General features: G+C 43.4%; 1 protein-coding gene and 1 long non-coding RNA gene across 2 annotated transcripts; one reads left to right on the top strand and one right to left on the bottom strand.

Annotated features, from left to right (window-relative positions):
* Nucleotides 1-31415: 31415 nt before the first annotated feature.
* On the bottom strand, nt 31416-43475 carry Stc1 (stanniocalcin 1). The gene is made up of 4 exons (XM_087912194.1): nt 43126-43475; nt 40969-41111; nt 40126-40337; nt 31416-34549 (listed from the first exon to the last, which is right to left on the bottom strand). The coding sequence occupies exons 1-4, from the start codon at nt 43241-43243 to the stop codon at nt 34279-34281; spliced, it is 744 nt and encodes a 247-aa protein (XP_087768320.1). The 5' UTR covers nt 43244-43475; the 3' UTR covers nt 31416-34278.
* Nucleotides 38061-49273, top strand: LOC125392312 (uncharacterized). Its single transcript, XR_007229460.3, has 4 exons — nt 38061-38501; nt 42640-42757; nt 47821-48010; nt 48122-49273. It is a non-coding gene; the product is annotated as an uncharacterized LOC125392312 (long non-coding RNA).
* Nucleotides 49274-71783: the final 22510 nt, after the last annotated feature.

Raw genomic sequence — 71783 nt, 5'->3', positions numbered from 1 at the left:
TTAAGTATCCTGTTGTGTGTGTGTGTGTTGTTTCCATATGGAATTGTCCTTTCATGTTCTGTGAAGAATTGTGTTGGAATTTTGATGAGGATTGCATTAAATCTGTAGATTACTTTTGGTAGGATGGCCATTTTTTGTATATGAGTGCTCTATTTGCATATATGTCTGCATGACAGAAGAGGGAATCATATCCTTTTATAGATGGTTGTGAGCTACAACGTGGTTGCTGAGAATTGAACTTAGGACCTCCGGAAGAGCAGTCAGTGTTCTTAACCTCTGAGCCATCTCTCCAATTCCAAAGATGGCCATTTTAAAAACCATATTAATCCTACTGATCCATGAGCATGGGATATCTTTTCATCTTCTGGAATCTTCTTCAATTTCTTTTTTTCAATGACTTGAAAGTTTTTCATACAAATCTTTCACTTGCTTAGAGTTATCCCAATATATTTTATATTATTTGAGGCTATTGTGAAAGATGTTGTACCCTAATTTTTTTCTCAGTCTGTTGATCATTTGTATATAGGAGGGCTTCTGATTTTTGTGAGTTAATTTTTTATCCAACTATTTTGCTGAAATTGTTTATCAGCTGTAGGAGTTCCCTGGTGGAATTTTTTGGGCCATTTATGTGTACTATAATATAATCTACAAACAAAGAGACTTTGACTTCTTTTCCAATTTGTATCCCCTTGATCCCCTTAGTTTTTTTTTTTTTTTATTGCTGCAGCTAAGACGTCAGGTACTATATTGAATAGATATGGAAAGAGTGGACAACCTTGTTTTGTTCCTGATTTTAGGGAAATTATTTTGAGTTTCTCCTCATTTAAGTCAATGTTGGCTATGGGTTTGCTGTAAACTGCCTTTATTATCTTGAGGTATGTTCCTTGTATCCTTAATCTCTCCAGGACTTTTATCATGAAGGAATGTTGTTTTGTTAAAGGCCTTTTTTGCATCTAATGAGATAGATGATTATAGGTTTTCTTTCAGTTTGTTTATATGGTGGATTCCATTTATCAATTTGTATATGTTGACCCATCCCTTTATCTCTGGGATGAAGCCTACTTGATCACGGTGGATGATCTTTTTGATGTGTTCTTAGATTCAGTTTGCAAGTATTTCATTGAATGCTTTTACACCTATGTTCATAAGGGAGATTGGTCTGTATTTTCTTTATTGGATCTTTATTGGTTTGAGTACCAGGGTAACTATGGCCATGTAAAGTGAACTGGGAAACGTTCCCTCTGTTTCTGTGTTGTGGAATTATTCATGGAGTATTGACATTAACTCTGCTTTGAAAGTATCTTAGAATTCCATGTTAAAACTATCTGGCCAGGGTCTTTTTTTGGTTGGTACTTTTAATGACTGCTTCTGTTTCACTAGGGGCTATAGGTATGTTTAAACTGCTTATCTGATATTGATTTAACATTGGTAAGTGGTACCTATAGAGAAAATTAACCACTTCTTTTTATATTTTCCAATTTGGTAGAGTGCAAGTTTTTTAAGTATGACCTCATGGATCTTTGAGTTTCCTTGGTGTCTGTTGTTATATCCCCCTTTCCATTTCTGATTTTGTTAATTTTGAATATTCTTCCTTTTCCTTTTGGTTAATTTGGGTAAGGCCTTTCTATCTTTGATTTTCTCAAAAATCCAACTCTTTGTTTCATCCATTCTTTATATTTTTTCTTTCTATTTTTAATGATTTCAACCCTGTTTGATTTGTTATTACCATCTGTTCTTTTTGGGTTTGATTTCAACTTTTTGTTCTGAAACTTTCAGGTGTGCTGTTATTTACAAGTATGAGATCTCTCCATTTATTTTTTTTTAATATAGGGATGTAGTGCTATGGACTTGCCGATTAGAATCGCCATCCTTGTGTCTCATAAGTTTGGGCATAATGTGTGCCCATTTTCATTCAGCTCTAGAAAGTTTTTGACTTCTTTCTTACTTTTTGTTTTGATCCACTTTTCGTACATAGAGAGTTACTCAGTTTCCATGAGTCTGTAAGCTTTCTGTTTTTTTTCCTGTTGTTGCTATCCAGCTTTAATTCATGGTTGTCAGAGAAGATGCAGGGCGTTGTTTTAGTTTTCTTCTTTCTCTTGAGACTTGCTTTGTATGTGGTCAACGTTGAAGAAAGTTCCATGACGTGCTGGGAGAAGGTGTATTCTTTTGTGTTTGGGTGAAATGTTCTGTAAATATCTGTTAGGGCTATTTGGCTTATAATGCCAGTTTGATCCAGCATTTCTCTGTGTAAATTTTGTCTGGATGGCCTGTCTTTTGGTGAGTGTTGGCTATTGAAGTTTCCCACTCTCAGTGTGTAAGGGTCAGTATATGATTTATAGTGCAGTAGCATTTCTGTTGCAAACTTGGCTGCCCTTTTGTTTGGGGCATAAATGTTAAGAACTGAAAGGTCCTCTTGGTGGAATTTTCCTTTGATGGGTATATAGTTTCCTTCCTGATATCTTCAAATTCGTTTTGGTATGAAATCTATTTTGTTGGATATTAAAATGATGACACCAGCTTGTGTCTTAGGTCCATTTACTTAGAATATCTATTCCTCCATTTACCCTGAGGTGATGTTTATCCCTGATGTTAAGATTTGTTTCTTGGATGCAGCAGAAGGATGGATCCTGTTTTATCATTCATACTGTTAGTCTATGTCTTTTTTAATGGGGAATGGAAAACATTCACATTGAGAGATATCTATGACCAGAAGCTGTTGATCCCAGTTATTTTGTTGTTGTGTATGTTTCTCCTCTTTTGATTTTGCTGGTTTGAGATTTTTTTTATTATCTGTGTTTTCTTGGATGTTGCTAAGCTTTTTAGATTGTAGTTTTCCTTCTAGTACCTTTTGTTTAGCTGGATTTGTAGCTAGATGCTGGTTAAATTTGGTTTTTTTCATAGAATATCTTATGTTTTCCATATATACTGATGGAAAGTTTTGCTGGGTATAGTAGTCTGGGCTGGCATCTGTGGTCTCTTAGAATCCCAGTATATTTGTCTAGCTAGGCTTTTCTAGTGTTTAGAGTCTCCACTGAGAAACATCTGCCTGTATATGTTACTTGGTTCTTTTCCCTAGCCACTTTTAATATTCTTTCTTTGTTCTGCATATTTAGTGTTTTGATTATTATGTGTGGAGGGAAGTTTCTTTTCTGGTCTAGTGTTTTTAGTGTTCTAAATATTTTTTGTATTTTGATAGGCATCTCCTTTCATAAGTTAGGAAAATTTTCTTCTATGATTTTGTTGAAAGTATTTTCTGTGCCTTTGCCCTGGTTTCTTCTGCTTCTTCTATTCCTATTGTCCTTAGATTTGATCTTTTCATAGTGCCCCAAATATACTGTTTGTTTTGTACCAGTTTTTAAAAACATTTTCTCTGACTGATGCATTCATTTCTTCTATCATGTCTTTAATGTCTAAGATTGTCTTGTCCATCTCTTATATTCCGGAGGTAAAGCTCGCATCTCTGGATTCTGTTCAAGTTCCTAAATTTTTCATTTACAGGCTTTCCTCAGCTTGGGTTTCCTTTTTGATTCTACTTCTATGTTCAGGTCTTTAATGGCTTTTATTATCAATTTCCTTCTACTATTTGTGTTTTCATAGATTTATTTATTTATTTTTATCGATTTTATTGACCTATACATTTTTCTCTGCTCCCCTCCTCTCCTCTCCCCTCCCCTTCAACCCTCTCCCATGGTCCCCATGCTCCCAATTTACTCAGAAGATCTTGTCTTTTTCTACTTCCCAAGTAGATTAGATCCATGTATGTCTCTTTTAGGGTCCTCATTGATGTCCAGGTTCTCTGGGATTATGAGTTGTAGGCTTTGCTTAAAGTTTAAAAACCACTTATGAGTGAGTACATATGATAATTGTCTTTCTGGGTCTGGGTTACCTCACTCAGTATGATATTTTCTAGCTCCATCAATTTGCCTGCAAATTCAAGATGTAATTTTCTTTTCCTGTTGTGTAGTATTCCATTGTGTAAATGTACCACATTTTCCTTATCCATTCTTTGGTCGAGGGACATTTAGTTTTTTTTTTTCAGGTTCTGGCTATGACAAACAATGCTTCTATGAACATAGTTGAGCACATGTCCTTGTGGCATGATTGAACATCCTTTGGATATATACCCAAGCATGGGTCTTGAGGAAGGTTGTTTTCCTAATCTTCTGAGAAATCGCCATACTGATTTCCAAAGGGGCTGTACCAGCTTGTACGCCCACCAGCAATGCAGAAGTGTTCCCTTTTCCCCACAACCTCTCCAGAATAAGTTGTCATCAGTGTTTTTGATCTTGTCCATTCTTACAGGTGTAAGGTGAAATCTTAGAGGTGTTTTGATTTGCATTTCTCTGATGTCTAAGGATGTTGAGCATTTCCTTAAGTATCTTTAAGCCATTTTAGATTTCTCTCTTGAGAGTTCTCTGTTTAGGTCTGTACTCCATTTTTTTTATTGGATTATTTGTTCTTTTGGTGAGCAATTTCTTGAGTTCTTTGTATATTTTGGAGATCATACCTCTGTCTGATGTGGGGTTGGTGAAGATTTGTCGCTTTGACTGGTTGACCATGTCCTTTGCTTTACAGAAGCGTCTCAGTTTCAGGAGGTCTCATTTTAACTGTTTCTCTCAGTTTCTGTGCTGCTAGGGTTATATTTAGGAAGTGTTCTCCTGTGCCTATATGTTCAAGTGTACTTTCCACTTTCTCTTTTGTGAAGTTCTGTGTGGTTGGCTTTATGTTGATGTCTTTGATCCATTTGGACTTGAGTTTTGTGCATGGTGATAGATATGGGTCTATTTCCATTCTTCTACATGTTGATATGTAGTTATACCAGCACCATTTGTTAAATATGTTTTCTTTTTGTTTTCATTTTATGTTTTTTGCTTGTCAAAAATCAGGTTTTTGTATGTGTGGATTAATATCTAGATCTTTGATTCAGTTACATTGGTTCTCCTGTCTGTTTTTATGTGAATACCAGGCTGTTTTCAGTACTGTAGCTCTGTAGTACAGTTTGAAGTCAGGGATTGTGATTCCTCCAGAAGTTCTTTTACTGTACAGGATTGTTTTGGCTATCCTTAGTTTTTTGCTTTTCCATATGAAGTTGAGTACCATTTTCCTGAGGTCTGTGAAGAATTTTGCTGGGATTTTGATGGCATTGCATTAAATCTGTAGATTGCTTTTGGTAAGATTGCCATTTTTACTATATTAATTCTACCTATCCAAGAGCATGGGAAATCTTTCTACTTTCTGGTACTTCTTCAATTTCTTTTTTTAAAAGATTTAAAGTTCTTGTCTTACAAGTCTTCCACTTGTTTGGTTAGAGTTATTCTGAGATATTTTATGCTATTTGTAGCTATTGTGAAAGGTGATGTTTCTCTGATTTTTTTTCTCAGCTCATTTATCATATATGTAAAGAAGAGCTACTGATTTTTTTAAAAGTTAATCCTGTATCCTGCTATATTACTGTAGGTATTTATGAGTTGTAGAAGTTTCTTGGTAGAATTTTTGGGGGTCGCTAATATGAACTATCATATCATCAGCAAATAGTGAGAGTTTGACCTTTTATTGTCCAATTTGTATCCCCTTGATCTCCTTTTGTTGTCTTATTGCTCTAGCTAGGACCTCAAGAACTACCTTGAATATATATGGAGAGAGTGGACAACCTTGTCTTGTTCCTGATTTCAGTGGAATTGCTGGGAGTTTCTCTCCATTTAGTTTGATGTTAACTGTTGGCTTGCTGTATATTGTCTTTATTATGTTTAGGATGTTCCTTGTATCCCTGTTCTCTTCAAGTTGTATTTTGTCAAAAGCTTTTTCAACATCTAATGAGATGATCATGTGGTTTTTATTTTTCAGTTTGTTTATATGGTGGATTACATTGACAAATTTTCATATGTTTAACCATCCCTGCATCTCTGCGATGAAGTCGACTCAATCATGGTGGATGCTGGTTCTGATGTATTCTTCAATTCAATTTGCCACTATTTTATTTAGTATTTTTGCATCAATGTTCATGAGTGAGATTGATCTGTAATTCTCTTTTTTAATAATGTCTTTATGTGGTTTCAGTATCAGGATAATTGTAGTCTCATAAAAAGAGTTTGGCAATGTTCCTTCTGTTTCTATTGTGTGGAACAATTTGAGGAGCATTGGTATTAGTTCTTCTTTGAAAATCTTGCAGAATTCTGAGCTAAAACCCTGAAACCATTTGATCCTGGGCTTTTTTTTTTTTTTGGTTGGGAGACTTTTGATGACTGTTATCTTCATACACATAGTTTTTTTTTTAGGTTGGGAAAGTTTTCTTCTATGATTTTGTTAAATATGTTTTCTGTGCTTTTGAGTTGAACTTCTTCTCCTTCTTCTATCCCTATTATTCTTAGGTTTGGTCTTTTCATGGTGCCCCATATTACCTGGATATTTTGGGTTAAGCTTTTGTTAGATTTAATGTTTCTTTGACTGACTTTATTTCCCCTATTGTATCTTCAGCGCTTGAGATTCTCTTTTCCATCTTTTGTATTCTACTGTTTGTGCTTGAATTTGTTGTTTCTGGTCATTTTCTCTTGAGTTCTCTTTCTATAATTCCCTCAGCTTGTGTTTTCTTTATTGTTTCTATTTCAGTTTTCAAATCTTGAATAGTTTCACATGTTTGATTGCTTTTTCTTGGTTTTCTTTAAAGGATTTGTTGATGTCTTCCAATTTTTTGTTTTCTTTTCTTCCATTTCTTTGAGGGAATTTATTATTTCCTCTTTAAGGGCCTCAAACATTCTCATAAAGTTATTTTTTAGTTCACTTTCTTCTGCTTCATCTATATTTGGTTGTTCAAGTCTTGCTGTTGTAGGGTAACTAGTTTTTACTGGTGTCGTGTTGTTCTTTGTGGTGTTGCATGTGTTCTTACCTTGTCTATCCATCTTTTCCTCTGATTGGTGTAGTTGGGGCTGTCTGTGACTCTTTTGATCATTCTTCCAGGTGCCAGTGGATCCAAGGCTCAGGTGTTTGCACCTCACGGTGCAGTCAGGGCCATGATTTCAGCCATCCTCTTGGTCACTCCATGTTTCTGGAGGTTTCTCAGCATTCCTGGGGTTTGCTCTTCTCCTGTGGAGTTTGCTGTCTCAGGCCTGCTCTGGCCTAGGTTGTTGGCTCAGTCCTGTTTATGTAAATGTCTCTGGTCTAGATCTGCTCCTGCAGAGGTTCCTGGTTTGGGGTTGGTCCTGCAAAGGTCTCTGGTTCTGATTTACTTCCTTGGAGATCTTTGGTTTCAGCCTACTCCTTTGGAGATCCCAGACTCATGCCTGGACCTGCAGAGGTCTTTAGCTTTGGCCCACTCTCTCAGCGGTTACTCCCCTTATACCTGTTCCTGTGAAGTTTACTATCTCAGGCTTGCTCTGGCCTAGGTCACTGACTTAGTCCTACTTCTGTGGAGTTCGCTGTGATAATTGTACATGTGATAATTGTCTTTCTCTGTCTGGGTTACCTCACTCAAAATAATGTTTTCTAGCTCCACCCATTTTCTTGCAATTCAAGATGTTGTTATTTTTTTCTGCTGTGTAGTACTCCATTGTGTAAATGTACCATATTTTCCTTATCCATTCTTCAGTTGAGGGGCATTTAGGTTGTTTCCAGTTTCTGACTATGACAAACAAAGCTGCTATGAACATTGTTGAGCACATGTCCTTGTGGTATAAGTGAGTATCCTTTGGATATATACCCAAAAGTGATATTACTGGGCCTTGAGGAAGGTTGTTTCCTAATTTTCTGAGAAATTGCCACACTGACATCTAAAGGGGCTGTACCAGCTTGCATTCCCACCAGCAATGCAGAAGTGTTCCCTTTTCCCCACAACCTCTCCATTATAAGTTGTCATCAGTGTTTTTGATCTTGGCCATTTTTTACAGATGTAAGATGGAATCTCAGAGTTGTTTTGATTTGCATTTCTCTGATGACTAAGGATATTGAACATTTCCTTAAGTGTTTTTCAGCCATTTTAGATCCTCTGCTGAGAATTCTCTGTTTAGGTCTGTACTCCATTTTTTTTAAATTGGAATATTTATTCTTTTGGTGAGCAATTTCTTGAATTCTTTGTATATTTTGGAGATCATACCTCTGTCTGATGTGGGGTTGGTGAAAATATTTTCCCATTCTGAGGGCTGTCGTTTTGTCTTGTTGACCATGTCCTTTGCTTTACAGAAGCTTTTCAGTTTCAAAAGGTCCCATTTATTAATTGTTTCAGTGCCTGTGCTGCTGGGGTTATATTTAGGAAGTGGTCTCCTGTGCCAATGTGTTCAAGTGTATTTCCCACTTTCTCTTCTATAAGGTTCAGTGTGGTTGGCTTTATGTTGAGGTCTTTGATCCATTTGGACTTGAGTTTTGTGCATGGTGATGGATATGGGTCTGTTTTCATTCTTCTACATGTTGAAATCTAGTTATGCCAGAACCATTTGTTAAATATGCTTTCTTTTTTCCATTAGATATTTGTTACTTCTTTGTCATGAATATTTTCTTGATTCATATGTCTACCTGGAATTGAAGAACTGCATTGGGCTCTGAACCTCACCTATTTAACCAGAGGTTAGGATTAAAGTCCTGCTGGGGCAAGAGTGGGTTGGTTACCTTGGTTTTCTGCACACTTTGACATTCACATTTGCTGTGTGGGAGGGCTGAGTTAGGATGGGGACAAGAGGATAGGCTTTCATTCCCTGAGCTTTTTATTGTTATAACAAGCAATTCTTAAGCATATCATGAGATACATCATCAAGAAGGCACTCTCTGTTTCCAGAATGAATGGAATTCTAGTTGCTGGTGCCCTGTCTGGTGTGAGGGTGAGCATCGCCATATTAAAAGTTTTTGGGTGTAGGAGACAAGAAGTCAGTACCATGGAAAAACTAAGGTTGCCAGATGCAGCAAATAAAATATTGAATGCATTGAAATTGGAATTTAAGACAAACCAGGGAAGCATTTGTAGTGCAATCAAGCCCTACGTGTGATTTGGGACACACTATAAACATACCAATAAACTATAAAGTAATTTGTTGTTTACTTTAAGTTTAATCTCATTGGAAGCAGAGTAGCTGTTAGTTTTTGGCAACCCTAGGGTAAAACTACTCGTTAAAGCCAGAGGAGGACCTGCAGCTAGTCAGAGAGCTGCTCCAGGGATCAGAAGTTAGGTTTGGACTCTTCCCATAAATGGGCTGCCATTGGCTTCACTTCTTGGGATTAATCAGGCTTTTAAAGAAAGCTGAAAACCAAGTCGCTCACAAAGCTGTTTTAATGATATGATCTCTTGCATCGGTATCACACATGTGTGTTTCCAAAGTGCCTTCAGAATGCGTTCCATCACCTCATCTTTCAAGCTACCAGAAGGTTAGCACACAGTTTGGCAGTGGGAAAGAAAATGGGGCCCAGAAAAAGGCCATGACTCTGAAGTTACCAAATAAGCTACTATTAAAACAAAGAAGAGAGTCTAGTTTATTTTTTCTGTTCCTCATCCACAGTCATCTTTATATAAAGTTAGTGATCATTTAAGATGGAGGTGGGGGCTGTAGAGATGGCTCAGTGGTTAAGAACACTTACTGCTTTTGCATAGGACACATGTTCTATATTCTCAGCATCCACGTGGGGTAACTCACAATCACTTGTAACTCTAACTCCAGGAGATCTGACACTTCTGGTCTCCATGGGCATCTGAGATTGGCACACACACACTCTCACACACATACACACACGCATGTATGTGCACACACACACACACACACACACACACAACGAAAACTAAAAATCTGAGTGTGGTGGTGTGAGTTTGTAATCCCAGTGCTGGGGCATGGTGACAGAACTCTGGGTTTGCTGACTGGCTGACCAGTCTAGCCTGCTTGATTTCAGGCCATTGAAGGAACTATCTCAACAAACAAACAAACAAACAAACAAACAAAGGGATGGCACTTGAAGAATGGCAGCTGTTTTCTGCCCTCTCCGTGTAGATGTACCTGTATACCAAAGTACACCTGCTCTCACATATAAACACACACACACACACACACACACACACACACACACACACACACACAATTTAACAAATATAAAAGAAATGCCAAGATGCTTTAATGGTGTATGTGTGCATGTATATGTGCATGTGTGTACACAGACTCCCTGTGAATGGGACAAGTAGTTGAGTTGGTTTCCTTAGAACAAAAGGTCAGGGTAACTTGCTCAGCACAGTCCATGCCTGTGATTTTAAGCTACATCACCCTTCCCACCTCACTGCACAACTGGGCCACCATTGAGGCCAGTCTTGGGCATCTCTGTTCTGTTGAAAATGTTCTTTACATGTGTAACTGACTCTCGTTGTTGCCCCAGTACAGATTCCTGAATGTGAGAGCCCTGAGGCCTGTTTATTTGGTAAGCTACCAACAAATCTTTATTCAGTACTAATACTTCAGTTTTATTTCTTTGTTTTTCTTCATCTTCATTGTTATTCTTTCTTCATTGCCCCTTTCCCCTTTCAGATTTTTCTCTCCTTACTGGGTTTTCCCTCCCTCTTTTTGCCTCTCCTTCTCCGATCTTGAGCCATTTGGATGGAAATAAGAAAAAAAAAAAACACGGAGGACATAGCTCCACCTAGCAATATTTCACTCTTTTTCAGTTCATGTTGATTGTGCCAAAAACTCAGCACCCAGCCAAATCTGGAGATGTCCCTGGTAGGAATGCATTCTCATCAACCATTCTGAGCTGAGGATGGAATGAAGTGGCTGATAGAATTGGCCCTGACCCTAAGGAAAAACCCAGGCAAGAGTTCATCATTGGTCATCATTTGTATAACACTAAAACGATTCTTGAGTTGATCTTTTAAGGAGACCATTCCGGGGAGGATCTTGATTGTCAGCTAAGGGGTCTGAACTTTTTTCCTCATGGTAGAGAATCAGTCTGGTTCTAAATAAAGAGCCGGTCTTTCATTTGTATGTTCCTGTCGATATAACCACATGACATTATTCTCAAAGTATTCAAAAAATCCTCTTAAAAATTTTAGGAGAAAATCAGGTCCCCAAACAGACTTTCTTAGCACGTATTTCTGGACTTACGCAGAGCACTGGGGATGCAGATGCTGAATGAAGCAGTCGGGGCAGAGCACTCCTGAACTCTGGGATGAGCTTTGGTTAGCGTTTACTTGCTCTTTTTTATTTGTTTGTTGTTTAATTTATTTTATCCTCTCTCACTTCACTCTGAGGTTTGGGAGTTTTAGGCTGACAAAGTGTGATGAGACCGGTGGAAACATATGTTGGGAAGTCTATCTCTATACCCTCTTTAGGACGAGGTTGATTCTCCAACTAGGGGGCAAAACCTAGGTTCTAGAATGTTCCCACGCTAACCGCATGCTCACCATCTTTAGCACTGATGGTGCTCTCTGGTTGGCCAGTCAGGTTCCCAGACTGCTTACTGAACAATGCCATGTTGTTCTGTCCCTCTGTCTCTTTGTGATTTCGGAATGGGCTCCTCATTCTGTTCTGCTTACATCTCAAACCTTCTCGAAATGCAGTTCAGATGCCGATTGCTCTGAAAGGCTCAGATATCTTCTGGTCTGTTCACTTCTTTTGTCTCTGTTATTCCTTGAAGATGTGTTACACATATTCAGAACACTGGGATGGGCTCAGCAAATGGTTCACTGAGGGAAGCCCTTCCACCATGTAAAAGCTGGGTGGGTATGGTGGTGCACGTCTGTAATTTCAGAACTCTTTGTGGGGCAGACAAAGACAGGTGGATCCGGAAGCTCATGGGACAACCAATCTAGTTGAATTGATGAATCCCAGGCTCAGTGAAAGACCCTGAATCAGGAACTAAGGGGAAGAGTGATTAAGGAAGACATTTGAAATCCATCTTCTGTCTTCACATGTACATATACACGTGTGCACATGTGCACATATACATGCAAACACATACCGATACCACACACATGAACATATACCTATAAGCCCTGCCCCCAATGGACCCATCAGGCACTGAATGACCAAAAAGGTTGCAGGCCATTGTGCTAGCACAGGGTTCCAAGAGCTCCTCTCCACGAATAGAAAGAAAGTGGCACAGAATTGGGATTTCCCTGGGACAGATACAATCTTCTACCCTGTTTTAAAAGTTTGAAGTTACCTGGATATAATAGTCCACAAGAGGTGGATGTCATTTATCCACACATTGTCTTATTTTTAAATTGTCATCACATGAGTAAGTCCTCCATAGTTTTAGGGTTAATATTTATTTTAAAAGTCATACAGCCTGGGGTTTCTTAACCTAGAGTTTGTGGTCCAAGAGAGTTGATAGCTTCCATCAGATCTCCTATATATGGGACACACACACACACACACAGGATTTGATTGCTTTATATGATTGGAAAAGTTGGATCATCCTGCATCTGGAGAGCCAGAGAACCGTGTGTCTGCTCAGTCCAAGAAGCTGGAAACCACAGAACAAGAGGACCAATGATTCAGTCCTCGCCTGAAGCCAAAGGCCTGGAAACTCCCTGGAAGCTTACACTGAGAGTCCCAAGTTGAAAAACTGGAGTCTGGAGTCCCTGGGCAATGGTAGTGACAGAGAACAAGTTTTAAAGAAGTATGGAGCTTGCGCACGTTGGCTGGCTTCCTCCTCCTTCCTTGTCCCACTCAGGTTTCCAGCGTATTTGACGGTACAATTTATACTCACGGTGGTTCTTGCACCTCCAGGTGCAGTTGTTCACACTTGTTCTCTCTGGAAACACCCTCTCAGACGCCTAGAAGTATGTTTCATTTCTCCTAGACTTTGCTCCGTCCAATCCGGTTTATACTATATCCAAGGAAGGCTGAGCCGAGGTGTTGTCTGCTGCCTGTATTTGGTTTAAGTTTCCTCATTGAAAGTGCCCTGATGATGCTGCATGAGATCACACTGACTGGTGGACTAAATCTCTCCTGCAGGGAGCCAGGGGATCTTGCCTAGGACAGGGATTTGGTAGGGTAGCAGTGGCAAACTGGTGGAGATGATCTCTTCCTAAATTAGTAGTTGAACTAGCACGTGAGCTTATCCATCCTTTGGGAAGATGGGTTTAAAATCCAATGCAAAGACTTTAAATTGGGAAGACAGTCCAAGGAGAGTTTATTATCTGAAGAGGCCCTCTGCATGATGTGTGTTCTGCTTAGTTAAAACTACCATTGCTGTGATGAAACACCATGGCCAAAGCATATACTTCCATATCACGGTTCATCATGAAAGGAAGTCAGGACAGGAACTCCAGCAGGGCAGGAACCTGCAGGCAGGAGCTGGGGCAGAGGCCACAGAGGAGTGCTGCTTACTGCTTTGCTCCTGTGACTTGCTCAGCATGCTTCCTTATAGAATCCAGGACCACCAGCCCAGGGAAGGCACCACCCAAATGGGCTGATCCCTCCCATATCAATAACTAACTAAGAAAATGCCCTACAGGCTTGCCTAGAACCCAGTCTTATGGAGACATTTTCTCAATTGAAGCTTCCTCCTCTCTGGTGACTAGCTGTGTCAAGCTGACATAAAACTAGTTAGTACATGTTCTTTAAGTTTTGTGAGAGTTTAATGAAGTAGAAACTGCTATTTCTCATTCTATACATGAGAGCAGAAGGGACATATACTTTATCCAAATTCCTAAGACTAGAAGAGTTCTTACTGTCATAGAATGAGGTTCACTTCCAACAACTATATCTGGCTCCCAAGAACTCGGTTGTGACGTCAGTCAGGGAAAGAAAAAGTAAAGAAGGTAAGGTATGCTTAAGCGGGAGCTGTGTGGAACAGGTTACCAAATGCATCTTCCATGTATTAATGCCTGTGGCTGAGTTTGTTTAGCGTGGTCCTGATGTTCTAGACATAAGTAAAGAGAAGTGTTAGTATGACAGAGTATTTTAAAGGTCTAAAAGCAATTTTTATCACACTCTTGTATACTCTGCGGTTGGTCTGGGGATGAAAAAGACACCGACTGTCTGGTAAAGAAACTTGCAATCCTTCCCAAAACTGCTGAAAAGCAAGAGCTCGGTGATTATCTTTGGAGTTCTGCTCTCTTCTGAGCTGTTCTTGTGTCTTGGTTCCTGTCTCCTCTCTCCTTCTAAGAGCCCACTGCTTACATGTTTTCAAAATTCTGTTCCGGGGCTGGAGAGATGGCTCAGTGGTTAAGAGCATTGCCTGCTCTTCCAAAGGTCCTGAGTTCAATTCCCAGCAACCACATGGTGGCTCACAACCATCTGTAATGAGGTTTGGTGCCCTCTTCTGGCCTGCAGGCATACACACAGACAGAATATTATATACATAATAAATAAATAAATACTAAAAATAAAATAAATCTTTAAAAAAAATTCTGTTCCTCAGAAAAGAAAGAAAATTCATTTGGAGTGGGATTATATTTTTAGATATCCTTATTTATCGTATTGAAGTCCAATCTCCATTATTAGCTATTGAGACAGACCCAGCTGAGACCTTTAAGAGGTGACTGGATTATTTTTTAATGGATTATTGAGTTATCCATAAAGTAGTTTTTCAAACAAAACCCAACTCTTTCTGATGAGATTGCTTTGTCTTTCCACATAATGGTCGGAACTTCATTGGAACTTTGTAAAATCCCCATCAGGAAGAAGGAGTCACCAAGTATGACTCTTTGACCTTGTATTCCTCTAGAATTGTGAGTGAAGTAAACTTTCATTCTTTATAAATTAGTTGGTGCTATTCTGTTCGGCCATGAGAAATGTTCTAAGGTAAGTACGTTCTGCCCAGGTCTTACTTTTGAACTTTTAGGCATCCCAAAAGACCGTAATGACAGGATAGTACATGAGCGAGATTTGCTATGGTCACTTGTACCAATTCTATGTCAGAATATCTGACAAAGCGACTTCAGTAAGGAAGGATTTCTTTTGGTTCCCACAACTTGTTATGGTAGGCAACCAAGGCAGCAAGAGCTTGAGGCAGCCAGTTGTACTGGGCCTGAGGTCGGGAAATAGGGAGCAAGGAATACTGCTTCATTACCTTTGTGTGTAGTCTCTGAAATGGTGTCTCTCACATGTAGGATAATGCGCTCTACCTCCATAAATCTAATCAAGAAAATCCTTCACAGGCATTCCCAGAGGCTAGCCCAGTCGAGACGGTCCCTTGTAGGCGTGTCTAGGGGCTCCTTTACCATGTGATCTTGTCAATATAAGCCACCTCAAGGATCAAACATTTCTGCCTCATTCTCAGACTGTATCAGGAGCACTTTCTAGAACTGGTCTCTTGCTTTGCCTACCGTGACTGTGTTTGTGCCCCTTAGGTCTGAGGTCATTTGCCTTTCCCCTCATATTACCTGGCTGCTGTCCTTGTTTCATCCGCTGTGCCAGTGCCCTGTGTCACACCCGTTGTCAGGTGTGACAAAACACCTGACACAGGCAATGTCAGGAAGGCGGGGCTTATGGGAACCTCACAGTGTTAGAAAGGATATGGTCCATCACGGTAGGGACGGGATGGCAGTATGAGTCTGAGGTGGCCGTCAGTAGTCAGCAAGGCAGAGCTGGGATCTAAGACCTCAAGGCCTGCCCCAACCCCAGGGACAAACTCTTTCCACTGAGGCTTCTGCTTCTTAAAAGTTCTACAACTGTCCTAGTTAGGGTTTCTACTGCTGTGAAGAGACACCGTGACTACAGCAACTTTTATAAAGGAAAACATTTAACTGGGACTGACTTACAGTTCAGAGGTTTAGTCTATGATCATCATGGTGGGAAACATGGTGGCATGCATGCAGACATGGTGCTGGAGAAGGAGCTGCGTCTTGATCTGCAGGCAGCAGAAGAAGGCTGCCACACATTAGGCATAGCTGGAGCATATGAGACCTTGAAGCCCATCTCCATAGTGATACACTTCCTCCAATAAGGTCACACCCGCTCCAAGAAGGTCACACCCACTCCTACAAGGCCACACCTCCTAGTGCCACTCCCTATGGTCAGTCATCAAACACATGAGTCTATGGGGCCATATCTGTTTAAACCACAACCTTCCAAAACAGCCACCATCTGGGGACCAATTGTTCAAGCACATGAGCCTTTGGGCAACATTTCACAACATCCTACATCACTCACCAAGCCATGTCAGAATGCCCAGGCTCACTTGTGCTGGGACAGCAACTCAAATGCCTTGAGGTCAAGAAGATGCAGAGATGGGGCTGATCACTCGCTAGGTCCTAACAGCCCCCGTTCTTGACAAATATTTGTTGTACGAGGAGCTTCACAGTCATTCTGTGTGACCGGTGTGAGTGACCTCATTTTGCAAAGAGGAACTTAAAGACTGAAGTGATCAACCTTGCACCCACGGAGAGCCAAGCCCTTGTGTGAAATCTCCCCTATTCTCGGGAGCAGCTGCTCTCAGCTATCTGGTCCAAGCTGGAAAAGTAGGGCCAGATACTAAACATGAGAGATGAGAAGGATAAAAGTTGAGTGAACACTGAAATGGAAAAATTCAGAAAAAAGCAAACCCACAACAAAATAAAATGAAATGAAAACCAAAAAAGCCAGGGTAAAACTATAAAGTCAATGGCAGTCCTTGAGAGGAAGGCTTGGGTACTTAGGCTTTTCCCATGGTCTGTGGCAGCGACCCTGACCCAGGGACACAGAAGACTGTTATTGTTCTATAGTCATGGTGTGGTCTCCACTGTTGGATGTGCTGGGCTTGTGGAGACATCTTCACCCATGCCAGCTCCAGTTCCAGCCCCAGGAATTCATTCCCAGCCTCAGTTATCTCTCAGGCCAGGTCACCTCAGCCTGTGCCACTGATAGCGACAATAGAAACAGAAATCCAGGGAACGAGAGATGGCAGCCTGGGTTTTAGACCATGGTGGGTGTGCAGAGAAGCCGAGCAGCATAGGGCTTTTTTATGCCTCTTCCCCCGAGGTGGGAGGCTGCCTGTTTCTGTTAACGCGAAGCTGGTCTCACCTAAAGTGATGCGGGTGAATGTGGTGAATGTGCCTTTAAACTCCTCTGCAGTCCCTTTCTGGGGAGAGCAGTATGCCTTCCCCTCCCATACCCTGCACTTCCTGATTGTGACCAGAGATGGAGTCCGCAGGTGGCCTGGAGACACCCCAGTGGCCTCTCAGGCTTTCCCTCTGCAGCAGACAGTCCTACAAGGTTGACTACACCCAGCTCAGGGCAATGGAGTTCTTCCCTGCCTCTGGGCTAGAGGCAGCGTCTTGAGAACTGCTTGGCTGAGAAAGAGGAAACAGGTGGACATCATGTGGGCTGGAGGAAGCTGGGGGTCAGCAACCCACCCTGGGGCCTGCAGCCAATTGCTCCCCTCGGAGCTCGGTGTGTTAATCATGGGTCGCTCAGCTGTCAAGCGGCAGGGAGAACAACTCGGAGTCAGTTGAGAGTCGCGTCTCGTCAGCCCCAACCATAAGTTAGACACGGGAGAGAATTGAGCGTGGTAATTTATGCCAGTGAATTACAACAAATGTTTGCTTCCAAAGTGCCTTCGTGGAGTTGTGGGACTTGGTAGCTAAAGAGGACGGCTGTTTTAGTGACTGGTGATTGATTGGCTGTCATCAGTGCCATTCAAGCCTACTATATTTTCTGGAGATGAGAGCCACCTGCCTTTTGTATAGCGTATTAGGACTAGTAGAGACCTGGCCCCAGTTGGCAAGAACTCTTACCTATATGGGGACCACGAAGCTCTGAGCTCCGAGAAGTCTCCATCATGAATCTGGTGATTCAGAATGAACTTAGTGGCAACAGGAACGTCAGTAAGAGTTTGCTCTATTGCATGTTGTTTTCCTATTGTTTGCTAATTTCACAGGTAATTTGTTAACTATATTGTCCTTGGAACTAATGAGCACTTAGAAGTTTTCTGAGCCTTCTCCCTTCGCTGTTCTGCCAAGGCTTATTTTTAGTTTATTTTGTGTGTTGCATACTCTACAGTCATTCCATGTGCCGTGGGCCCTGCATCCGTGTTGAAGGAGGCGGTGTGGCTTAATGGACTAAGGTGAGAAGTCAGGCACTCCGGAGGTCTGGGCTCATCTTCGGCACTGATGACCCACATAGCTTGCAGCTGATCATTTTATTTCTTAGAATTTGTTTTTATATCTCTAAAATGAGTACTAGGAAGAAGTCCCCACCCATATGGGTTACTCCAGACTAAATGAGGTTAAAAAAAATGTTTAGCGTGGCAGCTAGCATATTGTGGGACCTCATAAAGGTTACTGATATTTAAATGTTAAACCAAGAAATTAACTTTTTTTTTCTTTAACACTTATAGGATGTATTGCTTCCAGCTTAGAATCTTTTAAAAATACCCAAATTATCCTGGCCTGGTGAAACTGAATGTTCTCTCATGGAAATGGAAACACATCTGTATTTTAAATTAGATCACCTGGCGTTTATTGCTTCTCTAGGGTATACGAAGGACTTTTCCATCAGTTTTGTTTAGGTTTTTTTATGCGCTCATTAATTTTCATAGCATTCTTATGAGACAGGGATTAGACATACTGTTCATGAATGAATGAAAGCACAGAGAGATTTAGGCACTTATCCAACATCACGGAGAAGAAGTCTGACAGCCAGGAATAGTATTGACAGCTCTGGCCTGCAAACTGGCTGCTGGCTTGCTCTCAGCTGTCACTGTGCGCTGTGTGTTAGTGTGTGTGTGTGTGTGTGTGTGTGTGTGTGTGTGCGCACCGTATCTCCTCCAGTTGGGATTTGTGGCTCTTAGGGTCTCTGTAGTCGCACAGACTGCTGAAGATTTATTTAATAAGAAGAAGGAAATGACTGGGACGGATGCGAGGGAGGCAGAATGGATAGCGTGCCCTTTCTGTCCTTTTCCCCGTCGAACGTACCATGGTGAGAAGGTGGTGGTGGATGTTTTGGGGATCAACAATGCCATTCCCGGTGTCCCTAAAACGGCCTTGTGTAGGTGGTGATTTCTCTGTCTCTGGGTGAGGGACGCTGAGCTGATGCTGTTTCTGGTTTCTGAAATGGGGACAGAAGCACCCACAGTGACAAAGATCTCTGCCTCTCAAAGGAAATTTGAGGGACTTTGAATTTGGCCCGTGGGCATCCACTTCAGATTTGGGTTTCCTATCAATTCCGGCCATCTCAAGACCTACATTGACCTATGGGCTCTTCTCTTCTATACTTTCTACCAAGCATTACTGTCCTTCCTCTCTTTGCTTGCTGGCTAGTCTTGAGACTAGCCCTGTGGTAGTTTGAATGAAATGTGCCCTATAAGTCTTGGACATTTGGGAGGATTAGTAGGTGTGGCCTTGCTGCAGGAAGCATGTCACGGGAAGCCAGATTTAAGGTTTCAAAAGCCTCAAGCCCTTGTTTCCGCCTTGTGGTTTGAGATATGAGCTTTCAATTGCTGCTCCAGTATTGTGGCTTCTTTCATTATTTTATTAAAAAATGAATACCGGGAGTCAGATATTAGGGAATAAACCTGACAGATGCATGGAGGGGCAAAGTCCCTCTTCTCCACCTCCCCAAATCGAAAGGCTGCACATCTTTTAAGTCCCTCCTCATTCCTTTCTGTGACCCTCTATCTTCCTCCGAGTTGGCCAGAAAACTCTGTGGTCTACTCCATTGGTGGCCTTGGGGCGACAATAGAAACAAATCCCCAGCATCACTCTAGTGCTGTGCTTACCTGCCTAGTGCTGTGCTCCCTGCCATGAAACTTCTAGACATGTAGGCCCCTAAAAACCTTTCCTTCTATAATTTCCTTGGTCATGGTGTTTTGATTTTTTTTGGATTTACTTTATTTTCATTTTATGTGTATGACTATTTCACCTTCAAGTACATGTGTGCCTACACCACATGTGTTTTATCACCCACAGCGGTCAGAAGAACGCTTGGATCTTTTGGAACCGAAGTGACAGAGAGTTGTGATTCACTGTGGAGTGCTGGAAATTGAACCTGGGTCCCCTGCAAGAGCAACAAGTGCTTTAAACCATCGGGACAACTCTCTAGCTTCTGCCATGGTGTTTTTTTTATCAGGGCACTAGAAAAGTAACCCAAGCTCCAGCTCTCTTTGGGTAACCTAACTGTATTCCGATTCCTGTCTTCATTATTGGGATCCTGACCATGAGCCATCTCTGGCATTGACCTCACCTGTTTGTCTTGGCGCCAACCACTTAGTTTTGTTCCTCACACCTTTGTCAGAAGATCAAAAAGAAGTGGGTGCTTCTTAGCAAGTTTCCCCTTGTGGGTAGGAACAGGACTGGGTAATGTTGTAAGTGGAAAGAGCTGGAACAAGGACCAGAGGCTGCAGAGCTGAGAACAAGGCCTGTAATACAGGGTCACAGGAGAAAATGATTTCAAAGTTGACAGAAATCGACTCAAGGCATGAGCAGGTGCTGGTGCTTACAAGGTGTGAGAACTTAATGTCTCTGGACCTTATCTTTCTTATCTGTAACACGAAGAGGACACAATTTACATCTCAGTGTCCTTGGGGCTCTTATCACAGCTGAAAGCAGCCAGTTCACGGCCTCTGACAGGTGTTCAGTCAGTATACTGATGCTATACTATTTCTTGCTGTTGGCAGTGCTGGCTTACCTGGGTAAGCAGCAGTCAGAGGCAGAGAGAGAGAGAGAGCAAGGCCCTCGTTTCTGTTCTAATCTCTTGATTGGCCAATTGCTCAAAGCAACAAGAATGTTTCTTCCATGGCTGTGCAAGTCCCCCATGGCCAGGGCTGAGCGTCTGAATTTGAGAGCTTGCACACTGAGCTAGTGAGTTACCTTCACGCCTGTTCAAGCTTGGTGTCAAGTGGTCCCTCCTCCACGATGACGGATTCAGGCCTCCATGGCTTTGTGCACTGCTGAGAACCCCTCTGTTGCACTGTGTTCAGCATGACCCCGATGTTGCAAGCAGCCCTGCTTCCTCTTTGGTCACATGTTCTTGTTCATCAAAGGTGCTGTGTGTACACTTCTCAGCTCAAGGACCGTGGAGTCTTTTCTTATCTCAAGGTGCTTCCTTGAAAGAGCTTGCCACTTATACCATGCTCCCCGCCACCACCACCTTGTTGCTGACCACAGCTCATTTTAGATTTAGGGGTCAGCTGCTCTATCCCTGTCTCCGACCTGTGGGTGGGGGAATTTCTATCTGCAGGCTAGAACCTCTGCTAGCAAGATGGAGGCACTGATCACGGTCTAATGTCTATCTCATTGGCTCAGGCATTTGGACACCTGACGTTTGGTCTAGAAGTTCCACCGGGCTCTTTCGTTTTGCTTTTGTGACAGAAAATGCTACTGACCTTGGATTCGCATGTGGCTCTGGCTCCAAATGGTTGGGGCTATTGGCATGATATTCGCCTAGAGCTGGCCCTTTCAGAGATCAATGTCTATGTGTCCACCTATGCCCATGCTGTCTTCTGGAAGTGCCTTGCTTAAAACTGGTCCAGACTCCAGACTCATCAGTGCCAACAGGGATTCTGGTTGAGAAGCGTGATTAGGGAAAATGCTTGAGTGATGGGCAGCAGGTCAGAAGGAGAGCTTAGGACCTGCTGAGAGTTGCCAGCACCGACAGAGATCATTCCAGAATCAAACATGCTGCGCAGCCCCGGCCAACACTGAGGGCTCTGAATCAAGTTTATTCAGGCTGGAGAAGAGACTTTAAAAGCCACAGTTTTAAGGGCAAGCAGAATGACCTGTTCATTTCGGATAGGAGCCATTCTGTGGTTGCTGGGAATTGAACTCAGAACCTCTGGAAGAGCAGCTGGTGCTCTTAAGTGCTGACTCATCGCTTCCAGCCATCCCAACACTTGGGAGGCAGAGGCAGAGGCAGGCAGATCTCAGTGTATTGCAGCCAACCTGGTCTACAAAGTGAGTTCCAGGACAGCCAGGACTATTATACAGAAAAACCCTGTCTCGAAAAAAAAAAAATTCCTGTTCAAAAATCAAAGTTTTTTTTTTAAGAGATTGAAAAAAAATGAAATTTCATAAGTAAACTAACCACTCTCCCCTGTCCATCTCACACATACATGCCACGTGATTGGCCTACTGCAGAGGGAACCAGGAGGGTGAACTCGAGGCCGTGCCTTGCTCATATTACTTTAAGATGCAAATTTGTTCAAGCTTGGGTTTATAACCTGTGGCTGTGCTTCCAAAATCTAATGTGCGTTCCCATCAGGCACTGTCGTCACCCCACCCCCACCCTGCAATCCTTTCCGTTAATCTCCCCATGCTCCTCCGGGGTCGGTGGAGAACCACTAAATGCTAGCAGCGTCTCTCTGATAAGTTCTTCATGGGTGATCTTTCTCTGAGCTATGTTTTTAGAGGGAGAGATGAAAGGAGACGGAAGGGGAAAAAAATTAAAATCAAGATAAGCAGTCTCTCCCCTGGAATGTTACTAAGAGGATGTGGTCATTTAAAAGTGTTTTCCCCTCTTCTCTTCAGCGTTTGACATCTGAAGTCAGAGGAGATGCTATCACACCTGGCTTTATTAGCATGGCTGGAGTCACCTGTTTCAAAAACACTGGGAGCAGTAACCTGAAATGAAAAGAAAGTGGCGAAGAAAGGAGATTAAAGAGAAACTAGCTGCTGGCAGCAGGAGGTGCCGGCTCCCTGCCAGACCCCTGCAGCTACTCTGTTAAGTGGCCCCATGAATTTATTTTACAGGGAGATCATTTCCACTATCTGAGTGTACTGAGGCTGTTGTTCAGACAAGCTTCAGAAACCACAGTTCATGTTACGTAAGGCATTGCTCTTCCAGGAGCACAGGGAAGGGGTAAGGATGCTTGGGGAGGGAGTACCCCCCAACCCCAGCTCAAGGATGCTAAGAATTGGCCTTTGGTGTACAGCAGGGCTTGCAGAAAAGGGTCAGGGAGTTCAAGAGAGGTTGGACTCAGAAGGATCATGCCCATTAAAGCTTCTGCTCAGGAGCCCCAGGCCACGGGTGGGCGTGTGCTGGCAGAGCAGGCTCTAGCTGGAAGGGGGCGGGTGCAGAGCAGCGGGGAGGAGCCCAGGAGCACGGTTCTGAGCTCAGGGCTTACTCTTAGTGTTAGCGAGGGAATATTCCTGAAAGGTAGAGGGGATGGGGAGATGGGGGGGGGGGGACGTCCTTGGGCATGATAAATTTACAGCCCAGCATTGGGGCACAGAACGGCATCTCAGTTCCTTCTTCCTCTCTCTTCCCACTGGTTTCAGGGACCCTCTGGAACCAGATGTCCTGGATTCAGGAGTGACGGCTCCTGTCTGTGTTTCTGCTGCTCTGTCACCATTTTTTCCTTTTTTTCTTTTTGGTTTCTGTGAACCACCACCCTCTCCCGCCATTCCCCTCTAGAGTCTAGCACGGCCAGTGGCTTCAGGTCCTTAGGACAATGATAGCAGTTTGTTAGCAGCAGAACAGGAGGCCCCAGGGATGGCTGTCTTCACAAGCTGGCCAGTTGTTTCATTCTCAGGTAGTTGAGAGCAGGCAGACATTGCCGCGCAGAAAACGCCCTCTTTGGTCATAGAACATAGGAGAGAGCCAGGAAGAGCCAGGCTAGGAGTGGATTGGTCTATTTGGGAGACCACTGGCTTTACCATCTTTACGTTTCGTAGGGTTGAGGGAGGATACTGGTTGATCTTGTCCCAGCATTCAGTGGGAGCTGCACAGTGGTGGTGTGCAGCCTGAATCACTGAATCGCCTTGACCTTGAATGACTGAACAGTTTTCTTGGACTATACTAGTGTCTCTTTAAATGTTAAAGGAATCACACTCCCCCAGAAGGGTGGGGGAAGGGCGGGATCACTAGTAAACATAGGGCCAGATTGCTACCTTTTTGAGATTTTTGATATGCATTTAGAGGAAGAGCACTGTATCAGTGTTTCAGATCCTTAAAGGTCAAACTAGTCATTTTATGGTAAAAACCGACTGATTTTTGAAGACCTGTTTACATTTTTTTTTGAAGACTTATCTGTTTTCTTTTATGTGCCTGAGTGTTTTGTTTTCAGGTTTATCCGAGTACCACATGCCCGGTATCCCTGGAGAAGAGAGTGTCAGTTGTCCTGGGCCTAGAATTACAGATGGGGGCTGGGATCTGAACTCCAGTCCTCTGTAAGAACAGCAAGTGCTCCGATTTGCTGGTCCATCCCTGCAGTCCCCGAAGGCCTGCTTTTTGTCTGTGACCCTTCAACGTTTTACCTTTGTCTTATTACGAAGCTATAGTGCCTTGCAAAAATATTAAAAGAAACCCCCTCAAACCCAACCTCAGAATGGCATGTCACTTCCTGAGTGACCAAGATCCCAGATATCTAAACAACAGGGTATGGGTCTTTCTTCTGATACTTTAGTTACCATGGATTTTTTTTTTTCTTCCAGTAAAAGAGTGACCAAATCAGAAGGGCCTTCTGTAAAGAATCCGGTGGCGAAGGTGGGGAATGGATTTGGTTCTGGGAGTGCCGTGTTCCTGGAATCTGAGAAAGAAGTTTTATGGCTCTTGAGGGTAGGATCTAAATCAAGACGGTGTCAATGTGGACATGAGCAAATGGATCCGGACGATAACTAGTGGGAAGAAGCTAATGGGTATCATTTGCTGAGGGGAGGAAGATCGGGGGAGTCAAAGGCCGTGCGTGTAGCAATGCTGCGTGGTGACGAGAAGGGGGCTGAGTCCAAAGTGAGGGCCTCTAGAGAGTTCATCCTCAGACAAGCTAAGATGGTGGTGGCTGCCATGCATCAGAATGCCTATCCTATTGAACCTGCTGGTTCAATAAGTCAGTCCGAAGTCCAATAAAGTCTCAAGGAAAATACAGAAATTCAAAACCAGTAGCATCTAAATGGCAACTGAAATATGGAATTAGATGATACTATCAAAGAAACACAAGCAAAAATGAGAAGAACGAGCGGTCAGGACAGAAAGCTGAGGAGTCCAGTTTCTAAGAAACAGGAAAGGGTAGTGAAGATCAAGACACACCATGTAGAGATAACAGTTGTCATGGAGAGGAAAACTTGACTATTGGTGTCAAGTGACAGCTCAGTCAAATAAAACAAGATACAAAGCCGCTTTTGGATTTAGCCACCACATTTTTTTTCTTGTTTTTTAAAACTTAGCTGATAAACATTACAGTTTAGATGTCAGGTTCTTAAGGGTGGGTAGGAAAGAGAAAGAGAAGAAAATAGACAGAGGTGTCTCTTTCGTGTGTGTCCATGTTTGAGTGTGTGTGCGGATACATTATGTGGGTAACTCATCACAGGCTGTAGGTCACTGATGGAGGCTCTGTGAATGGCTGTGTGTGTGGGTACTGATGGAGGCTGCAGACATGGCTGTGTGTGTGGGTACTGATGGAGGCTGCAGACATGACTGTGTGTGTGGGTACTGATGGAGGCTGCAGACATGGCTGTGTGTGTGGATACTGATGGAGGCTGCAGACATGGCTGTGTGTGTGGGTACTGATGGAGGCTCTGTGAATGGCTGTGTGTGTGGGTACTGATGGAGGCTGCAGACATGGCTGTGTGTGTGGGTACTGATGGAGGCTCTGTGAATGGCTGTGTGTGTGGGTACTGATGGAGGCTGCAGACATGGCTGTGTGTGTGGATACTGATGGAGGCTGCAGACATGGCTGTGTGTGTGGATACTGATGGAGGCTGCAGACATGGCTGTGTGTGTGGGTACTGATGGAGGCTGCAGACATGACTGTGTGTGTGGGTACTGATGGAGGCTCTGTGAATGGCTGTGTGTGTGGGTACTGATGGAGGCTCTGTAAATGGCTGTGTGTGTGGGTACTGATGGAGGCTCTGTGAATGGCTGTGTGTGTGGGTACTGATGGAGGCTCTGTGAATGGCTGTGTGTGTGGGTACTGATGGAGGCTCTGTGAATGGCTGTGTGTGTGGGTACTGATGGAGGCTCTGTGAATGACTGTGTGTGTGGGTACTGATGGAGGCTGCAGACATGGCTGTGTGTGTGGGTACTGATGGAGGCTCTGTGAATGGCTGTGTGTGTGGATACTGATGGAGGCTGCAGACATGGCTGTGTGTGTGGGTACTGATGGAGGCTGCAGACATGGCTGTGTGTGTGGGTACTGATGGAGGCTGCAGACATGGCTGTGTGTGTGGGTACTGATGGGGGCTGCAGACATGGCTGTGTGTGTGGGTACTGATGGAGGCTCTGTGAATGGCTGTATGTGTGGGTACTGATGGAGGCTGCAGACATGGCTGTGTGTGTGGGTACTGATTGAGGCTGCAGACATGGCTGTGTGTGTGGGTACTGATGGAGGCTCTGTGAATGGCTGTGTGTGTGGATACTGATGGAGGTTCTGTGAATGGCTGTGTGTGTGGGTACTGATGGAGGCTCTGTGAATGACTGTGTGTGTGGGTACTGATGGAGGCTGCAGACATGGCTGTGTGTGGGTACTGATGGAGGCTCTGTAAATGGCTGTGTGTGTGGGTACTGATGGAGGCTCTGTGAATGACTGTGTGTGTGGGTACTGATGGAGGCTCTGTGAATGGCTGTGTGTGTGGGTACTGATGGAGGCTCTGTGAATGGCTGTGTGTGTGGGTACTGATGGAGGCTGCAGACATGGCTGTGTGTGTGGGTACTGATGGAGGCTCTGTGAATGGCTGTGTGTGTGGGTACTGATGGAGGCTGCAGACATGGCTGTGTGTGTGTGGGTACTGATGGAGGCTCTGTGAATGGCTGTCTGTGTGGGTACTGATGCAGGATCTGTGAGTGACTGTGTGTATGGATACTGATGGAGCCTAGGAGGGTGTCTGTAGAGTGTTTGTCATTCATGTAAGCCATGCAAATGACACAGGCTGACGGAGGGAAGTGCTGCTGCTGCTGCTGCTGAATATCTAACAGCTTTGACATTAGGTAAAATAAGATGGCATTTGGGAGCAGTGTTCTTTGAGGTACTGGGTTTTAGGTAGGACAGAAAATGGGGAGAAGATAAAAGTAGAGACTGACGACGTCTCGCTGGCTCCCTGTATTTTTGCCTTCCACAACCATAGATTCAACCAACCACAAATTAAACATATTCCTATAAGAAAAATAGTGTCTGTTCTGAATGCTAGACATTTTTAATTTTTGGTCTTTATTTCCTACCTCATACACTGTAACATCTGTTTACATATGCAATTTATGTTGCGTTTTAGGCATTGTAATTCTTCTAAATATGAGAGGACGGGCACAGGCCATGAACACATACTACACTGTTGAACATAAAGGACTACCCAAACCCTTTCTTTGTGGATGCAGAGACAGCTGTAGTGGAGTTTGTTCATCCCGGAATGGGCAAGTTCTGGAAGGAGGCCAACAGTGGGAGATTGCCACCTCCGTGAGGGCTACTAGGAAACCAGGTGGGGGAAGTGCAGGTGGCTGGGCCTGAATGTGAAGAGGCTCCCATTTGCACAGGAGGTGTGGCGGGAGCGGAGGTAGACAGTTTCCTAGAGTACCGGTCCTAGCATTCTCTGGTTGGATTGAAGGGAAGGACAGGAGCACAGCGGGAGGGAGAGGGAGCTGTGGCTCCAGAGGGCTCGTGTTTCCAAGAAATCCCAAGCCATCATTAGAGCTGGCTCCAGGATTTTGACCACATGTCGGAAACACTGACAGTGTCTTGTGGGACATATGTTGTTTCTGGATTTCCTGCAGCAGAGGACACCTGCAGTGCGATTTAATTGTGTTAAGAGTCGAGACTACCATTCTATCCTCATTGGATGCCACAAGCCCCTTAGGAACAGAGGGGAAACCAAGACATACTTAACTGACAGACAAGGGTCAGAATTAGTGAGGGTTTAGTCCAGTATACCACATGCTGGCCACTGGGTATGACACTTTCCAAACGCATAGATGTTGGGCTAGACAATTAGGCTTCAGGTGGCTTTTTGCAAAATTACAGTGATACACATTACTCTTTAAATTTTAAAGTAGAATAATAGGGTGGGACTAGGTGACATCTCACCTGGACCTCTGGTTCTTTCTTGGAAGAAAAAAGTAAAAGTGCAGAAAGAAGGCAATTCAGAGCTTGAACATAAGTCATGAATTTAGCAGTGTTGTGACTGCGACTGCATTACAAAGTCACCAGGGCTTCAAGGAAAGTGGGTTTACAGGACACACAAACGGTCACCTTGTCTCTGCGTCCCACTTTCTAGTATGCAAGGGTGTGTAGATTTACCAATATGGAAACATGTTTGTTAAAGAGTTCTTTATTGCTCAGACCTCAGAAGAAAGTATTAATAACAACAGCTGTACTCTCCTAACAGGTGGTGCCGGAAAGAAACAAAGTCATGCATCGTTGCCCCGGCTGGCAGACTTGAGTGCTTGCAATTGCTTTTAGGAAACTGATAGATAGAATTCAATTTTTCTACTCACCATGGCAATGGACCCACCAGTCCCAGCATACTCCATCATGCTAAGGCAGTCATTCACTTGCACACACACACACACACACACACACACACACACACACACACACACACGTATATACACATATATGTATATATATTGATTGAAAATAGATTCTTTGAGGGAATCCGATCAATAACATTTTGAGCATGCGCTGAGAAAATGAGCTTGTTTCAAAGGGTGTACACTCGATGTCAACACACTTGATTGTTGTCTTTGAAGCCCTGGGGATCGATTAGTGTGAGGAATGGACATGATCAAACTTGAACCAAGAGAGCATCTTTGTCATGAGGCTGTGGAGGAGGACATTGGACTTCAGAGTTGACTGTAATTCATGGCCAACGTTGTGACCCCACTACTCATCTTACTCTTGAAGGCAATACAATGGGCACCACTAGGGGAGTGCTAACGATGTGGCTTTCAGGCCCACTCAGACACTTCTATCATTTCAATAATTTCAAGAAATACAAATGCAGGATCCCTGCTGATGGCCCTTTATGACCCATGTGTTGATTTGATAGGAAGTTTTGCTTTCTCTCCCCCCACAGACCTACAGATCATTTCAAGATCTTTGGAACTTCTCTTTGGAAATGCTGATAAGAACATTTTTGTTTAAATTCATTTTTTAATCCCCTGTTTCTCTCTCTGCATTCATGGACGTAGGGGTTGAAGGCCAACCTTGGGTATCAGCCATCCCCTTCCACCTTGTTTGAGGCAGGTCCTCTTTGTTGTTCCTAACTGTGGCGTACACAAGTTAGCTGTCTCTCAAGCTTTGAAGAATCCTCCTGTCTCCGCCTTTCACCTTTTAATCCAAATTGCCACAGTATTCAGCTTTTATGTGCATTTCAAGGGTTCAAATTCAGATCCTCGTGGAAGAGGAGAATTATCTCCCCAGCCCTCCACCTAAATGTTTCACTAACACAAGAAATTCAACCCTTTTCAGCTATGGCTCTTGAAAATGACTTCAAGTGACGGTTGTTAAAGTGTGACTGGTCTTGGGAAGGCACAGTATAGTCTGCTTGGGGGTGAGAGGGAGATACATTTATCATTCTATACGTTGCCACTTTTGAGGGTTGTCATATTTTATAATTCAAATTCATAAAATCTTGATTTAACAGTAATGAGTAGTGATCTACAAAAGGCAAAAAGAAAGAAAAATAATCCTTCATCCAATAGGATACCAAGACTCATGTTGGGGTGGGAGCAGACTCTAAATTGTGATAGTTAATGTTTATGGAGAGATTAATTCATAGCATTTGGAGGGTACTTACTATATGCCAGTTTTAAGTGCTTCATGTATAACATATTTAATTTTGTAGGTGGGACCTATTATTTGATACTTCATCTAGGAATAATTCTATAAATACAAAAACTGATGTAAAAAAGAGTCCAGAACTTTGGTACAAAGTCGCAGAGACAGTGGGAAGGAGTTGAACTTGAACTCAACTGTAGAAATTCCAGGCCTAAGTTCTTTAAACGGCAGCCTACAATACAGCCTTTCTGTACAGATATTGAAAGAAGGCTGAAGAGGAAAAATCAAAATGGTCACTGTTTCTCTGGCCAATACAACACATTATTTTGTAGGTTCACTATGCTGTAAACCTCTGGACATGGGGAAAATGCAGTTTAGGGTTAGAAATGATTGGGAAAATATCTTCATGTGATTTTAAACCATAAGGAGAATTCGTTTATTAATAATGATCTAAGATCCCCATTGAAAAAAAATTCTGTTACTGAAGTCCTTCTCTTCCCATGACTGAATGCAAACCCTCTGACAAGACCCGGGCTACCTGTCATGCGCTTGTGAATCCTTTGGAAGTTTCTGAGATGGTGTGCTAGCTTTACTTTGCTCTGCCCAAGATGGCCGTAGTGGACTCTCACTGAGTCAACTGTGTGGAACTGCACTAAGCAGCCCACTTAATGCTGCACAGCAGTTCCATGGTATCACTGTCACAGGGCAGGAAGAAACTGACGGACTCTGACCGTAATAACTCATCTGACACCATGCAGTTGGTAAGGGACAGAGCCAGAACTTCAGTCGCAAACATCTGAATGCTGGTAGCAGAGCTATTGGCTTCCTTTGCTTCCTTGACCTGACGCAACCGTCTGTACCTCCTCTTCTGCTGCTCTCAAAACTCTTTCCTTCTAATAACAAAGGTGCTATTCTAATGTTGGGGATCTGTCTGTCACCCAGGTGCTCCCAGTCTCTGCAGAGAGGAAGTGTCAACAGCACAGACCCCTGGAAGGGAGATGGAGCAAATCCCAGTTGTGCTGGGCCTCACTGCTATGCAGAGGTTACTGACCTATAAGTATGGATGGCCTAGTAGTAGTTACAGACCCCAGTGATTCTTCCAGACTTAGAAGGAGTTTGGGTTTAGTTTGTTTGTTTGTTTTCATGTGTACGTGTTCATGTATCTGTGTGAGCCTGAGGTTGATGCTGTTGGTTCCCTCCTTGATCACTTTCTACTCTGTTTTTTGAGACACGGCCTCTCATGGACCGGATGCATGCTAATTCAGCTAAGCATGCTGTCTGGCTAGTGAACTCCTCTTGTCTTTACTTCACCAGTGTTAAAGTACAGGCACACACTGCCATACCCAGCATTTTTACAGGAGTGTCTGGGATCTGAACTTAGGTTTTCATGTTTGTGTGGCAAGCCCTTTACTGTCTGAGCCATTTCCCCAGCCCCCGGGGTTTCAATTTTATCATGAGGGCAAGGGGAGCCACTGGAGAGTGTAAAGACTTTTAGCGAGTGTTGATTTAAACTGCATTTGTGGTCAGATTGACCCATAGTTAGTGACTCGAGAGAAAATGAATGGGACGGTGATTTTGTACTTAGAAATTCTAATTTCAAGAAGTTTTCAAAAAGACATAGTTGTTGTTGTTATTATACATGCATGTACGCATACATACATGTATGCGTGTGTGTGCGCATGTGCGTCTATGTATGTGTGTAGCCTATGTAGAGGTGGGAAGACAAGTTTTTGGAGGTCTGTTCTTTCTTTCTATATTTCATGGATTCTGGGGATTGAACTCAGGTCATCTGGTTTGTGAGGCCACAAGTACTTTATGCACTGAGCCATTTTACTGGCCCAAGATGTTTTTAATGAATAACAACGAAAGACGTGGAGGGCAAAAAAACCAAATAAAACGTAACACTTTATTATTATTATTATTATCGTAGAAGGAATTCACCAAAGTCTTCAAATTATGCTATGACATCTTTAATTATAAAAATAAGCAAATAAAATAACTTGCATCTGTCATTACCATGATATGTTTCATAACTTTTATATGCACATGGAGCTTAAAAATGTAATTTAACAATAAATAATGACATATACCAGATATGCTCACTGTTTATTCCAGTACTCAGCCAAAAACCTAAATATCACTTAAATTATAAATACATAATGCAAATATAACGGCACAAAAATGTTCTAAAGTGCAACCAAATCACGAGAGAGGAGATCATGCAAACTGGTCTAGGTCAGCCCCCGAATCACTCTGCAGCAAACACGAGACAAAGCTTTGGAAGTTCAAGGAGGAGGTGGAGGGGCCAGGGCAGGGAGAAAGGAAGCAAACACCTAGCAACATTGTGAGAACTGCTTCTTTCCACGTATGTGGTAGATATATGTATTGTTGACACATATACCAATATCACTGCGGGGAGAAAAGAGGCTATACCACGGTTTGAAGAAGTCGCAGCAAAAAATAACAATAATAATAAAAATAAAAGAGAACAGAGGAGAAAGAGAGAAGAGAGAAAGAAAATCTACCGAACTAAAGTAAAAGAGAAATTTACTAGGAATTCTCATAAGCTACTTGCCACTTTGGGGTTCTGGCTTAGTGAGTTTGCAAAATGCACAACACACACACTTGGTTAGCTTTTCTGGTTCAAAGAAGTCAGCCTTGCCTGGGGCGGGAAGTGGGGGAGAGGGGTGAATCTAGCTTAGAGTATGTGCTACCTGATTTCCAAGAGGCTAAGGCAGTGTCCATTTGCTTGGGACCTGGGGATGGGACAGTTCTGAGTATAAAAATGCCCTTAACAATCTGATGTCAGCACGCTTAGAGGCTGTGTGGGAACGGAGACAGCAGCGTTTGCGCCGCTGCGGCCGTGGCCGCGGCTGCGACTGCCTGCTGCACTGATCTTGGTCCTTGAGCACTTTGTTTCTGGTTTTAAAGGCTTTGTGGTAAAGTTGTATTGCTTTTTATTTCCCTGGAGAGGTGCCCTCCCTCCTCCCACCAGGGTCCCTATCACTCAATTTGGTCAACTCTGCGGTGTAGCCTAGTGAGAGTCAAGCACCAATAGTTTCTACCCAAGTGACTTTGGAGCAGCCCCTTCCGCTTCCTCTCTCGGCATTGACCTTTGGTGAGCAGTGACACTCATAAGGGGCTGTTGGGTTCAAGGACAATGACCCTGAGAAACTACTGTTGTTCGTAGACAGGTTAATCATTTGGCTTTGGTGGCTGCCATCTTGTAAACATCACAGCGGAAATGATCAAACCACCAGCTCTTACGCCCTCCTTCATTCTCTCTATATTTTTTCTTTTTTTTTTCTTTTTTCTCTTTTTTTTTTCTTTAAAGATCCTACAGAGATGGTCCAGCTGCCAGGACTACTTTGGCAAGCAGCGTGTTACAGGACAATGGAAGAGGAGTCTATTAAGGCGGGACATCCCAGGGTTATTTACACCCCCTGAAGCCCAAGTTCCCCAGACTGAAGACCCAAAGGCTGATTGACTCATTCCTGATTGGCTTAGAATCTCCCACACCATCACTGACCAGAGTGCCAGGCACTGATGGAAGGTTATGAGCCAAGAACTGCCACTTCCAAGGGGACAGTAGGCCTTGTCACACTCAGTGTCCAAGCCCAAAGGGGTGATCTGTTTGAGTCCTAATTCCCAGTTGGATGTGACAGAACCTTTTCAAGATACACCTAAGTCAAATGTAGCCTCTGGGTTGAGGTGGGCTGGGAGATTGACATTTTACCTGGGGTCCTTCAGATAACCTGTTGGGTTTTCCTATCTCGTATAGGCCCATCTGAAGTTCTGATGTTGAGTTAAAACTACTTCTACCCCCTTAGTTATAAAAAAGGCCACAAGGAGCATGAACGCGGATATCTGGAAGTGAGATAGTTATTTCATTCCCAGGAAAAGGAAAATAAAGCTAAGGTACAAAACTAAATCTATATGCGATAAAGTTCTTATAGACTGCTTAGTTAAGCAGAGTCCTCTGGAATTTATGTACAGTACATTAGTTTCCAGCTATTTATATTCCACAGTTAGACCTTAAGATTCTCTGTTTTTAAGACAATTGTTAAAGATACTTTTAAAGCTCTGAGCAGTTACAGTACATAAAGATGTTAGCTTTCTGTTTTTCATTAGATGCAAGAAGATGCTGGCTCAAAGTCTGGTGGGAGAACCAGGCTTGAGCAATTTGGTAAATATGTCAGAAAGGAAATTAGGCATTGGAGGATAGAGACCATAAGACTCGCTAGAGATCAAGAATTCAAACGTGACATTCATATTCGTCCATGGCCAGCACAGATTCATAACACGAATTCCATTCAACATATTTATGAGCATTTAAGACATGCATTTAAATAAAGTTGTTTTGTATTGGCTAACTCTACTGGGTGACCATTCTAAAGGGCTCTACGTCTTCAGATTACAATGACTGGGAAGTTACATGAACGTTTTGTGTTTGAGGAGCAATTGGTAGGGATCTGGGAAAAGAATTCATAGAGAGAGGGGATAAAAGAGACTACAGTCTCTCAAGGAGAGGATGAATGATCACGTGTACTCCGTTGGTAATAGTGCTGTCATTGCAGAATGTTGGGATATTGATTACGGAAGCCTAGTTTCATGCAATTTTCTTTAAGGGGGGGGGCGGATAGAAAATAGAGATTACTTAAAAAAAAAAAATCAAACCAGGCACAGTACACTCAAAGTTGGTGTGTCAACACCCCTAAAATGCTATTCGCCGAGGCTGTGAATACCTCCCCCTGCTTACGCACTCTCATGGGAGGTGCGTTTGATGTGGGAGGGAGAGTCCCCCTCACCTCGAAGGTTCCTGAGGAGGACTTTCAGCTTCTGTGGCTCGTTTGTGCGCCTCCTGTTGAAATCGGCTCTGGGGTGCGTCTGGGCACAGTGGTCTGTCTGCAGGATGTGGAAGAGGCTAGCCATGTTGGGCCCTATCTTCTCCATCAGGCTGTCTCTGATTGTGCGGACTGTGTCTTCATCACACTCCAGAAGGCTTCGGACAAGTCTGTTGTAGTATCTGCAGCGGGAAAATGCTTTATTAGGGAAACCCAAGTAAGGACAAGGTTCTGACATCAGTGCTCAAACTGTTCAAAGCTAAAGGCGACTTTCCTTTCCCTCTGAGCTCTGGGTTTACCTTACCACACTAGAAAGCCCATCTCCAGGTTTACCCTTCAAGAGATGTAGATCAAACTGACAAGTAGTAGGCTGACTGTATGGTCTGAAATTCTGGAAGGCAAGGACTCTTAGGAATAAATGGGACAACACAAAATGCTCTCATTGTGTAGAGAAGAAATTAGGATGTGCGCTCAGCATCCTACAATGAATGAATGGCAGAAGCAGACTTAATCACGTCCACTGTACTATACCCATGTATGGACTCATGTAAGATGAGCACAATAGCTGGGTCTGAAGCTCAGAGTTTGTGTTCGTACCACATCATTGCCCAGGGACTGACAGTGAATTGGATGCCTTTTCGCAGTTTCCCTTTACCCTGGTGCGCGTGCTCAAGAGCATGTGCTCATGAATACGCTTTCTAACTGCTTTGGTCTAAAGCCATGCATTTTCCTGTGAAATCGACTTTCCTTACACCCACTCAGCCAGTCCTGAAAAGGCTGTTGGCTGAATGACTGTTTTGAGGCTTCCTTCAAAGGCTTAGAGTGGCCTTCTGCAGCCAAACACTAGGTAGCAAGGGCGCTTAAAGGGAAAGATTAATGCCCCTCAAAGGTTCCTGCTCTGGAAGCCCATGAAACCCTCTCACATGGTTCAGACTTTTGTGACCTTTTCCTTCTTTGGACGTCTCACGGGCTTTAGTTATCCCCTCAAGCAGAGACATTTGATGGCATTATGACTATTCATTTTTCCCTGGCTTGATTTTGAAAATGTCTCAAGGGCAGGGAGGATGTCCTTACTCTTGGTATCCAAGTGACTGAATATCATCAGGCTGTATTGTCTGCTCAATAATTCACTGTTGAATTTCATATTCTCCCCTTCCCCCGAGGAAACGGAACTTAAATAACATGGTGACTCTCTTGCCTGAGAAGAACACATCCACCTTTGCTCTGTATGCATAACACTTCTCTTGGGTCTCGCTGTCTGCCCCTATGCTATTATATCTATACTGAAATATTTCCTCAATATATCAGCTGAACTTTAACATCAATGGAAAGAATATAAAAATATTCTTCTCTTGTACAAAAGAAATTCTCAGCTTCCTGAAGAAAACTGATCTCTTGGTCAGGTAGATTTGTAAGCAAACAAACAAAATTCCTAATGACAAAGACCTTTGTGTTTGGTATAAGTGACTGTCACGTATGCAACAATTCTCTGAATGTCAAACAGTGCTGCCAAGGCTTTGAAAGACGGAGCCATCTATATTCAAAACAACTCATAGAGTTCAGATAGTTTCTAAACTGCCGGGACATTTCTGACTCAATAGTTGTGTAAACCTATTAGCTCTGTGTTCATTGACAGGAGTCTCCCCTGGTGACCGTGACCTGCTGTCCTGATGTGGCGAGACCCTTTTCTAGGAGTGGTCAGGATGTCACTGAGGGCCACAGGATCATCCAGGCGGGAAAATCCTGTTTATTTTTAACTCATCTCCCATAGCAAAGGAACAAGCATCTTGCTGGAATAACTTGACCCCCTAGAGAGGTCACTAGAATGATGGACAATGAAGAGGGTAGATCGTGAGTAATGAAGGATAATGGTCACCTTTCTCTGAGCAGGAGGGTCAAGCTGGGGCTGGGGAGAGAGAGGACAGCGTCTGGCTTGCCCATTGTCCTGGTTACAGCCATTCTTTCAGGGACAATTATATCCAGCTGTGAGTGAAATTGGGCTTCTCTGGCTCAGAGGAGCATTTTCCAACCCTTTGGAATCACAAAGCGCATGAGTCAAGCTGAAGGTCCTTGGATGGAGAAATGGGGAGAAAAGTAGTTTTGGAAAAACTGAGAAAAAAAAGAAACAATTGTGCCCCATTATCTTCAGCCATCTATATCCTCATTCTTCTCTGGGCATCTACCAGGAATTAGCTCCCCTACACCTTGGGGTCTGTTTTAGAGGGCAGTCACTTCTTGGAGGAAAAGGTGCCCAAAAGGAGGACATAACTCAGAGAAGTTAACCCTTTCACACCTAGAGAGACCTCTTCATGATACATGTGTTCCAAAACAGGCTGAACAATATGATTTCTCTTTAGAAACAGAAAGAATAAAAAAGTTCCTCCTTTAACAGAACTGGAAGCTCTTGTCTGGATGGAGAAGTCTAAACCCCTTAAAGAGATTCAATTTGTCTGGATAACCTGCAGCTTTGGTGTTGCTTTCTCTAATGGACTGACCAGGGTACCCACTCTTGGGTTTTCTTGGCAATGACCCCAGTCAGTGTGCCTACTCTTCTGCTTCCCTGAGGGGGCTCTGATCACTCAATGGAGGAGGCTAAGAGAACGTCTTAAAACAGGAGATTCTACATGGCCCTATTAGGAGCTCCTCAAAGGCTGAAGCCCATGCCAGATTGCCTGATATCCGTTCAGCTAACCCTGTTGTCTCCAATGTGACTGGAATGCGGCACTTAACTCTGGACTGTGCAAGCCAATGAGAAGACCTTTGGTACACGTTGCTAAGCAACACAGATGCTCTAAGAGGTTGTGCCTCCAGCAAAAGTTGACTTAGCAATTGTCATATATTTATTGAGCACCCTTTTATACTAAGGACACATAGTTACTTTAGCTGTAAAGAGGGATGTGTCTTCTCTTTTAGGAGAGAGCACACACAGAATTCCTTGCTGAATACCATGGTGTATGTAGATTTAGCTATTCATGGTATTCTATTTTTGGGTTGCAAGGACTTTTTGCAGGGTTTTTCTGGCTGGTTTTTTTTTTTTAAGTAGAAATCAAAATAGATTGGCTCGAGGCCATGTGAATTCTGGACCCTATTTGGTGACTCACAAGCTGTGAGACCTTCAGGTTGCTTGTCTCACAGGACCTCTGTCTTCAGTCAGTTAGACAGGGGCCATGGGGTCTGGATAACTGTCCCCTTCAGATGAAGGGGCAGTAGGGTCTGGATAACTGTCACCCTTTGCTATGGTATTTTGTTTGTAAGGATTCACTGTACATTTTTCTCTTCCGGGCTAAGAAAACAGTACAACCCAGTAGAAGCTCCCTCCTCTGCAGGGGGAGTTGGGATGATTCAGTTCTTTAGCCTGGCACCCTTTATGGCACGAGGTTACTCATTGCAATGGGGTAGCAGATGAAGCTTTCTGGTCTCATAGCCTAGAAGCACCTTTTACAAAGCCCATATCTTTCTTCTTGTTTTGGAGAGTCCTCGAACCCACCCCCTCCACCTCCCCACTCCCTGATAAAGAAAAAGATCAGATATTCTCCATAGCTACAGTTTCAGCCATGCTTCCCAAATACAGATTCTGCCTCGGAACGTTCTGTGTGAGCGTTTATAAATAGTCTTTTGTTTCCCTTGATCAATATTATTCTTCTGTTTCCTGTTCCCTATCCATGCCCTAGAGAGTTGGGCGCTTTGTCAGTTTTCCCACTCTGGGGCTGTGCTGGGCTCATTGGTTCCCAAGCCTCGCAGTGTCTTGCCCATCTCTTCTTCGCTTCCTGCTGCCCTCAGGACTGAAGGTCCGGGTTGCAAATCGAGGCAGGCGGACTCTCCCCGCTACCTTCTCCCTCTGGATGAACCTCTCCCACGTCCACGTCCTGCTCTGCCTTACAGGTTTTGGATTCTCCCAGACCTAAATCTCACGCTAGACAAATCACAGGAAGGTGGAATGAACCTGTAACTACTTCCCGTAGCAGTCCCTTGCCAAGCGGCAGGAACTGTGCGTGTGTCTATGTTGGGACGGAGGCTGGGAAAGCAGGATGTTTCAGGCGGGCGAGGAGCTGAAACAGAGCTAGCAGATCAAGCCCCTCCTGGAACGGAAATCGTTCCAGTCCTGAACATCAGATGTGAAATACTTGGATAAAGGTAAGCGCTACTTGAGAGAGTCTGGTGTGTGAGTGTGCCACCCTTTCCCCCTTGACCTTTCCTACTGAATGTGAACAAGAGGAGATAAGGAGACTGTGCCTGGACCATTTTCTGAAGGCGGTGCAAACAAGGCACTTTGAAAAAAGAATAATGATCTGGCTAAGGATACCTTTCCCAAGTTTCCTCTGGGGGTGACGGGAATCTTTGGTCCAAACACCATGGCTTCTACGGTGAATCCCTTTGCACAAGGGAAAATGCCGCTTTAATTGAAATAGCTGGCTCAGTATAGCTTTGAAATTGGTCACCTGCCAACTATCCAAACTTGTGCTGATGAGTCTGCTAATATGCCTCCTTTAGAAAGGGTACATAGCTACATCCTTTGTATTGTCCTACCAGGAAGTCTTCATTTCTTTCCCCGATGGCAAAGGGTTAGTCTCCAACCAGTGGCCAAGCGTTAACCCTTTCTTCCTTCAACAAAAATCTTTCTAGGAGAATTTTTTAAAAGAAAAACCAAGGTTGATCTAGAGAGACAGACCATTCGAGGAAAATAGAGTTGATATTTTTTCCCCGTTCTGAGAAAATCAGTAAGGACTCTGGAAGAGTTGTCAACAAGGGCTGCACGGGAGATTTCTCTAAGATGACTTGTGGGCCTGTAGGCCACGAACCTGTGGTTCAGAATGGCTCCTACATGTGACAAAAGTTTTATGTTAAGGGCAAAGCCTCAGATAGACTCGACCACTGTCATTCTCAGAAAGGATAAGGCCATTTGTCTGGGAAATCTACCAGATTGAGAGTGTGATGAGACCAGAGTAACAGAACCATTCCTTGGGAATGCATCAAGACTGGGTGGGAGAGTCAGAGACTCATAGGGTTTCATCCACTCATGGGATTTGGCTTCCGGAATGCACAGTTATCCTCCACTGGCTTGCACTACTACTGATTCTATCTGTCCCTGTCCACCCCTCATTTCTTGCTAGCCATCTTTCCAAGATGCCCATGCTGGACCAGGATATCAGGTCTCTTGTGCATCATTCCTGTCTGACAACAACTTCAAAGCCAAAGACCCAGCAAGACCTGGAGCTCAGATGGTGTGGACCCAGTGACTTTGGGTCACCTGAGATACGAATTTGATCTGGGGAGCTCCCACCTCTTCCTTCTGGGGACTCCCGGGCTGGAGGGTTGGGGTGGTGTAAGGCTTTGACGAGGACATTTCACTTTTCATAGAGAAAACTCCAAGTTTTGGGGAAATGGGATGACTTGTTCTGGATTAACCACTGATATATCTGGCTTTGGGACTGGCTTGAAATATACACAGATTTAATAAACGTCTGCATTCTGACATTTGACCTGGGGTGGGTTTATTGGCCTATTGTTCTGTTGGACTGTCACGGTTTCAGCCAAACCTGGTGTCTCAAACGGTGTATCCCAGAGGCTTCCTTGTTGGCTTTAGGCTGTGTTAAGAATTGGACAGAGATGCACCTGCCCAGGGTTCCTGCAAACCAGCTGTCTGATAGCTGGGGAAGATTTTAACACCAGAGGGGAAAAATGTCTTCTCTGGCTTTGCTGGCCTCTCCCCCTCCATGCCCCTGATCGTGAAGAAGAGGACGCCCCCTCCCCCGGGTACCTGTTGGAGAAGTGATTGGGCAGCTGGATGACTTCAGTGATGGCTTCCGGGTTGCGCTTGGCGATGCTGCAGACGTTCAGCTTGCTGTAGCACTCCTCCTGCACCTCGGCAATCATCCTCTGGAAGGTGGAGCACCTCCGGATGGCAAGGAAAACCTTGGAGGTGATCCCGTTGGCGATGCATTTTAAGCTCTCTTTGACAAATGCTTTTCCCTGCCAGGGACAAGAAGACACGTGTTCGTTGGACCTGTTAGAAGCGGTCAGGGTCAATGACACAGGGACCTACAAGGGGACTTGTTTTAATAGCGTGACCAATAGCTAAAAAAGAAAAAGACCTTCTCCCTAGGACTGTCTTGAGCATTTCCGCTCCAGAGAAAGGAAATGAGATGGGAGGAAGCTGTCATCAGCAGTTCCGAGGTGTGAAGATGGTCAGAATCAGGTTTGTGTTCCTGGGATTAAGACTGGTAACTCAGAATTTCAGACAGCAGGCTAGGGCGTTCAGAGGAGAACGTTTTTATTTCCTCTCAAAGCAGAAACACTTTTCTGCTAGTCATTCCTCCTGTTTCAAGCCAGCCGTTGTCAACTCCTTATTTCTGGTCTAGACTGTGCCCCCTCTCCCACATGTAAGTATGTGGGCATCTCTCTTCCTCTCTCTCTCTCTCTCTCTCTCTCTCTCTCTCTGTACGTCTGTGTGTCTGTCTGTCTACACCCTGGGATGAGCCTTTTGAGTAGGAGGCTGGGAAGCAGCTTTATTATGTCCCTACAAGGTAGGCTCCTACAGCCCTGAGCACCCTGTTAAATGACAAGCGGTCAGCGGGAGCGGAAGAGGTCAAGGTCGCATTACCTGAGTGTCAAACTTAGCAGCACTGTACAAGAAGGATTTACAGATGTCGTACATCCCATCTGTGTCACATGTGGAGTTTTCCAGGCATGCAAAAGCCCCACAGCCAACCTGCAGGGCACTGTTGAGGCAGCGAACCACTTCAGCTGAAAAAGACAAGCAGAAATAGTCCGGGTCAAGCCGAAGAACTCTGGGTAGGAGCCAGTAGGTGTAGAGGCCAAGGTCTGAATTTCTCCTTGAACTTTGACCTTGGGTTCCATTAGATAGAACAATTTAAAGAAAAGTGTGTGTGTGGTGGTGGGGGGGGGTCTGATGAGAAAGGGGATGGATGGGCTCTTTTTGCTCCTAAGAGTCAAAGCAGAGGGGATGACTCCCCCTTAGGTACATGCTTTCTGGGTCTCACCCTTTTATTCATTTTGGTGGCTAGAGAAGTTAGGTTAGAGACCTTGTAATGCACAGTGCCTTCTGGTAGTGACAGGAATCAGAGGCTGACAGGGGGAACTCAAGGGCATGGGTAGGCTGTAGGCGGTGAGTGATTGAAGGGCAGGCCCATCCCGATGGGGTCCGGAGAGGATCAGAGGACCTAGCAGCCTTCTGAAAAAAAAAATGCAGTCTGAAGTCAAAAGCATTGGGCATTTTAATCCAAATGGCAAATCCAAAATGATTTGCCGAGTCCACATGGAAGGAGACCCTTCCCCAAGAGGACTTCTAACCCAAGGTGGCATTGGCAGAAGAGACTCGGAGCCCTTTGTATCCACCCCAGCCCCCCAACCACAAGCCAACGCTCCGAGGTGTGAATAATCTCTCATATTAAAAAGGCTTCTTTTCCAAAAGGAGAAACACAGGTGTGGAGAGACAAGTGCAAGGCGTCCCCTGTGCAAGGCTGGAGGAAAACCGCAAAGAACTTGCACCAGGCTTTCGGCATTCTGGAGAAGATCTGCCATAAAAGTAATTTCTCTCCCACAGAAGGAGGGGTGTTCTGGCAGGCAGCTCGGCAAGCAATGATCTGTAGCATTCATACCGTAGGATTCTCCTCCCAGATCAAAAGCGTGGTTTGGTTAGGCTAAGGCTTCCCCGCCCCCCTTCCACCTCCCGCAGCCTCTGGGATGTTACAAGTCATTTCCCTAATTATATATTTCCACGGGTTCAAATTATAACTTTGCTTTAAGCAGTTTTAATATGCATTAGGACTGCTATTGTTTTAGGCAAGCTTGAATTGTGAATCACGGCATCGCTATAGCAACTAAGTACAAAAGGAAGCGAGGCAAAAGGCCTCCTCTCGGCAGGGACCTGTGCTCTTCCATGGGGGAAGCATCTGCAGCATTTTGACACCTGCGGTCCCATCTCCGCCGACAGTTGGGGAGAGGAATGAGCAGGGAGCAAAAAGTCAAGGGGCAGAGGGAGTCCTAATGCCTCTTCGCCTCCGGAGGCCAGGGCCATATACAGTTAACTGGTACTGGAGTCTCGCCGAAAGTAAGACCTTCCCCTCAGAGAAAGAACTGCTTCTTTCACAAATGCACTTCCTCCTAGGGGCCATGGGCTGCTTGGGCGATTGAATGGAGCCGGTGAGAGCGAGAAAGGAGACAGGCAGCCCCGTAGAGAATGGGGTGTGTAGGATTTTTCCCCCTTTCTTCTTTCTGAATCCGCCCTGGATTCTTTTTTTTTTTCCTTCAGATTTGAGAACTATGGTTCCACAAATCATTGTGCAGAGGGGCTTGTCTGGGTGCTCTCTGAAGAGGCAGAGAAGTCAAGTTACAAGGTCTTAAAGGAGCAGGGAGAGGGACCGCAGCAGGTAAGCCGCGCATCACCTTAAGACCGGCTTGTGAAGTATAGAGCTGTGAGGCATGCCAACATTTAAGCCTTTCCCCGCCCCCTCCCCCCAACAAGAGGGTACGTGCCAGATTTCAGGCAATCAGGCTGGCTTATGCAATGAAATACCCTCAGCAGAGCGCCCAGCTTCTTCGTTAGTTGCATGCAATTTATTAAACAAAGGAACTCCACTTCCTAAGGCTATTGGATTACACTGGCAGTTCATTACAGCCAGGCATGAAGCACATTTATTACCGAGATCAGCCGTCAGGGACACACATGCAAAAAGTGAGAGAGGCAGATGAGGACAGCTCTTTCGGGTAGAAACCAGTCCTGGGTTTGCTGGCTTACCTGAATTTTGAGCCGCCACCCGGGATTTTCTGGGGCTCACAGAGTCATTCTGTTCCACCTCGTGCGTTGCAGCAGCACTGATAACCAGCACCAGAATCACTGCTGAGTTTTGGAGCATTCTCTGAGAAGTTTCCGCTAAGTTGTTGGCTTTTTTTTTTCCTCCCCCCCTTTCCTCTTTCCCTCTCCCGGCTTGAGTGAAGATGCGGATCTGGATATACTGAAAGCTTAGGTGAGGATCTGAGGAAGAATTTGTGTGTGTGTGGCTGGCTGGCTGGCTGGCTGCTGCTGCTGCTGCTGTTGCTGCTGCTTCTGCTTCTTACACCTCTGGCTTTTGCAATCTGGGGGCCCAAGAGCTGCACCCAGGGATTTTATAGCCGTCTTATCGGTCCTCAGGATCAGGGACCAATCAGATCCTTCAACTGGTCCGTTTAGCCAATAGGCAGGCACGCTTATTCGGCTGAAGCTTTTTGACTTCTTAGAAATATTTTCCAGCAAATTGAAAGTACCTGCTGCCAATGATTTATATGTGTGTGTGTGGCTGTGTGTGCAGGGATGTGTGAAAAGCTATTTTCACACGCTGAAGTGATAACTCTGTATTGATCAAACTAAAAGGAAAAATCACTTGCCAAGCTCTCCAAGGTACTTGCGAAATCCATCTTATCTTATTTTATTTCTTTTAAATGAACCACTAGGAGGAAAGGGTGTTGGGTGCCTGATAGGGGGATGCGATGCAGATTAGAACTGAATTGAACCATAGCAGCTCTCTAACTTTAGTAGGCTGTTCTCTGTAAGAGCGCAACCTCGTCTTTTGCGTTGTGTGTTCACTTGTAGTGTGCCCCTTTGCCTCTCTGCTGTGATCTGTGACTTCTCACGGGTGTGTGTAAGCCGTGGCAGAAGGATGTATGCGAGTGTAAGAGACTAGTGAACAGCGGTGCTCTGGTTCTAGCTCCCAGCTGTTCCCTCAGCTCCCCTATTTATTAAACCTCTGACCTTGGCCATATCCTTTTACCTTGCCGCTCCACTTCTCAAGTCTTATTCCACACACCTCTAAAATGGTATGATTTCCCAGGGAACATAAAATTTTGAAACAAGGGCTCCTGTAGCCCAGTCTGAACTTGATACATAGCTAAGGGTGACCTTGAACTCCTGGTCTCACCGTCCCCATCTTTCTTATGCTGCAATGACAGGAGTTTGCCACCGTGTGGTGCTGGTGATCAAACCCACAGCTTCCTGCCTGCTGGCCTGCACTCCATTAACTGGCTACATCCCTAGCTCTGGATCACCCATCAACACTGTCTACTTAGTCACCAAGGGCCCTGCCAACTCCAGGAGTGTTGGTTACTGTCTGCGCACACACGCACACCTACTCACTCACACCACACTCCACAGAGGGACATGACAAATGCCTGAAAATTAATAAACTGTGTATTTAAGACCAGCCACTCCATAATCACGTTGAAACAGTGAGCTGGTCAAAGCAAGACTAAACCTGCTGGGTAAACCAGTTCACTTCTTGGGGGTTGGGGAAGAGGCGGGGGGGGGGGCGGGGGGGATGGAGGGGGGACTGGGAAGAAAGGGTAGGGGAAGACCAGAATGTGTAGGAGAGGAGACTGATAAACTGGAGACTTAATGGGAAAATTACAGTGGAATCACAAACCGTGCCCAGCGTAGCCGCTCACAGCGTAGCCGCTCACAGTTTCTTATAAGTGGAGTGTAGGCAAGAAGGCTTGTCTGTAAGTTGTGAAGGAGGCTAATGATTCATGAGAGGACTTCTCAGGGTAGGAAGGTGGTCATTAAGGGCTGGGGTGAGGTGAAAGGATTAAACAGTAAAATCTCGAATATTTTGCAGAAGGTAAGTGAGAGAGCATTTGGCAATTCTGCAGACCTGGGCAGCATGGTCTTGAAAAGACACAGAGCCAGTGGCTTCAGGTTCAATCCTGAAACTTCTCACGGAAGTTAAAACAGACAAACAAAAACGGACACTAATCCTGTCCTCACAAATCAAGGCAAAAATAAGGTCTGTCTCTGAGTGTGTGTACATGTATGTGTGTGCATGTGTGTGAATGTGCACGTGCGCACGTGTGTCTATATGCAGGGAGTGGACTTGCTAAAATGACTTAAAGCCCATTCTTTGCATAAAAGGATTACTAGAAAGCAGAGATGTTTGCTATAACAAGGACTAGAAGGAATAAAAGACACAGAAAATATGTTAAAAATTGGGAGAATTTCCATGTTTCAATTAGTTAATTTTACCTTTTGACTGATTGAATATGCACACTGTTTAACTTATTCCAGTTTTTGTTCATCAGTGGTATTGTCGTTTCTCCAATACCTTTTAGGCAGAACACTGTTCAGTGTTTCAGGGGGGATAAAAGTGAAGAAATCTAGAAGACAAACATAAATCTTGACCTGAGGCACTTGAAATCTAGTTGGGAAGATGACCTACCTTGGGACATCGTCTATAAATTCAGAATGTCATGACTTTGAGGGACAGCTAGAGATTTGAGGAAGGTTTCATACTTCAAGAAGTAAGTGAATTTTAAATTAGGAAAAGTGATGCTAGCTCATGTTTCATGAGATTCTTATTCTGGAAAGCTCTGGGGTTGATTGTTGATGGTTCTAGGCTTTAGGCAGGAATAGAGCCCATAGGACATTACAGAATAGATCACTCACTGGTACCTTCCAAAGAGGGAATAAAGATGTAGGTTCAGATTCTCCCAGAAGGACTTGACTTCCATTCTCCAGTACCCTCTACTTCCTTAGCCATTGCGCACTGCTCGAGGATCCACACTTGACCTCTGGCTGGTCCACCAGCTGGCAAGGGTGATGGCTTTCCTCTGACAAGACAGTTTCTTTTTCCAGCTCGCCGAAGCCTTCACCAGAACACAGTGTCCTGTATGTATCAGGATGTGTTGTGCTCGTGTGTGCGTGTGTGTGTTCGGTGTTGAATTTTCACTCCTTATTTTGCTCACTTACAGCTCTATCTATATATCTAGGGGTTAGTCTCTAGTTGTGCCAAGGGTTTTACAATGGTGGGGAAGACTGCCATCCAAAGGAATACAGTGGTGAGCAGCCACACTAGTCCAATGAAACCAGCGTGCATGCCCCACTGCTAAGTGCACAAGCGCCGCTTCGCTCGAGAATGTTAAGGGAGGGAGTTGAAGGCAAGCACAAGTATCCAAAACTGAGTTCCTGTCCAGAAGCCTGTAGCTCAAGGATATCTGGGCCCCCACCATTACTGTGCTGTATAAGGGACTTTGAAGTGGCAGGGGCAGAACTCTTGGCAATGCTGTGGGTGATATATGGCTCTGTTTGTGACTTTTCTTGGGGAGGGGCTTTGAGAAAATATGGAAGATTCGAGGTCAGTTTTCAGTATCTGAGTTTTATCTTGTAGCAGGAGGCATTAGGGCTCTTTAACAGGAAGACTAAGCTCAGGGAAGGGCTTGTCATCATACAGACAGTGTCTTGGAGGAGAAAGCTTGGAGCTTCATGGGCATCTGTGTTGCTGAGATTGCTATGGTGATTGGAAGGAAGGAGGGTTGACTTGAGAGATGCTTTGTATAAATTCATCTTAGGAACCAACCTAAGGACACGCTTGGAAAAGATCCTTCTCCTAGTTAGGTAAGTCATGTACAACAGACTTTTCCTGCCCTAGTTTTGGCTATGATGTTTTAATTGCAAGAAAGATCTAGCATTTCCATAAGGCAGGCGTTTTCTGGCATTTGCATAGGGTTGTAGATTACCTAACAAAAGTCTTGACTGTACTTTCAGTGGGTGGGGAACCTTCCAAAGCCAAGCTACACAGTTGGAGGTACCTGTGGGGGCAGTGGGTGGGAGGAGAAGGTACCTCTGCTATTGCCCCCAAGCCAAGAAAGTGCTAAGAAGCAGGAAAGAGAAGCTGCCCGCAGCGAAGGCTGGTGATGATGCCCCAGCTGCACTCGTGGAGAGCTGGCTTGTGTTCAGTGGGAAGATTAAGCCAAAAATCTCGAAGGCTTTGTTGGATTTGGCTAGCTTCAACCAGGCAGGGAACAGCTCTTTGCCTTTTTGGTGAGAGGAGTCCAAGACCGCGTGTTTCTTGGTGAATGTTCTGCTAACAGGATTCAAAGTCCTGCAAGGTAGGTCTGACATACTGACCACGGATGGACCACTTTTGTTTGACATTTCCTGGTCTGTGTGTTTTCTGTGGGATTGTTGACTCATGCCTTCCTAACCTCAAGATAAGATGGGGAAATGGAAGGAGGAAGATGAAAGAAAAATATTTTCCTCCTTTCTTTTTTTATTTTTTTTTCTATATAGATTCAGGGGTTTCAGTGTAGACCTTCCTAAATTCCCAAACAAGCCTGACTCTTGAGCATCTCTGATTACTTTAAACTCTACCAAGGATGCAAGAGCAAGGGAAGAAGTACATTAGGAAGGCAAACTCATTCTATGCACCTGCTCCCTCACTAGTCACGCTCTTCACCCTCAACTCTGTTGGCATATGGAGGGTCACTGTGTGCCCAGCTCTAGATGACAATAATGGAGAACGCAGATTCATTTGGCCTATTCCTGTGCCCCAAAGAAACCCGAAGCTGGTTGCTAAGGGATGTGTGTTGCAAGGATTTTCTGGAAACGCTATAAGGCAAGGGACTTAGAGTAGAGCATCTAAGTTTGGATTTATTATTTACCGAGTGATTTTTTTTTCTCATGTGCCAGGCAAGGCTGCAGAGACATATCAGCTGGGAGACAAGAGGAAACCAGGACACAAAGAGAATGTACCAGGGAAGAAGCCTGGCTTACTCTCACTATGTTGTGGGTGTGGAGAAATATGAGATGCGCTTGTTACAGTAGCAAGGCCACCAGAGTTGCAGAGAAAGCATTCATGCTTGGATCTCTGCTCCTCAAGGTGCAGTGAGGTGGGATGGGGGTAGAAAAGAGAAAGGGGACAAGATGACCCGACAGGCTTAAAGAGAACAGACAAGTTGAAACTGGCCTCCTCCTTTTCTCATTCCTCCAGGTCTAAGTTGAGATGTCACTCTTTATCATGGGGACATGCTCCTCCCAGTCCCAGGAGAGCCTGTGAATCTTTAGCCCACTAAGAAGTTCCTGAAGCAAGCCTGAAGATCTGTGTGTCACCCAACTTGTCCTTCAGAAGAACCCGGTGGAAGACCTTGAGTGACATTCCTCTGTTGAGACGCATGAGGGCGCTCAAGCCAACTGACGATGTGGAGATGGTTCCTAAATTCAAAAAAAGAAAGAAAAGAAAAGAAAAGGAAAAAAGAAAGAAGGAAACAAAAGAAATAGAAAAAGAGAAAAAAAGAAAAACCCGTGAGCCTTGGCTCTGTTTGATTGGTTATTGTTTCAAGCCCGAGAATGCTTCTTAGGGTGGGAGGTCTGTTTTTCTGTTGGGGACCATCACCTGAGACCTCCAGGGAATTTGCAGGGCATGGTTTGCACGTTTTGCAGCATACACCGTTCCAGTGCTGTCCCCTGGAGAAACAAAACTTAGGCAAATTAAAATGTTTTTCTACATTTCTCTGTCCAAACTGGGTAGGTCAGTTTAATGGGGCATATCCGATATCACGCAGGGATGCTTGAACTCCTTAATTTACAAAGGAGAGCCTAGTTCAACGTGGGCATGGGTGCCTTTCTCCCAAACAGAAGGAAAGCAAGACCTGTGTCTCATTCATTTCTCTGTTTAGCATTTTTTTTTTTTCCTGTTAGCCATTTCTACTTGAGGCTGAATCACGGCATGTCTGTCATCTTTTGGTGTCTTAGATGTCTCCCACAGGGGTGTAGCAAGCAGCCACAGGGCATCGTTGTGTGCTCACCTACGGTTTTACATAGGGATTCGTATTTTGCTGGATACAGGAGTCCATTTAGGACCACCCCTCCCAGGTACGGGGCTGGCTCTCATGCTGCATGTATTTGTACCCGGAAGTACTCTCACAGTGAGAGCGTCAAGGTTTATCACGCGGTACCACCTGCTCTGTCCGCCGGTGTATGGAGTTGTGTGAGTATTGTGAGAATGTGGTGGCGCTGCAGGAAAAGTCATGGACGCTCCAACCAGAGTGCAAAGCAGCATATGCCCGCGGATCACACAGGGCAGGGCTGGTACAGGATAGCAGGATTGGTGAAACTGAAATAAAAGAAATGCCCGCTCTCACAACCGGTGTTGAGGTGTCATTCTGACATCTTTAGCCTCAAGCCAGCTTGTCGCTTGCAAAATGCTATCCAAATACAAAGGGGTGTCTTGCAGCCATTTCTGAGTGCTAGACACATCCATTGTTGCTAGTTTATTGGCTGAGAAAGGAGGTGTGTATGTTGCGGGGGGGGGCGGAAATGGGTGGGCTTTTATACAAAGTCATCTGACAAGTCGGCAGAAGGGCCAGATTTAGCGAGCAGAGGTTTATACTTGATGTTTGAGGATCCTGCCAAGAGATTTATCAAGGTGATTCAAATAAAGCTACATTAAATATACTTTAGGCGAGAGTATGATTAAGATACAGCAGTTGCTGGCTCTAGATGAGTATTAAGGGTGTATTGGCATTTCCCGATTCCTCTGTCAATTATTCCATTACAATAACAGAGTTCAGACTGCCCAGTGTGATTTCACATTGTAGGGTTATTTTTTTTAGCATGATCACAATAAATGGTCACCAAGTGCCAATTCATTTGCTACCACAGAACACATTTCTTGTCAACCGTTTAGAGAATGAGCTCTCTCGTTCCCTTTAAAAATTAACTGTATGGAAATTTAGTGGGGGACAAGGTTTGAGAGGAAGTGAGGAAATCGTTCAGTGTAAAAACGCCATCAATGGAGTCACTAGGCGAGGAAAATTTACTTTAAAAAAGGAAGTTAAAAAGGCAGAGGGGCGTCAGAAACACGGTCCCCCTTCATTCAGCAACGTTCAAAGATAATTCCAGAATTTCTCCCCTCTTTGTGCAAACAGCAATTCTTCAGGTCGCCCTCCTCCACTGTTTGCACTTTGCCTTATCAGACTCACAAAGGAAGGGCAGCCACCCACCCCCACGTGAACACGACTGTATGCACGTGTGCACGTGCTCATTTGTTCGCTCATGTGAGCAGGTGTGTGCGCGTGTGCGCGCGTGTGCGTGTGTGTTCATTTGCTGTTGAAATCACTCACAACAGACTTTGGATTATGGCAGACAATGAGAAATGAGTCATTCCATTTAAAATCAAACACGAGAAATGAGAAGACTGTGGTGCCTGCTGTGATATTTAGCCGAGTTTGACAAATAGGTTGTTTGAAGGAATGAGCTGTTGTAAAAGTCAGAGTCTCTGTCTCTCTGGCTTCCTTTTTTTTTTTTTTTTCTTTTTCTGCAAAGTGGCACAGGTGTTGAGTGACAGTGGCAGCTTCTCCATGAGCCCAGTATCTTTCCAGATGACTCTGGAAGGAATGTACAGGAACATTCTGGAAGGAATCTTCCTGGAAATCACCACTGCCCTTGGTCTCGGTCCACAGTGGCCAAGGCTCTGAGCATGCTTACCTTTACGAAGCATCAGCATATCTTCTGAAATAAATGCCATTTTGTTAGAAGAGCTTTCAAAACCACGGGATTATCCTCCGAGTCCCTCCTTCAACTCCTGACATGCCGCCACTAGCTAATCCTGTGGAGAGAAGTCCAGTTCCTTTAGCAAGGTCAAAGGGAAGCCACTGGCTGTAAATAAGTGCCCCATGGTTTTCCACAGGGAGGGGTCAGCTTACTGAGAGAGAGCTGGGCTTTGCAGTAGGATGCAGTGGCTATTGCCAAAAGGAATTTCCTCTGCGGTGAGGAATACAGAGTAGAGTGAGCTTGGGCATAGGGGACTGTGGAAGATGGGAATGAAGGGTTCCCAGCCTTTTCCCATTGCTGGGTAAATTAACTGGATTCAGAAACTGCCCTAGTGACAGGGGTGTGGCTTGTGTCTTGGCTCTTTATTGGTTAGAAATTCTTCAGTTTCAGGGTGTGTGTGTGTGTGTGTGTGTGTGTGTGTGTGTGTGTGTACAGTTTAAGGGGCCAGTCTTTATCAAAACCATCACTGTCATTCCTAAGTTCCAGGGTTTCATTCTTTCTTTTTGTTTTGTTCTTAATGCTAAGCAAGCATTCTACCATTGAATTTTAACCTCAGGCCTTTAATAGTTTTTATTTTGAGACAATGTCTCTCAGAGTTGCCTAGGCTAGCCTTGAGCTCACTCTGTAGTCAATACAAACCTTAAATTTGGTATTCTTTCACCTCAGGCTCCTGAGTAGCTGGGATTATGGGTGTGCCACTAGGCTGGTGTCCTGATCAGCTTTAACTGTCACCTTGATGGAGCCTAGAGTCACCTTGATAAGCGGAGCTCAATTTAACATTTTTTTCTCAATTGTGGACCCATCTAAATATCTATTTACTAAATATCTATTTACCTAAATATTTAGTGCACATTTTATTGCGATTTTCTTCTGGCTATTTTCTTCTCCTATGAAATCAGCAGTTTTCCTTTCAAATCTCCATCACTTTTAAGCCTGTAGGAAGCTCACAGATGCTGGAAACTATCTCACCATGTCTTAGAAATAGTGTGGTCCTAGGCTCTGAGTTCAAGAAGGTGTCATGAGAGGGAAGCCAGAGACACATTCATTAAATTTGCTCTTCCAGAATGTCCCTATAGGCCTATGAAGTGAACCAAGAAAGCAAGACCTCATGCTCAAATTCATTTCAGCATGGAGCATGCTAGAAGGATGAATTCCTGTATGGAAATCACCTAGAAATCCTGGAAAAGGAAGCTTTTATTTTCTATCATGGAGGCCAGTGTTTCCCGAATGCACTTGGTTTAGAAAGCCTTGTTTTGAAAGCCAGGCCATGCTTATTAAAGTCCTGCAGAATTGATTTTCCTTGGCACTGTCTTTTGGACATGCTGGCTTAAAGGCTTACCTTCTGGTAAATTCTTTGGGTAACTACAGTCCTTCTCTGGTCCAGCTTTCATTCCTGCTGAGGTACCTGCTCTTCTTTACAACCACACTCACAATTGCCTGTACTTGATCTAAGTGTCTTCAGGGGAACCGAACCAACAGAGCACACACACACACACATACACACACACGCACACGCACACGCACACGCACACACAAGCACACAGAAAGACATACAGTTTACTAGAGAGGCTTACACTGATACAGCTGAGTAGCCCAGCAATGGCTCTCTACATGTGTTTGGGGGAGAGACTGAGTACCCCACTGTTGCTCAACCTATGAAACTGGATGCCTCAGCAATGTCTACCTGATGCTAAAGACCGGGGAGATTCCTAAAAAGTCATTGGTCTTCAGTTTACAGTCGATCCCAAAGAAGCTGTAGTCAAAGAAGGATGCAGCAGCAGCAGCAGCAGCAGCAGCAGCAGCAGCAGCAGCAGCAGCAGCAGGAAGAGGAGGAGGAGAAGCAGCAGCAGCAGCAGCAGCAGCAGCAGCAGCAGCAGCAGCAGCAGCAGCAGACATGCATTCACCAGGAAGAAGTGGAGACAGGCAAACAAACTGTATGGATTTTTCCCTGAACCTTTTTATGTCAAGAAGGCCCACCTGTTCTGGTGGAGGATCTTGTCCTTCCTTTAATCCATACTGCCATTTCCTGTCAGATTCCAGATCCCATCAAATTGACCATCAAGATGAACCCTCTCAGGAGAGTCTAAACTCTTCTATTAAAAAATATGCAATAGATTACTGTAGTAGAATGTGTTATTCCAGTCTTACTGTGTTCGGTACTTACAAGTTATCCTGTCTCGATGCCTCCTCCTCTCTATAAATTTAGCTTCCGATTAGCTTGCACTGGTTTCGTTCTGGGAGTTTACCTTTTAAAGTCTTCACATATGAGTGAGAACACGCACTATTTGTGCTCTGTTTCTGGCTCTTTCCATCCACTTTTGTGACTTACTAGTTAGTCTAGACCCTGCGTAAGTCACATTGCATTTATCCCATCTGCCCACTGTTGGGCACGCAGACTGATTCCTTGTCTTGGCCATGGTGAGTAGTGCTGCAGCAAACGGGGTGTTCAGGCATCTTGTTGGCACACCGAATTCCTATCCTTTGGATGTACCCCCCAACAGTGAGATTGCCGGGTTATTTGCGAGTTGTGCTTTATACATTTTTGAGGCACTTCCTTGCTCTTTTCTGTAACGGTGGAGACCAGGATTCTAACTGGTGGCAGCTCATGGAAGAAAATGATGCTCCAAGTCCAGAGATAACCAGTGTAGGAATCCAGGATACACCAAAGTCCTGTTGTTTGTTCTACTGCCGTGCCTCCCGAATATGCCACCTATTGCTCTAGGGAAGCAATAGGATGCTTCCTTCTTGGTTCTGGTAAGCCTCCCCTTCATCTAGGCAGAATTCTTTCAAAGAGAGGGGATGAACCTCAGACAAGGGCTTCTGCTCTAGGTGGGAATGTCCTCTGATGCCCCCAATGATATGAGCACGCTGGAATGGCCTTTAGAGTTTTCCTGCTGGTCCTGCCACCCAACTAGCCAATCCTCAATCAGTAAGGTCCGTTGCCTGGTATTTGTGGCTTCATATGTCTGAAATCTTATGCCTCTAATTGCTTGTTAGGAGTTAATATAGGGAATGGAAAATTGTGCATCTTTGTTCACCAGGCTTTTTAGACATCTGAAATGATGTATTTATTGAAAGGCAAATTATTGAGTGAGTGTGTCTGAGCATGACTACAATTTGAGTCATGGAAGGAAGCCTGAGGCAGGAGGATCTCTAGTTTAAGGTTGATTTAGCTGCATGGTGAGACCCTGTGATTGTAGCTACCGTTCCTAAAGTTGTAAATTATTGAAACAAAAGGATTGTCTATGTTATTTTAGATTTTGCATTTGCATTGTTTCTAAGACACACTCATTGGCAGAAATAGGGAGAAAGTTTGTGTTGTTAAGAACCACAGAGGTTTTTGACACAAATGAAGGGCAGTGTCTGAGCACACTCACATATTTATTATATTTCACGCTTTGTGGATGCTAACAAATGGTCACCTGGGGGCTGAGAGCACATTTGGAGAATATTCAAAACTTTAAAACGTGATCACATATCTGATGTTGTTGCTATTACACTTATTACTGTGATTTACATAAAATGTGACCAATTTCCGTTACCTTTTCTGTAAATTTTCTGTCAGATCTTTCCTTTCTCTGTGGTCCAAGTCCTGACATCCAGTGTAACAGGAAGAGTGGGCAGCTTGTTGTCTCGGCCACCCAGATAGCTTACACCTGAAATAATCACTCAGAAATTTTATTAATTAAATCACTGCCTCCTCCATTATCTCTAGCCTCTTATTGTCTAACTCTCACATCTTGATTTAACCCATTTCTATTCATCTGTGTTCACCACGAGGCCGTGGCTTATGGGGAAAGATTTAGCATGTCTGACCTGGCATCTCCATGGTAGCTCTCTGACTCTGCTTTCTTCCTCCCAGAATTCAGTTCTGTCTCCCCGCCTACCTAAGTTCTCCCCTATCACCAGGACCAAAACTAATGAAAGCAACACAAATACAGAAGGACCTCCTACACCAATCCAGGCTTATTACTTTTACCTCAAACAACTCTTTGAACAGATCAGACAAGGAAGACACACTTTCTGTTTTTCATTTCCTTCCTTCTTACAGATCCTGATGTATAGATCCGCACTACTGTCACTTTCTCTTAGATCCAAGGTCTCCTGTAGTCACCATGCTTGGGAAAACTCTACTGGCAGCAAAGTCTAGCTCGGGATCTTCTAGGATATTATATGTAACCCTCATATTTAGGGATCACTTTTTTTTCTGGATAGAACAGTTTCTCTTTCAGTATTGGAAGGTGTCATCCTAGTAAATTTCTGCTTTTGTTTGTTTTTTTTTCCCCCACAACAAGGAATCTTTTAGTCACTGCAATCTGTGTCCCCTTGTTCAGAATTTGTATCTTTTCCTTTCTGACTAATTTTGACAATCTTTGGTGCAATATTATAACAAACACCTGATTGAATGATTTTTTTTTCTTTTTCAGAAAGGCTTGATTTTTTCCTTTAGGTTTTAAAATTATATAATTTAAAATTATAATATAATTACATCATTTCCCCCATTATACCTCCTCACTTTATTGAAAATTCATGACCTCTTTTTTCATTAATTGTGGATTATACTCATATATGTCTATATGTGTGTGTGTGTGTGTTTCTAATATATGCATGGACTCTGTTCAGTCTGTATAATTCCTTGTATGTATGTTTTCAGAGCTGTATATCTTATAACCAATTGTATGATATCCCTTAGGTAAGACGATTTCTTCTGCTCTCAACATCCTTTAGTGGATGTGGCTTGTAGTTCTTTGTGTACGAGTAAGACCTCACGGGCTCTCCACCCTGCTCCCTCCTCCCGTTCACTGTAGCAGATCTTTGGTATTCCTGATCAGTTAATGTTGAAGCAGCGGTGTTGCTGAGACTTTATGGCTGTAGCTTCTGATGTTAATAGGAGACAGTTTCAACACCAAACTCTGGATCCTCTGTCTCTTACAATCTTTCTATACCCCTCTTCTACAGTGTAGAAGTGTTCTGTAGATGTATCCTTTTGGACTGGGCTTCATGACTCTGAATTTTGATTGGTTGTAATGATCTCCTTATGTTGCAAAGCGGGCTTTCCTTGATGAGGGCTGAAGACTATAGTTATTTGTGGGCATAAGGACAAGTGATTAGAACGTAGTTAGGGATTACATTAGTCTGGGAAAGTTAAGATTTCCTCGAAGGTCCATGACTTCACCAGCCCTTGGCGTTTCTCTAGGTTTCCAGTAGCAGGCACGAGTTACCTCTTAGTGAGCAGGTCTGAAGTCCAATTAGAGACTTATAGATTACTGACTATCTTTGTTATGGTTTCTGTTGTTGTGATAAAACACCATGACCAAAAGCAACTTGGGTCAGAAAGGATTTATTTCACTTATATTTCCACATCACAGTTCATCATGGAAGGGAGTCAGTCAAGAACTCAGAATAGGGCCGGAATGCTGAGGACACAGAGGAGTGCTTCTTACTGGTTTGTTCCTCTTGGTTGTCCAACTTACTTACTTTCTTTTTAAATTGTTTTTATTGAGTTTTATATTTTCTTTGCTCTTCTTTCTTTCTTTCCCTTCCCCTTCTACCCTCTTCCATGGTCCCCATGCTTCCAATTTACCCAGGAGATCTTGTCTTTTTCTACTTCCCATGTAGATTAGAAACATGTATGTCTCTCTTAGAATTGTCTTTGTTCTCTGGGATTGTGAGTTGTGGGCTGTTTATTTTTCTTTATGCCTAAAAGCCACTTATGAGTGAGTACATATGATATTTGTTTTTCTGGGTCTGGGTTACCTCACTCAATATGATGTTTTCTAGATCTATCCATTTGTCCACAAATTTCAAGATGTCATCATTTTTTTCTGCTGTGTAGTACTCCATTGTGTAAATGTACCACATTTTCCTTTTCTATTCTTTGGTCTAGGGGTATTTAGACTGTTTCCAGATTCTGGCTATGACAAATAATGCTGCTATGAATATAGTTGAGCACATGTCCTTGTGGTATGATTGAGCATCATTTGGGTGTACACCCAAAAGTGGTATTGCTGGCTCTTGAGGTAGGTTGTTTCTTAATTTTCTGAGAAATTTCCATACTGATATCCAAAGGAGCTGTACCAGCTTGCACTCCCACCAGTAATGCAGGAGTGTTCCCTTTACCCCACAACCTCTCCAGCATAAGCTGTCATCAGTGATTTTGATCTTGGCCATTCTTACAGGTGTAAGATGGAATCTCAAAGTTGTTTCAATTTGCATTTCTCTGATGGCTAAGGATGTTGAGCATTTCCTTTAAGTATCTTTCAGTCATTTTAGATTCCTCTGTTGAGAGTTCTCTGTTTAGGTCTGGACCCCATTTTTTTTATTGAATTATTTGTTCTCTTAATGACCAATTTCTTGAGTTCTTTGTAAATTTTCTATATCAGTCCTCTGTCTGATGTGGGGTTGCCGAAGATCTTTTCCCATTCTGAGGGCTGCCATTTTGTCTTGTTTACCATGTCCTTTGCCTTACAGAAGCTTCTCAGTTTCAGGAGGTCCCATTTATTAATTGTTTCTCTCAGTGTCTGTGCTATTGGGGTTATATTTAGGAAGTAGTCTCCTGCGCCAATGCGTTCAAGTGTACTTCCCACTTTCTCTGCTATGAGGTTCAGTGTGGCTGGTTTTATGCTGAGGTCTTTGATCCATTTCGACTTGAGTTGTGCATGGCACTAGATATGGATCTATTTTCATCCTTCTTTGATATTCAGTTATGCCAGCACCATTTGTTGAATATGCTTTCTTTTTTTTTCATTTTATATTTTTTGCTTCCTTGTCAAAAATCAGGTGTTCATAGGTGGATGATTTTTCTGATGTGTTCTTGGATTCGGTTTGCCAATATTTTATTGAGTATTTTTCCATCAATGTTCACAAGGGAGATTGATGTGTAATTCTCTTTCTTAGTAATGTCTTTGTGTGGTTTGGGTATCAGGATAATTGTTGTCTCTGAAAAAAGAGTTTGACAATGTTCCTTCTGTTTTTATTGTGTGGAACAATTTGAGGAGTATTGGTATTAGTTCTTTGAAAATCTGGTAAAATTCTGTGCTGAAACCATCTGGCCCTGGCATTTTTTGATTGAGAGATTTTGACGACAATTTCTATTTCTTTAGTAGTTATAGGTCTATGTAATTTGCTTATCTGGTCTTAATTTAATTTTGGTAAGTGATCCAATTTACTTTTTTAAAACACTCAGGTCCACCAATCCAGGGGCAGTACCATCCACAATAGGCTGGGCCCTCCCACATCAGCCACTAATTAAGAAAATGCCCTACAGGTTTAACTATGGCCCAATCTTATGGAGGCATTTGCTCAAATGAGGTTCCCTCCTCTCAGATGACTATAACTTATGTCAAGTTGACATAAAACTAACCAGCACAGTTACTTAAGGAATACATGTCTACAACTTTCTTTACACTTAATTCTTCTTTGAGTTTATTGAGCTTCTTGGCCATGTAAATCATGGTTTTCCTTTTTAATCAACTTGTGAAGGCTTTTTGTCATTTTTAATATGTTTTTTCATGTCCCTTACTGTATTCCTCTGAACTTTATTACATGTATAAAGACTATTTGATATTTTCCCTTAAGACACAAAGAATGTATTTATTTTCTTTAGTCTTATTCTCCCTCATCCTGTCAAATAGATAATTTCTATTACTCCCTCATCCTGTTAAATAGATAATTTCTATTAATAAGAATTTCTATTACTTTACTTCACACTGGGTTAGATATTTCAGGTGAAATGTTCACAAGAAAAAAAATTCATACCTGTTGTGAACTGGAACCAATTTAAGTGAGGCTATTGGCTCAGTTGTACTGTCAATCCATCACCTACATGTGACATATAGTGTCTCTATGTATTAATAGCTCATACCATGGTGACACAGGAAGACATAGGACTACTTATGATCTTACCTAAGATATTCCATAATAAAATCTTTTGGTCAAAATATCCCAAGACCAGATTGTTGGAGATTAATACACATACTTTGGAAAAAGTCAAAAGAAAGGGAGATAATATTGCTGTCATAATTGCAGAACACAGTGTCTATGTTTAGAGTCTTTGCTAAGTACATTATCTGGGTCACCTTGGTTTGGATTTTATCTACTGGATTAGTTTCTTTTAAATTGCTATGAAGAGGCACCATGACCAAGGCAACTTGTAAAAGAAAGCATTGGACTGGGAGGGCTTGACACATCTTCAGATATAAGATCAGTCCATGACCATTACAGTGGGGAGCATGACAGCAGGCAGGCACAGTGCTGGAGCAGTAGCCGAGAGCTTCCACAAACACACAGCACACAGCAGTGGAGGGAGGAAGGGAGGGAGGGAGGGAGGGAGGAAGGGAGGGAAAGAGGCAGGGAGGGAAGGAGGAAGGGAGGGAGGGAAAGAAGAGAGGGAGGGAGGAAGAGAGGGAGAGAGAGAAAAAAGAGGGAGGGAGAGGGAGAGAGAGAGAGAGAGAGAGAGAGAGAGAGAGAGAGAGAGAGAGAGAGAGAGAGACAGGGAAACTGGGCCTGGCATGGTCTTTTGTACCTCAAAGCCCACCCCTAGTGATGCACCTTCTCCAATAGGGCCATACTTTCTAATCCTTCCTAAACAGCCTACCAATTGAGAAGCAGACATTCAAATATATGACTGTATGTGGTAATTCTCCCCCAGCGCACCACACTGAGCTTCCTTTCCTTTTGTACTACATCCCCTGTTTCTGTCTATGTTTACTGACTTTTAATTGAATACTGGACAATTAGAAAAATGCAATGTGAAGACTCTGGGTTTTGTTATCTTTCTTTGAAGATTATTCCTGCATATTATTATAGCAAGTAGTGAAAGGTGAAATTGGTGGCTTATCAATTTTGATCACATGCAGACTTGACTTCATGCCTATCTGGGTGGACACACTTCCCTTGTCCCTAGTCCAGGGAGTTACCCAGAACAGAAGGGATTTCAGGTTCCAACGTTTCTTCTCTAGGAAGATCTTATCTGGGCATGGGTTTACACACCTGTGGCTTTAGAAAGGTCTACACTTTAGGAAGGGATTTTTGGTAATTGACCTTGATGATGAAGAATAACAGAGTTTCCAACTAGGCAGGGTCAGAGCTCTCTAACATTGCTCTTATCTCAGCATGACCTGACGTTTGGAATTCCTGCTTCTACCTCTGCCCTGATGCAGATACCTTCTGGGAAGGCTTTTTAGTGTGTAGACACAGTTCAGATCTCACCACAGGCTTATAGACATAGGCAGCCTCCAGCACTGTACACCTTCCTTCCTCTTTTATGCATCTTCTATAGATTCAGGTCCTCTGAACTCTGACATTTGCTTCCTCAACTCAGTGGGACAGGAGAGCTCCACTCACCTTATGACTTTTCCTACTCTCAGAAATTAGAGTTTTGTTCTGCCTGCCACCAGATGGCTCAGAAGAGTTTCTACACACGCACACACACACACACACACACACACACACACACACACACACACACATTACAGTCTTATATTTCTTCATGGTGTGGAGACTGATGTGGCACCAGCTAGCCCTTTGTGTCCAGAAGCAGGAGTCCCATCCATGCTTTTACTTATGATCCCCAGTTTCTTGTTATATTTAGCCTAACTGTTGCTGTTCTGAGATTGCAATAAAGCCCCATATTTTTATAGCATTATTTATGATTTTAATTTTAAAAGAGTTTAATTTCTGATCCAGCTAAAAATGATTTTGGTGATGTATGCTATGAAATATAGAGTTAATTTCACCTCCCTCGTGATGGTTACTCTGTGGTCCCAAAACCATTTCTTTAAGAAAATTTGTCATTTTTAACAACTTACATGAAATACTTTATATAACTTCTTGTATTTTAACTCTTGTTTCAGTGTCTCTTTGGGCCTCCCGCACTATTTTATTGCTCTATCTCTTCACACTGTAGTATATTACTGTTTATTTGACTTTATAGTACATTTTAATATAGGCCAAAGCAATTTGTCCATGATTATAGTACTTTCTTTTCTCTTAACTTTAAAGTCAACTTGTATTCTGTTTATAAATTTTGTAAGATTGCTCGTCTTTTCAAGGATATTCTTTTCAATATATTTTTGACATTTTTTTACTCTGCTTTTATCAACAGCACATTTCTTGTCAAATTTACATATTGCTATACCATTGCTGTGGTATTTAATGAAAATGTACTGTTCAATTGCGGGTGTGTGTATGTGTTCATGTGCGTATGCACGTGCATGTGTGTGTGCGCGCAAAAAGACTTTAGGTAAAACACCAACTTGACGTCTTTGAGGAGAGTGTTGGAACTGTATTTCTGGGTCTAGCAGAGAGAGTTTTGGGAGGAGCTAAGAAAAAACTTAATTCTCTAAAGCTACATTTTCTTTCTGATAAATTGGTAAACTGATTTAACCCTGAACCTTTGTAATGGTTCACCTCCATTGTCAACTTAACCAGGTTTGCAATTGGAACTACCTAGAAGACTCACAGTTGGGCATGTCTTTGACAGTGTTCCCAGAGAGGATTCACTGAGTTGGGGGGGGGCCTGCTTTGAATGATGGGTGGTGCCATGCCATGGCTTGGGCACTGTACTGAATAAAAGGGAAAAAAGGAGAAAAAACACTCATCTGTCTCTGCCTCTTGGTTGCAGACACCATGCGGCCTTCTGCTGCAGGGTTTCTCACCGTTGTGGACTGTACCCTAAACCATGAGCCAGAGCGAACCCTGCCTCCCGTAAGCTGCTTTCATCAGGTATTATGTCCCAGAGATGAGAGGAGGAACTAACACACCTTTCTCAGAATTTCTACTTACGTATTTGGTCACCAAGATTGTTTTATGACCATATATTGGAAAATCTCCGCACAGCTTCATAGGGTTTTTAGGTAACCAAGGGAAGCTCGTTGCCAATCAGCCATTTACTGATTCTTATGGCTTGGGATATTTTAAACATTACACAAATCATCTTTTTTTTTTTTACAATTTGAAACCTTTATTGTCTAGTAAGAAAAACTTCTTGGGTCAAAGATTTTCCTGAGAACAGTATCACCCCAGATTTTAGCTTAGTCATATTGCTTATATTTTATTATCTCTGGAGACCATTTGTAATTGTGGTTCCTTGTTTCAGTTTTATATAGGAACTGCTGTACTGTGTATCTTTGGGTTTTTAATTTCTGTTTTTCCCTCATTAATTAAAATGACTGCTGTAAACTTTTTGGTGTGTGTGTTTTAGTACTCAAACTGTGTTGCTAGGTTTTGACCTAGATGAGGCTGGGCAAACTTTTGTGATGGATCTGGTAGGAGGTCTTTGTAGATACTTTCTGTCCATCTCTGTAGTCTGGGCTGGAAGTAGCCATAGACAACTTGGAACACAACATGAGCTGTGTAGCAAGCGGTTACTTCCAGTCAAACCCTATATCCAAAGGCAAAGGGATGGCTAAAGTTTTTCTGTGGGTCAAACTTTTCTGACCCTTGTTCTCTACTGCTTTGGATTTCTGCAATTGAGTAACTTTTTTTTTTAAATGCAAGATTAACTTCATACATCCTCTGGTCCCTGGAATAGAAGAGATGTTCTATTTGTGCAGAGGGTTTTAAGCTCTTAAATTTTATCACATAAGTTTTGACAATTGTTTTCCAGAGAAGAGTGCCAAAGATCCTTTACCAATATCCCTTTCATCGTGTGTGTGTGTGTGTGTGTGTGTGTGTGTGTGTATGAGTGTGCGCTCACATGTGTACATGCCATAGTATTTATGTGGAGGTCAGAGAATAAACTTGGGTGTTGGCCTCACTTTCTACCTTTTAACAACATCTCTTGTTCTTTGCCACCATGCATATCAGACTAGCTGACCCAGAAGGCTTCCAGGGTTCCCATCTTCATTACTCATCTCATTGTAGAAGTACTGGGATTACAGAAGGGACCGACTATGCTCTTACGTGGGTTCTGGGCATTCAGACTCAGACCCTCATGCTTGTACGGCAAATACTATATGCACTGAGCTACCTCTTCAGCCCCAAAGATGTTTTAAAAGAAAGATTGTGAGGTATTAGCTCACACATGTATGATTGATCTTGTTTGGCCTTTACCGTGTTTTGTTTTTGTCTCATTAGCTTTTGCTTGCATCTATTACCAACTTTTAGCTATCTGTAGATCTTACATTCCATATTCCATAACACCTAAGATGCTACAGCTGATTAATAGACACGCTTTTACTTTATATTCTGCCAGGAAGAGAAAGTATGCTGCTAATTATAATTGTTGGACACCATTGATTGCAAGATATCTCCTGATTTAAAAAAAATGTGACAATAATGTATTCCTCAGAGTCAATGAATTATGACAAAAATACAAGTCTGGATTTGTGTTTTCTTTCATCCATGGGAAGGTCTGACAATATTGGGACGACATTGTTGTGTCTCAGGAATGAGGCTGCTCGGATGGTGGCTTGGAGCTTTGCATTTTGCAGAATTCCCACCTGGCTCGCTCATTTAAGTAAGCTGCCTGCAGGTATGACTCTTGTTTCTATGACAACAGAGCCACTTCCGAGGTGTGTTCTTTATCTTCCATGGGAAGAGAATGCTCATCTGGAAGTGTCTGAGCTGGAAAGCTTTCTCTGGCTAAGCAGTCAGTATTTGAATGAAAATGTTTCATGGCAAAAGACTCCCAGAAGATATGTTTCTGATATCTTAGAGTAACAAATCTATCCCGATTACTTATTATCAAATGACCCATAGCATAGATACCCCATCTCAGTGTGCTCCAGTACACAACCAGGGGTGTTTTAAAAGATGATCAAATACATACATATTTGTGTGACTAGATGATTCTCTGTGTGATACGTTGTAGGTACCCGTATATATGCACCTTGCATGTTCATGTACACCCGGAGGTCCACGCAACGGAACAGAGTTAGGTGTCTTCCTTGGTTGATCCCCCCCCCTTACATATTGAGGCATGGTCTCCCTCTGAATCTGGGATTCACCTTTCTCCTACTGCAACTGACTTTCTACTGAGATTCCTGTCCCTCCTCCCATGAGCTGTGATTACAGGCTGGCTGCTATGTCCACCCAAGTCTCTATGTGTGCTATTGGGATCTGAACTCAGGTCCTCAAGCTTGCATGACAGACACTTTACTGAGCTTTCTTTCCAGCCCTTAAAGTAAAGGTAACGAGCTAAAGAGTTTTGTGGTACAGTGTAGTGTAACAGGAACGAGCGGGCTGCTTGTCGTCCCAGTTGCCCTGCTAGCTTACACCCGAAATAACCACACAGAAACTGTATTAATGAAGTTCCTGCCTGGCCCATTAGCAGTAATTTCCCATTGGCCAACTCTTACATCTTAATTCAACCCATTTCTACCAATCTGTGTAATACCACAAGGTCGTGGCTTACCCGGAAAGATTCTAACCAGCGTCAGTTTCATGCAGGAGCTTCATGGCGTCTGCCTGTCTGCTCTTCTTCCCAGCATTCAGCTTTGTCTACTTCACCTATCTAAGTTCTGCCCTGTCAAAAGGCCAAGGCAGTTTCTTTATTCAAGCAATGAAAGCAACACATAGACAGAAGGACCTCCTACACCAGTGTAGTGCTGAAGGTCACCTGTGCCATTTAGGAGTTCATTGTGCGGTAAATCTGTCTGGGGATGGTCATGGTTTTGACTTGGGATTCTAGTTTGTTGGCCACAAACAACCTAGCCCTACTTTAGTCTTTGACCCCTGTCATCTTTCCTGTTCTTTTACTATAGGACACGATCTAGGATCTAGAATCTAGGATTACCCTGTTTTAATGTGTGCGCCCAGAACTGACAAACAGGGGGAGGTTCCAATTCTGGGTTTTCTCTTCTTTTTCTAGTGTACAGAAACTTGTGCCCCTTCCTGGAAGGCAGTGATCCTTTTAGCCCACTCATTTCTGAAAGCTGTCTCTCAAGTAGTGGAGGCCAGTTTTGCCAGGAGGTAAGGCTTGATTGGCATTATTCATTCAGCTCTCCTCGCCTTACGGGCAGATGTTACATTTTCTGTACATCTTAGGTTCTGGTATAGTAACTTCTCATCTTCCTCTGTGCCTGTCTCCAGTGACAGATGAGGGGGAATTTGGGTACCATTTTAACCAGGAAGTTTTGCACATTGTCTTTAATCAGTGGTTCCTACTCAGCTACAAAGGACTTATGAGCTGTGGGTTAATGGTTCTGACCTCGATGTCTTCTTTCCCCTGTTCAACATGAGTAATTTAGGGCAAAACAGTTGTTCTCCTTTGGCTTCAGTAGTTCCCCTTCAAAAATGATCAACTATCTTCTGACCACTACTAAGAAACAATGTATGTTTATTTGGGTCTTGTGTGTTTGGTGTGTGCACATGTGTCCATGTTTAAACACACCCTGAATAAAATCATCGGAAGGCCACGTGCAAGTGGGTTGACTTTGAAAATGCTTCTGAGCTCCCTGGGTTTTAAACAACTTGCTAAGTCCATTGTTTGTTGAAGAGAGACAGTGGAACTGAGTAAGTTGCAGAGGGCAGCTTGGTTAATAGTAAATGAAAGTCATCCTTCTTCCACCCACATCAGACGTGTCAAACCACGGTGAATTATAAGCTACATGGAGGCTTGGGAGCTGGCTCAGAAATCTTTGAATCAAACTAAAGAAAAAAGAAAGAAAGAAAGAAAGAAAGAAAGAAAAAAAGAAAGAAAGAAACCAACATGCGTTTAATGGTAAGTGCCTCACCAGACTGTTTCCTACAACAGGTTGGATTTTCAGAGGTGTCTAATTTGCCAAATGGCAGGAGGCAAGCTGGCACGAATCTTACAGAACTTGCTTTAAGGAAGAGTGGGAGAGGTTCCATTGAAGCAGAGGGTCTGGCTCTCCTTCACATTGGTGGGATAGTACTAGTTCTCTATTTGTTTGTGTGTGTGTGTGTGTGTGTGTGTGTGTGTGTGTGTGTGTACACATGCCACAGCACGCAGGTAAGATGTCAGAGGACAATTTGCAGGGGCTGGTTTCTACCTTCTACCATGGGATTCAGGGACTGAGCTCAGATCATCAACCTTGACGGCTAGCAGCCTTCTCCACTGAGCCATCTCACCAGCCTGAATATTTACTTTTTAATGTTTCTTCAAGAAAGCTTGAAACAGCCAATGCAAGCAGGAAGTCAACACTCAGACTGGAGAAGGCAATTGAGCAAGATGGGATGGCTAATATTACACAATAACTCCTCCAGATGTTTGGTCAAGCATCAGTACTATTGTCATTGTGAAGATATTCTGTAGGCAAGAGTAACTGTTAAACTGGTGAGTAAACTTTGAGTAAAGCAGATTGTGTTTCACAACGTGAGTGGGCTTTCTTGGTTTGTCCTGGAAAGATAAAAGATGGAGATTCTCCGAAGAAGAGGGAGTCTGCTTTTGTCTTCAGGCTCATCCTGCCTTGAGTCTCTGATAGCAGGACTGACCTGCCAGGCTTGCTTACCCCACAACAGAATAAACTAAATTTTCTAAATTTAACTAATTTTCCAAGGCTTCCTTCTCTCTATGTTCACCCACTGAATCTGTTACTCTGGAGAACTTTGCTTAGTATTGCTTTGTTAACTGTTCTGGGGAGATATGAATAAACGGCCATTCACCAAAGATAGGGTACTGATGACAGACCAAAGCAATGATTCTGCCAAAGTTCAGCTTAGTGAACCAATGAGTTTATTGGGCCGCCTTATAGAGCACAGGTCACCACTGCAGAGCCCCACCCCACTACGCGTGACAGTCTCATGGAAACTGCATCATAGGGTCCCACCTTCTGTATACTCTAGCATCTTCCAGCATCACTTGCAGCTGTTGGGATGGGGGATATAAAGGAACACTGGCTGGAATCCTAGCTGAGGATCTGGTGATGCCCCCTTACTTCTTTCTAGTACAGGGAACGTAAATACCTTTGGTACCATTACTATGGACCTAGCTACCATGCTGCATTATTTTCTGTAATTGGTTATCATGACTACCTGGCTAAGCTAATCTCTACTTCAAGATGATATCATATTATTCCTAGAAGTAAAAAGGCCACATTGCTACAAGTATATTTACTAAAGTCAAAGGAAGGTTTGTTGTGCTACAGGCCTCTTAGACAAATATTGGCTCATTCTTCTTTAATAGTAGCAACTCAAACATACACCTAGCCACGAAGTCAGTTCATGCTTGAATCCAAATAGCCCTAGCATGACTCCACAGTGTCTCAAAGTCACGACTAGGCTCTCCTGACAGAGTGAGGACAGCTTGTGTGTCCTGTCTGATCTTTCTTACATAATGCCCCCATCCTAGGCTGATCTTTTTCCTGATTTACTTTTGTTTGCTGGAAGAGTTTCCTCCTGTGCACTTTTGGCAGAGTCTGTTTGCCTTTAAAAATGTCCTTCTTTCTTTTCTTCTTTAAGTTTTCCCACTTCTTTAAAGTATAGCTCAAGTTCCACTTCCTTCTTGCATTGATATTTCTTAGTCTGTCTCAACTCCATCTGTGCTCCTAGCAAGCCTCGTACTGCAGTTAGTTAGTATCTAATAGTAACTGGAGAGTGTGCATGAATCCAACTGTGGACTCCTTGAGAGAATAGAGCAAACTTTTCACTCCTTCTACGTATCCCATGATGCCTGAGGACAGCCAAGCACACAAACCTGCCTTTCATTCCTTCACAACCTGTTGTTTTGAGAATATTGTCTAGAGTAATGCCACTCGATCATGCTTCTAGAAGACCTATGTCTACCTCATAAACTTTATGTTAGTAACTAGCTTTCTATTCAAATGATTTGGTCTTGATTTTGTGATCTCTATGTGAACAATTTCAAAGACTTCCTGGCTGTTGCCATCCACATTTTCATCAGTAATAGCTTTGTGATAATGTCTTTGGAGGTTTGGGTTGCTTTTTATACCCAGTAATGGCATATATATAACTGGGTTATATCTTATAGTGAAAGACTTTTGGCATGTGCTGATTAATGTTGACTGTCAGCTTGATTGGATTGAAGGCACCTTGGAGATTAGTAGAGCATGCTTTCGGGTGTATCTGTAAGAGTGATTTCAGAGAGGATCAACTAAGGAAAGAAGACTCTCCCTGAATATGTATAGCATCACCTCGTAGGGTAGAAACTGAGATGAAAAAGAAGAAAAGAGCCGAAGACTGTTAGCATGTGTCTTTGTTTCCAGATGAGAGCTATTTTGCTGTATCATAGCCTTCCCACCACAGTGGACTGAAATTTCTGAATCTATGAGCCAAATAAATCCCTTTGCCCTTGAGTTGTTTCTCTTAGGTGTTTGGTCAGAGCAGCAAGAAATTCAAACAGTACTCTCATAACCAGAGTATTACATAAAGAAGGGGAGTTGTGCCTTTTGCTGCAATCTTTACCCCGAGCTATTACCAGACGACCTTTCATTCTGTTTGAAGCTAGGCATAGACCACAGTGGGTGTGATGGAACTCAGGGCTAGGATTGTCTGGAGCCCAGGAATCTGCTTTGAAGCTGCTTTGAATGCTATCTTTTCGGCATCAAATAGTTCCAGCTTGACAGGAACCCATCTGTTGTTCACAAAGAAGCCGTGCTGGTAGAACGTATCTTCAGAAAAAAAGGTTCTCTGCAAAACCAGAAATACACAGTCGCCGGAGACAGGTGTGCTGAGAAAAAAAAGGTTCTCTGCAAAACCAGAGATACACAGTCGCCGGAGGCAGGTGTGCTGGCATTTTGGTGCTCTGTTCTCTTAACGAACAGGTTGGTGCCTTGGCATGAGAATTAGCTTTGCATCTCCACTTGCATGAGCCATGGGGTACCCAGATATTTGGTCAAACACAATTCTGGGTGTGTCTCCGAGGGTTCTTTTGGATATGCCTCAGTTACTATTCTGTTGTTGTGAAAGGGATGCTTTGACCAAGGAAACTTTTCTTTTCTTCCTTCCTTTCTTTTTTCTTCTTGTTTTGTTTTGTTTTTTGCTTTTTGAGACAGAGTTTTTTTTCTGTAGCTTTGGAGTCTATCCTGGAACAAGCTCTTGTCTGGCCTCGAACTCACAGAGACCCTCCTGTCTCTTCCTCCTGAGTGCTGAGATGAAAGGCTTGCATCACCACTGCCCGGCTGACCGAGGCAACTTAAAAAAGAAAACGTTTAATTGGGAACTTGCTTACACTTTCAGCGGATGAGTTCATGACCATCATGGTGGGGACCATGCGGCAGGCAGGCAGGCATATATGGAGCTGGAGTAGTAGCTGAGTGCTTACATCCTGAACAACAGTAGGCAGCAAGCACACACACACACACACACACACACACACACACACACACACACAGAGAGAGAGAGAGAGAGAGAGAGAGAGAGAGAGAGAGAGAGAGAGAGAGAGAGACTCTGGGCCTTGTCTGGGCTGTTGTAACCTCAAAGCCCACCCCCAGCAACATCCCTCTTCCCACAGGGCCACGCCTCCTAATCCTGCCATATCATCTTGTGGTGATTTGAATGAGAATGCCCCCTCCATAGGTTCATATATTTGAATGCCTAATCCCTAGTTGGTGGAATGGTTTTTGGGAAGAACTCGTCTTCCAGATCTGTAAGCCCCAAATAAACTCTTTCCTGTATAAGTTGCTTCTATCACGGTGTCTCTCTTTTCAGCAACAGGAACGTAACTAAGATGGATGTCATTAGCATTTAAATTGGTGGACACTGAGGAAAATAGACCACACTTCCTCATGTGGTTGGGCGATATCCTATCAGCTGAGACCCATAAAAGAACAAAAAGCTTTCTGACTCAATCCAAATGAGAAAGCATTCTTCGAGCTTGGTTGCTTTAAGAACCGGGACATTTGGCTCTTTCCTGCTTTGAACTTGGAATGAGACATCACTGCCCTTTGGTTCTTGAGCCTGTTAACATAAAGCCTACAATCAAATTTTCTCTCCCTCCCTTCTTGTTCTCACACATACATCTGTGTGCTTTTAGTTTTGTGCTCAGGAGACCCTAACATGCCTGATCTCACTGTGATCCTGCCTGGTACCTTGTGCTTCTTGTTGGGTGGAATCAGAATTTCTGGACCTCAAGCATGGTGTGACCAAGGATTGGATACCACTTTGTCTGTGTGTCTCAGGTGAGACTTTTCTGGGACCATTAGGGACTCTGGTGTTTCTTAGAGCAGGGCAATAGGATTGTTCCGCTTAAGAATAAAGTTAATAGGGGCTTGCCTTAGGAAGTCAGTATATCCTACTAATACAGCAGGAATCTAATCTGCTTTCTTGAAATGTAATTTTTTCCCTCCTTAAAGTTCTTGGCCTTCCTAAAGCAGCTCTCTATGACCCTGTAATGGGCGAGTGGTCCAGGAACTTTCTAACTATGATCATATGTAAAATATGTCCTTTGAGGACACTTTCACTGACTCATGGTGGTGAATATCTTGCATGTACTCAGGACAGAATGAAGATCACTGTTTCTGCTTTTAACTCAGGGTGTGGCTTTGGTTAAAATCATTTGATTGATCTTGACTATGGGTGTTCAAGTGGTCCTCGAACTAGCAGACTTTATATAACCCGAAAGAAGAACTTTAAACTCTTGTTCCCCATTTGCTGAATCCAATCCCCATTTTTGTCGAAATTTCTACATGTGGTAGTGAATCTTCACTCTTTACTGGCTTTGAATTCACCTTGTCTGTGAGGATTTTTCAGAGAGGTTTAACTGAAGAGGGCAGATCCACCCCAAATATAGACAGCATTATTCCAGGGGCTTGGGCTATGAACCAAATCAAAAAGGAAAAAAAAAAAAGGAGAAAGTCAGTTGAGTATTAGCTTTCTTTAATTTCTCTCTGGTACCCAATCTGCTCAGATATGAGCAAACAACCTCCCACCGTCATGTCTTCCCCTCCATAATGGACTGTATTCCTTCAGACCATAAGCCAAAATCAAACCTTCCTCCTTTAAGTTGCTTCTTGTCAGGTATTTGTTCACAACCACAAGGAAGATAAAAACACATTAGATGATCAAGTTTGATAACTATTAATATGGAGACAAGAAGAGACATAGAGGTTACTTAGCAACTGCCATTTTCTTGTCTGAATGCTCCCTGTGTGACTTTGGACATATTAAACGTTCTGAGATTCAAATTTCTTGTCTGAAAAGCAGAGGAAATAAAAAAGACTTACCTTCCATTCTCCAATGCAACCAGTGACATTTGCATTATGATCAAATGAGTTTAAATTTTCATCTGCATAGATCAAGTGCATTGTGTTTGCCCGACCTCGCTTAAACACTGCAGGTAAGACCTGGTCCTTGTGCCCAGGAATTCAACCTCTAGTACAATGAGAAAGTATGTATGAAAGCACTCCGGAAATGTACAGGGCCACCTAAACATTAGCTATTATTAGCATGCATGGGGATAATAATACTTGTCCTACTTATAAATGCCGCCAGCTTATGCAGATAAAGCACGGCAAAGCAATTTGAAAAGCTGAAAAGTACTGACGTAAAACTTATTATTAGTATTATTATTGCCATCAGTGAACGAGTGATAATTAAGTTCAGTAGGGGAAAACCTAGATTTTAATTACAAGTTGTAAAGAATTCTGAAATGTAAATACCAAACTTGGGACTCAGGTTGAACAGCACCAGGATGCCCACCTAACTTTTGATTCTGCAGGGGAGCCACGTCAACAATTAACAGTCTGTTAATACCTCTGCTATTTCAGAATATCTGATCGTGGAAACAGGGATTTCTTTGCAGCTTATTGGCGACCCAGTGAAATGCATCCACCTGTACGGTGGAATGTTGTATCTGATGGGCAGTCTGACAATGGCCCTAGCCTGAAAACTTAGGATTGCTCAGGTGGAAAAAGTAGGTGGGTTATGCCCTGCAAGGTCTCAGGTGGACTCCCCTCTGCATGTGGTGGTCTATGGAAACCATGGTATGGTACTGAACCCCTGAAGCTGAAAGCAAGCCAAGAACTAGAATTAATCCAGTTAGAGCTCCTTTTTGTAGACATTGTGGCCTCTAGAGCTTCCTGTAAGAATACATCACAGGCTGATGGATGTGTCTGAACTTGAAAATTTCTCATGACATTTTGAGGATGCTTTTTCTTTGAGTGAACTTGTAAGCAAAGAAATGGTCTTTACTCTAGTCTTAATTTGGATGCCTCCTTCATTTAAAGGTAGAATCAGTA

The sequence above is a fragment of the Myodes glareolus genome, chromosome 12, assembly GCF_982192425.1.
Source record: "Myodes glareolus chromosome 12, mMyoGla1.1, whole genome shotgun sequence".
Classification (NCBI taxonomy): domain Eukaryota; kingdom Metazoa; phylum Chordata; class Mammalia; order Rodentia; family Cricetidae; genus Myodes; species Myodes glareolus.
Note: the sequence above shows the minus strand (reverse complement) of the source record. Positions and strands in the feature narration are given on the sequence as shown.

Coding starts and splice junctions, on each gene's coding strand:
- Stc1 (XM_087912194.1), bottom strand. CDS start 43,243: ATGCTCCAAAACTCAGCAGTGATTCTGGTGCTGGTTATCAGTGCTGCT. Junction 41,112..43,125: donor GGTGGCGGCTCAAAATTCAG/GTAAGCCAGCAA, acceptor TGTCTTTTTCAG/CTGAAGTGGTTCGCTGCCTC. Junction 40,338..40,968: donor CTGCTAAGTTTGACACTCAG/GTAATGCGACCT, acceptor TGTCCCTGGCAG/GGAAAAGCATTTGTCAAAGA.